Raw genomic sequence first — 71,113 nt, forward strand, 5'->3', positions numbered from 1 at the left:
AGCACCACTGAAAGCAAGGAGCCATTCATTGTTGTTGTTGTTGTTTGGGGTGGGGGGGTACTGGAGTTGAATCCGGAGGCACTTTACCACTGAGCAACATCCCCAGACATTTTTATTGTTTTATTTTGGGACAAGATCTGATTGCTGACAAGCATGTGCCACCATGCTGAGAAGCATTCATTGCCATTTTTAGACAAGGCTATGCACATTATACCATGTTGTAGGGATGCAGGTGATACCTCCACAAAACAACCAGAAAGGAGATATATGCACAAAGGAGGAGAGGGAGGGGAAGTAAAAGAGACACAAATGAACCCAAGATCCAAAAGACATGCAGAAAGTGAATACTAGGAAAGCCAACAAAATCAACATTAATTTTATAAAACATTCTCTCAGCCACCTGCTGTGCAGAAGGAGGAGCAGCAGAGGACTGTGACCCCGGCCCACTGCACGCAGTAGAGCAACCCCATCTACCAACATGGTAGCTTCAGCTTCCTCTCCAGCTTCCATCTAGTGACAACAGCCAGGACCTACAAGACCATCATCCTGGTTCCTGTAGGCAAGGTACTGGTAACCTGTAGGGATATTCCAAGATTATAAAATAGAAACTGTAATACCTCAAATGGATACTGCTAGAGAGGAAGATATTCAGAAATTGCCCAAAAGAAACCAAGCTGATGCAATAATAGATTCTATTAACTGTACAATAGATGAAGTATCAGAGAAGGAGTCCAGAATGTGCATAATTAAAATGATCTGCAAAGCAAAGAATGAATTAAGAAAGGAAATAAGGGCAACAATTGGCCACTCCAACAAAAACATAAGAGAGGAAATACAGGTAGCAAAAGATTACTTCAAGAGAGAGATAGAGTCCCTGAAAAAAAGTCAGAAATCTTTGAAATGAAGGATACAATAAATCAAATAAAAAATTCAATAGAAAATATCAACAACAGACTAGATCACTTGGAAGACAGAATCTCAGGCAATGAAGACAAAATATATAATCTTGAAAATAAAGTTGACAACACAGTGAAGATGGTAGAACCCATGAACAGAACCTCCAAGAATTATGAGCCAACAAGAAAAGACCAAATATAAGAATTATTGGGATAGAGGAAGGCACAGAGATACAAACAAAAGGAATGCACAATCTCTTCAATGAAATAATATCAGAAAAATTCCCAAGCATGAATAGCAAATTGGAAAACCAAATACAAGAGGCTTACAGAACACCAAATGTACAAAATTACAACAGATCTACACCAAGGTATATTATAATGAAAATACCTACCATACAGAATAAAAATAGAATTTTAAAAGCTGCAAGAGAAAAGTTTCAAATTACATAAGAGGAACTCAGCAGATTTCTCAACACAGACCGTCAGAGCTAAGAGATCCTGGAACAACAAATACCAAGCTCTGAAAGAAAATGAATGCCAACCAAGAAACTTATATCCAGAAAAATTAAGTTTCAGATTTGATGACAAAGTAAAAAATTTCCATGATAAACAAAAATTAAAGCCTGCACTACAGAATAGTCTTGGCAAAAGAAAATTCCATGAAGAAATGAAAAACAACAATGAAAATCAGCAAAGGGAGGAAGTACACTAAAGGAAAATCCAATAAAAGGAGAAATCAACTCAAAAACCAAAAATAAACCAAAATTACCAGGAACACAAACCATGTCTTAATAATAACCCTGAATGTTAATGTCCTAAACTCATTAATTAAAAGACATAGACTGGCATATTGAATTAAAAATAAAAGATCCAATAATATTCTTCCTTCAAGAGACTCATAGGAGAGACTTCACCACAGACTGAAGGTGAAAGGATGGGAAAAAACATATCACTCACATGGGCCACGTAACACATAGGGGTTTCTCCTAATATTAGATAAAGTGGACTTCAAGCCAAAGTTAGTCAGAAGAGATAAATTACATACTGCTTAAGGGAATCATACATCAACAAGACATAACAATCATAAATATCTATGGCCCAAACAAAGGAGCATCTACATATATCAAACAAACCCTTCTCGATTTCAAGAAGCAAATAGATCACAACACAATAATAGTGTGTGATTTTAACATACCTCTCTCGCCACTGGATAGATCTCTAAATAAAAACTAAACAAAGGAATTATAGAATTCAATAATACAATCAATAACTTAGACTTAATAGACATATATAGAGTATTTCATCATCGAGCAATACACCTTCTTCTCAACAGCACATGGATCCTTCTCTAAAATAGACCATATATTATGTCACAAAGCAACTCTCAGCAAATACAAAAAAAAAATAGACTATGCTGTATTCTATCAGTTCATAATGGAATGAAACTAGAAATCATTGATAAAATAATAGAAGCTACTCCAAAACCTGGAAACTAAATAATATGATATTAAATGAGCAATGGATAGCAGAAGACATCAAGGAGGAGATTAAAAAATTCCTAGAGGTATATGAGAACACTGAGACAATATATCATAATCTCTGGGATACTATGAAGGCAGTGCTAAGAGGAAATTTCATTGCATTGAGCTCATTCAATGAAATAATAAAAAGTCAATAAATGACCTAACATTACATCTCAGAGCCCTAGAAAAAAATAAATCAACACCAAAAGTAGAAAAGACAGGAAATAATTTAAATCAGAGCTGAAATCAATGAAATTGAAACAAAGAAATAATTTTTAAGAATCAACAAAATGAAAAGTTGGTCCTTTTTTTATTTCTTTCATACATGACAATAGTGGAATGTATTACATTCATAATTATCCATTCACGGCACAATTTTTCATAACTCTGTATAAAAAGTATGTTCACAGCAAATTATTCCATTATACATGAGCTCTCCTATTGATTTTTTTTGCATTACAATTCTTAATACACCTTTATACTACAATTTATCATATCTCTGTTGAAAAGTTGGTTCTTTGAAAAAATAAATAAAATTGATTTAACTCTTAGCCCTGCTAACAAAGAAGAGAAAAAATTCAAATCACTAAAATTCATGATGAAAAAGAAAAATATTGAACTGAGATTGTGGCTCAGTAGTAGGGTACTTGCCTAGCACATGTGAGGCACTGGATCTGATCTTTAGCACCACATAAAAAAAAATAAAGTTATGTCATCTTTAACTAAAAAAAATTTAAAAAAAGGAAATATCATGATGGACACTATTGAAATACAGAAGATAATTAGAAGTTATTTTCAAAATTTATACTCCAATAAAATAGAAAATCTTGACGACATTGACAATTTCCTAGAAACATATGATCTACCCAAACTGAATCAGGAGGACATACACAATTTAAACAGATAAATTTAAAGCAAGGAAATAGAAGAAATCATCAAAAGCCTACCAACAAAGAAAAGTCCAGGAGCAGATGGATTCTCAGCTGAGTTCTACAAGGCCTTCTAAAAAGAACTAATACCAATACTCCTCAAATTATTCCATAAAAGAGAAAAGGAGGGACCCCTTCCAAACTCATCTTATGAGGCTAGCATCACCCTGATACCAAAACCAAAGACACATCAAGGAAAGAAAACTTCAGGGGGGGGTGCGGCCTGTGGGGCGGGTGCGCGCGCGAGCGGGCACGTGTGGCCCTTTTGTCCCTGGCGTCCTGGCGCCCTGCGCCAGCCCCCACTCCTGCCTCGGCCCCACGGAGGTGGCCGAGGAAGACACTTAAGCCCAGAGAAATGAAGTGGGCCATTCAAGGTCATACATTGTCGGGGATGGAATCCAGACCTTCTGATTTCCTTACTGAATTGGATTAACTTTTGAATTCCACATTACCCATTTTATGGATGAAGCTACTGAGATATGGAACAATGGATTGAATAGTCACCGCCCCAACCCTGGAATCTCACACACGACTCTTCTCACTCAAATGACCACAGACAGGGTCTTGCTAAGTTGCTGTGGCTGGCCTTGAACTTGTGATCCTCCTGCCTCAACCTCCCGAGTTGCTGGAATTATAGTTTTCAGCAGACACAACATCTTTGTTTGTATGTGGTGCTGAGGATCGAACCCGGGCCGCACGCATGCCAGGTGCTGGTGATGCCATGTCAAGTATTTCCTAGAGTCTCTGTTACACGACCAATGGCTGATACCAACTATTTCCTCCATCCAGGACTGGTTCGACGCTATCGACGACTTGTGGTTTCAGGGAACTTTCATAGACTTCACCCCTACGGAAGTAGCTGTCTATAGCCACTGGGTTTTATTTCTGGTTGCCATGATATCCCCAGACCTGCCCCCCCAACATTCTTCCACTTCCCTTTCTAGGCCCCACCCGCCCCCACACAGCAGGAAGCAGCCGGATCTGACCAACGAAGACCCACTTCCTAAGAAAACAAAAAAGGGAGGAATGTTGGGAAAACATAACGGCAGCCACACCCCAGAGAAAAACCCCAGCATGGCGTCTAACGGCCCTCCTTCTCCTCTTTGTTTCTTTCACTGGCACGAAACTTTCCCGCAGGCACCAATGTTCAAACCCTGCCGGTAGGAAGCCTTAGCCCCAATTAGAATTAACTTCTTGGGCCCCGGAACTGACATATGGAAGAGTTTGCCAATAAACGGGCAACCTGTTATCTACCTCAGCCCCTGCTACCTCTCTTAGACCTATATAAACACACAGCCTTTTGTAATAAAGTGGAGACCTCTTTGGTAAAAAAAAAAAAGAAAGAAAGAAAACTTCAGACCAAAGTCCCTGATGAACATAGACACAAAAATTCTCAATAAAATTCTGGCCAACCGCATACTAAAACATATTAAAAAGATAGTGCACCATGATCAAGTGGGGTTCATCCCAGGGTTGTAGGGTTGGTTCAACATACAGAAATCAATATGCAATACATCATATATCAATAAACTTAAAGACAAGAATCATATGATTATCTCAAGAGATTCTGAAAAAGCATTCGATAAAATACAGTACCTCTTCATGTTCAAAACACTAGAAAAAGTAGGAATAGTACAATCATTGTAAAAGCTATCTATGCTAATTCCAAAGCCAACATCATTCTAAGTGGAGAAATATCTGAAGCATTCCCACTAAAAACTGGAACAAGACAAGGATGCCCTCTTTCACCACTTCTATTCAATATAGTCCTTGAAATTCTAGCCAGAGCAATCAGACAGACAAAACAAATTAAAGGGATATGCATAGGAAAAGAAGAACTCACTATCACTATTTGCCCATGACAAGATTCTATATTTAGAAGATTCAAAAAATTCTACCAGAAAACTTCTAAAACTAATAAAATAATTCAGCAAAGTAGCAAGATATAAAATCAATACCCATAAATCAAATTTCTATATATAAGTGATGAATCCACTGAAAGAGAAATTAGGAAAACTATCCCATTAAAAAATAGCTTCAATCTAACAAAAGAGGTGAAAGACCTCTACAATGTAAACTACAGAACACTAAAGAAGGAAATTGAAGAAGATGGAAAGATTTCCAATGTTCTTGGAAGACAGAGTTAATATTGTCAAAATGGCCATACTACCAAAACTGATTTAATGCAATGCCTACTAAAATCCCAATGACATTCTTCATAGAACTAAAAAAAAATCATGAAATTCATTTGGAAAAATAAGAGACCCAGAATAGCCAAAGCAATCCTTAGCAAGAAAAGTGCAATAGGAAACATCACAATACCAGACCTTAAACTATACTATAGAGCAATAGTAACAAAAACAGCATAGAATTGGCACCAAAATAGCCATGTAGACCAATGGTGCAGAACAGAAGACACAGAGACCAACCCACCTGAACACAGTTATCTCATACTAGACAAAGGCACCAAAAATATACATTGGAGAAAGGATAGCCTTTTCAACAAATGATGTTATAAAAACCAGAAATACATATATAGCAAAATAAAATTAAACCACTATTTCTCACCATGCACAAAACTCAACTCAAAGAGGATCAAGGACCTAGGACTTGAACCAGAGACCCTGTATCTAATAGAAGAAAACTGGGCCCAAATCTTCATCATGTTGGATTAGGCCCCAACTTCCTTAATAAGACTCCTAAAGCACAAGAAATAAAATCAAGAATCAATAAATGAGATAAATTCAAACTAAAAAGCTTCTTCTCAGCAAAAGAAACAATTAATGAAGTGAAGAAAGAGCCTACCTCTTGGGAGCAAATTTTTACCACATATACATTAGATAGAGCACTAATCTCTAAGATATATAAAGAACTCAAAAAACTTAACACCTAAAAAACAAACAACCCAATCAATATAATTAAGACTGGAGATAGTTAAAGAGAGAATAACCAAATTGAATTTATCCATTATACAAAGCAGAGAAACACAACAATTTTTCATAAAAGAACAATGAACAGATATGGAGGAAAGAGGAGTTCTACAAGAATAGAGGCAAGGCAATATATAAAAGTAACTGAGAATTTCCAGAAGTCAAAAAGGCCAGAATCTTCTCATTTAAAGTTCACCATAGGTATTCTCTAAAGATAAAACCATGCTTTAGTAAAACTTCAGAAATCAGGGGTAAAAAGAAAAATCCTAAAACCATGAGAATGAAATACAAATCACCTACAAAAGAATAGGCAACTTATGGCATACTTATGGCAATATGACATGGCATGGAGGAAGTAAGGAAACAAAAAGAAGTATGCTGTACTCATTGTACAATAATGACTATAACTAAAGAAGTATAAAGAATGTAAAACTATCAAAGTAATAAAAAGGAGAAACCGAATGGTTTAAAACCAACTCAATCCAAAGAATAAAGAGAGAAAAGAAAAATTAGGGACACAGAACAAGTGGCACATTGAGAATGTGCTTTTAAAAGATGGTAGATATTCCAGAAGTGGTGGCACATTCTTGTAATCCTAGTGACTCTAGAGCCTGAGGCAGGAGGATTTCAAGTTGAGGCCAACCTCAGAAACTCAGCAAGACCCTCAGCAACTTAGAGAGATCCTGTCTCAAATAAAAAGTATAAAAAGGACTGGTGATATAGCTCAGTGTTAAAATGTCCCTAGGTTCAACCCCCAGTACCAAAAATTTAAAAATATTTTTTAAAAAAAGATGGTAGATGTACATCCAAATATTACCACCTACATTCAATGTAAATTGAGTAAATATTCTAAGTAAAAGAAAAAGATTGTTGGTATACTTCATTAAAAAGAAAACAGGGATGGGCATGTAACTCAGAAGTAGAGATTGTCCAGATTGGGCAAGGCCCTGGGTTGAATCCCTAGAACTAAAAAAGAAAACCTACCATGTGCTATTTATAAGCAAAGGATACAAGATTGAAGGGGCTGTAGTTCATTGGCAGAGCCCTTGCCTAGCATGGATGAGGCACCTAGTTCAATCCTCAGCACCACATAAAAATACATAAAGGCAAGCTGTCCATCTACAACTCCAAAACGAATTTAAATTTAAAAAAAAATACAAGAAAAAAATAGACTATATAAATTCTAATCAAAATAAAGCTAGTATGGGAGTGGGAATGTAGCTCAGTGGTAGAATACTTACCTAGCATGCATGAGGCCCTGGGTTTGACCCCCATACAAAAAAGAAAAAAGAGGGGGAGAAAAAAAAAGAAAAGCTAGCATAGGTAGATTAACAGAAAATAAAATAGATCTGCAGGCAAAGAGCATTACCAAGGAGAACATTTCACATTTAATTCATCAAAAAGTATATTAATTTCCCCTTCCTTTTCTCTTTCTCTATCTCCTTATTGTGCTAGTGAGACTCAAACACAAGAACTCAGGCATGCAAAACACAGATTTCTAATTACATTGTAGACAAAGAACATGTTCTGTATAAATTTTTGTTCAAAATCTGTAGAGATTAGCCTTAGTTCCCAGTATATTATGCGTTTTTTATGTGTGTGTATGCTAGAGAAGAATACATATCAATTTTGGATACAGTTTATTTTATCAATTTTGCTAGTTATACCTTTCAAATATGTATTTATACTTTCGTTTTATCCAGTCTAAGAGTTAAAATCTCCACTTTCAGTCTGGGTTTTTCCAATTTCTATTTTTTGTTGATAATTTTATGTTTTATATATTTAAAGTTATGTTATTAGACTCATAAATTCAGATTGTTGTATCTCAGGGAAAAAGGGGCCTGGAGAGGTGAGGTGGCATGGGTGCAGGAAAGATGGTGGAATGAGATGGATATCATTACTCTAGGTACATGTATAACTGCACATATGGTGCGACTCTACATTGAGTACAACCAGAGAAATAAAAGTTGTGCTCCATTTGTGTACAATGAATCAAAATGCATTCTGCTGTCATATATACCTAATTGGAATAGAAAATAAAATATATCTGCAAGATGGAGTTTAGTGTTAAAGTATGTTCTTTTCATACCCAAGGCCCTGTGTTTAAACCCTTCAATCCTTCTTTTCATAATACTGAACGTGGACTTTGGAAGATTTATTTGCTAGTTGACACAGTGGTAGGCTTTATTAGTAGAGGGGGCTGGAGGGAAAGTACAGGAAAAGGGATTTATCTCCCTATTCCAGCTGCTTCTGGTCCATTCCTATGGCCTAGCACATTTATGGGACTCCAGAGGTGCTCACTCTCAGCACACTCTTTTACCAATCCCATCCCTTGATCACTGTCCATGACTGGAGGCAACCAGCAAAACAAATGTGCATAGCAGTTTCATTTGTTATAGCCAAAAGCTAAACCACCAAAATGCCCTTCAATAGGTGAATGGCTAAACAAACTGTGACACATCCACACCATGGAATACTACTCATTTTTCACCATTATTGGTTACTACAATATCGAATCATTACTTTCAAAATTGACAAACATCATGTTTTCCTACCTTTCCTATACAAATTGAGTTACAGAGTAACCAAACAGTTGCTGAGAAAAGTTCTCAACATGACTCTAGCTAGTAAATGGAAAAGGAATGAGCAAGTCATAAAACCACCTTTTCAACCTTAATGAAATTATGGATCTAACTCTGAACACTAATGAACAGTACAACCATTAGGCAAAGGCTAATGGAAACTTTATAATCAGTGTCATCTGATAACACATGAATCTACTAAAAGTGAAATTTCGCAGGCTGTAGATGCAATGTAATAGGAACCACAAAGCACCACCCAGGAAATATTCCTTTTGTTGTTGTTCTATTAGGTATGTATGACAGCAGAATGCACTTTGATTCATTGTACACAAATGGAGCACAATTTTTGTTTCTCTGGTTGTACACAATATAGAGTTGCACCATATGTGCAGTCATATGTGTATCTAGAGTAATGATGTCCATCTCATTCTACCATCTTTCCTGCCCACATGCCACCTCCTCTCCCAACTCTCCCCTTTTCACAAAGTTCCTCCACTCTTCCCATGCTCCCCACCTCCCATTATGGATTAGCATCCACTTATCAGAGAGAACATTCCGCCTTTGGTTTTGGGGGATTGGCTTAGTTCATTTAGCATGATATTCTCCAACTCCATCCATTTACCTGCAAATGCTATAATTTTATTCTCTTTTAATGCTTGAGTATTAGTCCATTCAACTGTTAAACTGGAAAAAAAACTAAACTACATCACAAGCAAGCACTCAGTCAAATTCATTAGATGGGAAAGTCTACAAGAAAAGTAATCCAGCTTTGTCAACAAGGGCTTGTAAAAGGGGGCAAAAAATGGATGATTATAAACAAATGCAGAGTTGAATCTAATCAAGATCCTGATTCAGATAAAACAACTATGAAAAGACAATATCTTAAGAGACAGCTGAACCCATATTGGATATGCAGAGATATTAGAATTTAATAATTTATTATATGTAATTATGTATTTTTAAAAGTAATAATTTGTTAGAGATGCATGCTGAAAACTCAGATGAAGTGCGTTGTGGGGCCAGGTTGGGTGGTGCGGGCCTGTAATCTCAAATGATTCTAGAGACTGAGGCAGGAGGATCACCAGTGGCAGGTCAGTGTGGGCATCTTAATAAAATTGAGCCTTAAAAGAAAAAATTAAAAACACCAGAAAGTGTGTGTGTATATATACATGGTTCAGTACTAAAGCATTCCTGGGTTCAAAATAAAAGGGAGAGAAAGAAGGAAAGAAAAGAGAAATGAAATCCGATGCCTGGAATATTAAAGACATTCCAGCCCTCACCTCTGCCTCCCCCAAATTGCAGATTAAATGAAAAAATACAGACAGAGGTCCTACTGCAAACCCTGTCCCACGCAGGCGTCTCCTTGGGGCGGCCCTTCCTGAGCAGCGCTCACCGTCGCTTACTGCCTCTTATGGCGCGAACAGGTCAGACCCCTGAGGAATCAAGTCAGCCGGTAGCTAATTCGCATTGGCCCGCCTCTGCACTAAGGACTGTCAACGTTGGCCAACGCCCACCGAGAGAAGCGTGCGCTGCCAGCGCGCCCTCCCCCCCTCCCCACCCCACCCCCGCGCCACTGCACCTGCAGACTCCACCACCCCGGCACAAGACAGCCGGGACCTAGAAGACCAGGGGTTTGCGCGGGCTGCGCCATTGAGCTTGGGCGGTACAATACTGCCCGGCATTAAGTGGCATTGGAAACTCTGGACGCAACCGACCTTGAAGGATGTGGGTGGGAATCCAGACCACAACTTCTGGTTCAGTGCCCCACTCCCTCTGCTTTTCGGACGGGTGCAGGGGTGTTTAGTTGAGCTTCTGTCCATTAGCGCCAAGTGTACTGGGCGCTCAGCAGTGGCTGACTTGATCAAATTGGCCTATATTTTACCAAATACCCCAAGGTCAAAGCGCTGCACTCGAGAATCCAAAACCTGCATTCTGGTCCAGGCTTTTGTCAGCTTATAGCATGTTTGGAATTTCATTATTTTGTCTCTAAAACAGAGGAACCCTGCCCTGCCACCTCCACAAGCTGTGCAGTATCTTCAGCCTCAAGAGATGAATGCGTCTAAGTGAAAGCGCTCTGGAGATGACAGTTCCGTGGAATTGTTCCGACTCCGTTCAGGGCACCTGGAAGAAGTTACGACTCTTTTTTTCAAAGGGCTCACCTTCAAATTAGGACAAAACATCCCTTCTGCTCCCTAAAGTTTCTCCTTTTTTCAGTTGGGAATTGGGCTAGTTGATTCTCAACTTTTCTGAAAGTATGATTCTATAAAATAACAGGGAGCACTTTATGCAAGCGTTCCTGGGAATGACTCTGGAAATTGTCTGGATTTCCGGACAGGTCAGGAGTATCAGGAAGAACTTCTGGAACCTGGAGGAAAGGTTTTTGAGGAGAGAAGCCAGTGTTCCAACAAGCTGTGTAAAAGCATGGATGTGGGAATGTACAAAAGGTTATGCCAGGGTCAATTTTTGTTATCTGCTTCCAACTCCCACTGACTGGAAGAGGGCGAGGAATTTATAATCTTCACTGTCACAGAATGTGGCCCAAGAAAACCCTGAAAAGGTCTTTAAAATTTAAACTTTAAAAATAATGTAAAAATTACATATCATCCATATTTGCTATTTCACCATAAAAAAAATTTTAATTCTTGTCAACTCAAACTGAAAAATAAGACCCATTAGGTTTTACCCTTTTGCTTCAAATTCTCCCCATCCCTCCTAGAGTATGAATCTTCCAATTTAAGAACAACCATTATAGGAATAGAAGGTGATTAGGACATGAAGGTCAGTCAGAGTTTGGTTGTACAAGGTTCTAAACAGCAAGCTAAAAAGTTTAGAGCAATTTGCTATTCAAGTGTTTTGAACAGAAGAATTAAATGACAAAAGCAATGTCTTGGAAATATTAAGCCAAAAGCTTAATATTTTAAGGATGATTTTGCAGGGAAAAAGACCAGAAGCAGGCAAACTGGGTTGTGTGCTAAGCCATACAGTGCCATAGGGACTTCAACCTCAAGCATGGCAACAGAGGCAGGGATGTGGCTCAGTGGTAGAGTGCTTGCCAAGCATGCTCAAGGCTACGGATTCCATCCAGCAATGCAAAATAAAAGTGACATCAGGAATAGGCAGAATCAAGGCAATTAATACTAGGCTGTAAACCTGGATTGATACTTCTATCCTCCCCTCACTCCTACCTCAGAAGTTTTTTTAGTAAGAGAGTCATATTCCTAACATTAGACCCTGGGCTTCATCTCAAATATAAAATCAGAAGTTAGCCCTATGGGGATCACCAGTGAATTTCTTACTTAACAGTCTCAAATGATGACATTTGTTGAATTAACTCAAAGACCTGCTTAACAAACTCCTCTCAAACTCAAGACTTGGAAGAAAAAGTATTCTACTAGTGTAGAAATCTGCTTTCTATAGATCCACAGAGCTATTTAAACCCACAATGTCTTTGCATTTACTACTAGTAATCTCAAAGCTAAATAGTGTGCAGTTTATTTTTTTTAAAAAAAGATCTTTATTTTATTTATTTATTTTTATGTGGTGCTGAGGATCGAACCCAGTGCCTCACGCATGCGAGGCAAGCATGCAACCACTGAGCTACAACCCCAGCCCTAGTGTGCAGTTTAAAAAAACTATTGATTGGCCAGCATTTTTTCTTACTAATGTAAAGTACATGCTGAAGTAAAATCACAGCTACTAGGATTCAGATCCCCACTCTATTATTAAATCAGCTGAGTGACTTAAAGTACTCTGAGAGTCTCTATTATAAAATGAATAGGACTTACCTTAAAGGATTCTTGTGAGATCAAATGAGAAATCTAGGTTGGGGGTGTGGCTCAGGGGTAGAGTGCTCGCCTAGCACATACGAGGCCCTGGGTTTGATCCTTAGCACCACATAAAAATAAATAGATAATAAAGGGATTATGTCCAACTAAAAAATAATATTGAAAAATGAGAAATCCCATAAAGTGCTTAACACATTGCATGCCCCATTATAAAAGCTCAGTAATGTTAGTTATGGCTAATATTAATGAACTGGATTTTGTTTTAGCCTCCCTGTGCTTTTTTTATGTTTTCTTAGGTCTTTTGGATACAGCTATAATATAAATCTAACAATAAATGAATAAAAGATAATAATAATAAATAAAGTTGGTCCTGAATGTAAATAAATCAAACTTTGAGATTTAGTCTTCTGGCAACTGGAATGGCAAATATAATGAATTCAAGAGTAATAATACATTTCAAAGGCAAACACTATGGAGGAGGGGAAGATTATAAATTCAGTAAATTAGACAAAGGGGAATGAATAGAAGGGAGGGGATAGGAAAAGGAAAAACAGTAGAATTAATCTGACATAATTTTCCTATGTATATATATTAATACACAACAGTGAATACCACCATGGTGTACATCCACAAGAAAGGGGTCCTAATTAGAATAAGATATATTCCATGCTTGTATATTTATATCAAAATGGATTCTACTGTTGTATATAACTAAAAAGAATGAATAAAAGTTTTAAAAAGAAAGTAGAAAACAGGAAAGGCAAAAATAAATATTCTACTGTTATTTATGGTTTGATAGATGAACATTATTTGGGGCAAGGATAGGGAGGAACCATCCATGTTTCAGGCAGGACTAAGACCTCTGAAGGGGATCTTTTCTTGGGGTCTAGCCTAGTCTTGGCATACCTTCAGTCAAGTAGTGCCTGAATATCAATCCAGAAGCTGAATTATCTCAATAAACTCAAAAAGTCTCAGGCTCACTACAAATGCATGATGGCTAAATTTACATTCGTGCAATGGATTCTTTATAAAGGAGCTGTTTCCAGTAAGTAAAAGCTCATTTCTCTTTTGTGTATGAATTGAAAATTGCTTAATGAGCATATCTTAACAAGGAAACCATAGGAATTTGAGTGACACGTGTTACCTAGGTTCTGGGAAAGTCCATGAAATATATCTGTCTATAATAGAAAATACCTCTATAAAGACCTTGCTCCTATCCCCAAGACCCGATGTGCCTCTCCTCATTGGCAGTTCATGATGTAATCTAACAATATTTCTCTGAAACCTAGTTATTTTTATTTCTATGTCCATATGTACCTATATATTACTTCTGCTCATTAAGTTACTCTACGATGGGTATAGGACACATCATTTTCACACATAAAATTAGCCACACTGAATTTTCAGGCTGCCATGCTTATAGTGCCTCCATGAGGTTTTCAGTGGTATTTGAAAATGGGGTCTAGAATCCAGGAAAAAGGTAAAAGCTGGATATAGTAATTTGATCACCCTTGGGTTAAAAAAAAAATTACACCCAAAGCTATGGAAATAGTAAGATTTCTGAAGTAAATAGTATTTTTAAAGGACAGAGGCATACACATGCAAATAATCCTTGCCTTATAGCACATATCAAACTAAACCTACAATGTTGCTAAAAGTTATAACTGAAACTATAAAACTCTTGGAAGAAAATATGGGGGGAAGGCTGCCTGACATTAGACTTGGCAATGATTCCTGGATATGACACCAAAAGCACAGGCAATAAAACTAAAACTAGATGAATATTGGAACAAAATTAAAACTTCTGTGCATCAAAGGACATTATCAACAGAACAGAAAGGCAATCTCTACAATGGGAGAAAATATAAATCATATATCTGATAATCTGATATATCAGATATCTATGATATGTAAAGAACTACAACTCAATAATATGAAAACAACCTAATTTTATAATGGGCAAAAACCTGAACAGACATTTCTCCAAAGAAAATATACAAATTGTCCAGAAGCACATACACAGATGCTCAACATCAATAATTGTTTTAGTCAGCTTTTTCACCACTGTGACAAAAGGACCCAACAAGAACAACTGTAGAAGAGGAAAATTTTATTTGGGGGCTCATGGTTTCAGCAGTCCCAAAACACAGACAGAAGCTTCCATTCCTCGGGGCTCGAGGTGAGGTAGAACTCATGGCAGAAGACTGTAGTAGAGGGAAGCAGCTCACATGATGATCAGAAGCAGGGAATCTTCACTTGCCAGATTCAAAATATATATACTCCAAAGCCATGACACCAATTCCCAGCTCCACCAGCCACACCCCACCTGCCTCCAGTAACCACTCAGTAATTTCATCAGGTGATTAATCCACTGACTGGATTAAGGCTCTCACAACACGATCCTTTCCCCTATGAAACCTCTCGCATTGTCTCACATGAGCTTTTGTGAGACACCTCATATCCAAACCATAAAACTAATCATTAGGTAAATGTAAATCAAAGAGACCATGAGATACTCTCTCAACCCATTAGGATGGCTACTATTAGTATTGGCAAGATGTGGAGAAATTAGAACTTTATATACTGCCTGTATAAAATGGTACAACTATGGAAAAACAGTATGAGGGTTCCTCAAAAAATTAAAAATAGAACACGACATGATCTGCCAATTCCACTTCTGGATATACCTAAAAGAAGTGAAAGCAGGATCTTAAAGATATATTTGTGCATGTTTGTTTATAGCAGCATTAGTCATAATAACCAAAAGGTAAAAGCAACTCAAGAGTCCATTAATAGATGAATGGCTAAACAAAATGTGAATGCGGTACATACATACTTTATGTCAAAATGAACCTAACTACTATGTTATTCAGCCTTCAAAAGAAAAGTTATGACAAGTGTAACAATGTGGATGAATCTTGAAGATGAGGCCATGTATTGTACAGGGTTTTCCAGAAAAAAAAAATGAACCAGCAAGATGTGGAGAGAGAGAGAAAAGCAGGGAGATTTATTTTAAGGAATTGGCTTATAATTGTGGAGGCTTGACAAGTCAAAGTCTGAAGCCTTTGCCAGGGAAATTTAAGTATAGGGTGGCTGCAGCATATTCTCATGGTGAATCTGGAGAGAAAGGGATGTCATACCCAGGGATGTCATACCCAGGGATGTCCATAGAAATGGGCTTGGGAATAAAATTTATATGAGGCTGAAAGAATCTGGCTCTGGGCCAGGGCTAGTTTCTTCCAGTGTTTTGGGCAAGAACCTAAACATACCCTTTTCAGTGCCTGGGAATGTTCAATGCCCCCACCTGGTTAAAGCCTCTGGGAAAACATGAAGCTGGACAGGTCACAGAACAGTTAAGGCACCCTGTTTCCAGAGAAAAAGTGGAGGAAACCATGAGACCCTACAATTGTTACGTGGTAGAGGGAACAAATATTCAAACCAAAGCTTCAGAATGGTTTTTAAAGTGAAGGGAGGGGATCCCACAAAAAAAGAAGTGAAATCAGTAGAATAGAGGAAAGGAATTGAGGGGGAAGAAGGAATAGAAATGAAATTGACCAAACACATAGTGAATTTCACCTTTATGTACATGTATAAAGCACCAACTAATTAAAACAATAAATAGAAGGAAGACAAGTCAAGTAGAGGAAGGGAAACACAGGAAGGGAAGAAGAGATTGTGAGAACAATTACTGGGACTGAAATGGAGCAAAATATATTCCATGCAGGCATGATTTTTTCAAAATGAACCCAACTACTATGTTAACTATGACACTGATAAAAACATCAAAATAAATAAGTTAGTATGATTTTAAGTTATCAAAATAAGAACATCACTTACTTGGTGGCTATGTGATACACTGTCTTCAGTGATGGGAGAAAAGTAATAGTTATTCTGCAATACATAACCTATATGCCTCCCTTTAATGTTCTACCCTGCAATCTGAACATGCCTGTGTGTATCAAGAATGGGAATGTCTTCCAGCATGTGCAGAGGTGCAGAAAAAGATAGAAAACTAAGTTCCAAGCTGTTCTAAAACCATGTCCCTTCTTTTTGACACAAGAACCTTTCTTAAATGTTGAAGGACATGCTTCTGGAGCTGTCACTAGGGTTTATCCCCAAATGCCAAGAACTGAGAATGAGGCCAGCCAGCTTTGGAGTGAGAAAATAAATTTACAAGTGCATATCCCATAGCCACCAATCCCCTAGGGAGAAAAGGACAATAAGCATAACATATCTTCCAAGATCAAAATGGCACATCCAACTGGACAAAAGCACTGACGTGCACAAACAACCAAAAAAAGCCTCAGTCACCAGCTTTAAATATTCACCGTGATGGCTAAGTAGGTGCTTTTTAGACAGACTTAGCTTCTTTTAATTGGACTTATAGACATCATGTTTGTCTCCACTGAGGTTTTATATAAATTGCCAGTTATAAGCAGGGTGTTTTTCACATTCCATTGTGCCATTTGCAAAAGAAATTTAGAAAACCTTGGAATCAATTCCAGATTACATATTAATGCTTGTAACATTATCTGTTTCCCATTTGACAATCTTGAAGAGGTACTTTTTTCTCTCTGGGGCTTCCTCTGATGCTAAAACCTTTGAGGAAAATTAATGCTAATTTGGCTCAGCCTGGAAGTATGGGAAACCTGTATCACACATCGTCATCCACTTTTTTCAGGATAGTACTAACCATCAATTAGATAGGCACCCTGGGATCATACATTCAAAAGCTGAAACCGCATGTCCTTCCCAAATGTTAAGTCATTATTGCATAATTCCATTTAGAATCATTCTTGTCACTGTAAAAGTATCACTTGTTTCATTGTATAAAATATTTCAAACACAAATTGTTTTTGAAAATAGGAAAGGAAAACCGGGTGTGGTAGTATGCACGTATAGTCTCAGCTACTTGGCACACTAAAGCAAAGGGATTTTAAGACAGGAAGTTCCTGTCAGGTCTAAGCAACATAACAAGACTCCGCTCAAAAACAAGTGAGGCCAAGTGCAGTGGCACATGCCTGCAATCCCAGCATCTCAGAAAGCTGAGAGAGGAGGATCACAAGTTCAAAGCCAGTCACAGTATTTTAGTGAGGCCCTAAGCAACTAGTACCAAAGCAAAAAAAAAAAAAAGAAAGAAAGCAGGGTTGGGGAAGAGGAATCACTCATACTTAGTTACCTTGTAATATTTTTTTAATACTGAAGACAGAATTTTGTTTTACAAAAATAGGACTAACATTTTTTTATTCCCATAAATATTTTCCATATAGTGTGTAATATAATCACATGATCCTATCATATTTTTATGAACCACCATTGCTAAATAAATAGTCACCAATTTTTCACTGTTATAAACAATAATCATTCACTCAATCAACAAATACTTACTGAGTCCTTAAATATCACCAGGCACTCTGGCTAGGTGCTGTGGACACAGTGGTAAACAAGACAGGTTTCACAGAAATTAACATTAGAAATTAACATTCTACTGAGGGAAAGACACATTTACAAGCAAACACAAATTCAGAACAAAAAAGGAATCTGAACTGACTAATGAGAAAGAATGACTGAAAGGACCCCTGTAGATGGTCTATCAGTAAATGCCCATAGGAGAAGTTGAGGCTTGAGCTGAAAACCAAAGGATGAACCAGCCACATGTTAGAGATGCAGACAGAGGCCAAATCATGCAGGACCAGAATTTGACTCTAAGAACAGTTTTGGTATTAGCTCCTCAAAAGAAGCAAATTCTACAGTATCATGATTTCATTTATACTGGGAACAGAAAGAGCTTTACTTGCCTGCATTATAACAGAAAATATGTAAGTTTTGGGTTTTTGTTTTGTTTTGTTTTGTTTTTTGCCACAAGAAGTGCTGGACACTAGGTTTGGATGTAAGTGTAGCTAGTGTCCTCCTGCCTAGATGATGTGGACATTTGTTGCTAGAATCTGGGTGCAATTAAAAAGGCAAAGTCTCTGGTACTCAGAGGGGTCTACAATTCTATCCTTGATATAATTTCCCTGAGATTATACTGCAGAGATCTCAGCTTAAAAGCAAGGAAAAAGCATCAGTGGTACAACATGCTGGGGGTCAGAACTGCAGGAAGGGTGAGAGCAAAGGGGACAGATATACTGCTCCCTTGTTATTAGCATCCTTGATGTATCATGGCTGCTCTCTTGAGATGCAACCAACAAGTTCATTTTACTTTGACCCCCCTCTCCTGGCAAGGACCAAGTGCTAGCAGAAGGACATTTCTATACAGTGATTGCTAGAGGCTGGTAAGGGCAGAGGAAGTGGAATGACAGAGGGAGGTATAATGGACACACAAACACAGGTAGGAATAATAATTCCTAGTGTAACAGCACAGTGAGGGGCTATAACTCACGATAACCTATTATAATTTTATGAAGTATTAGACGAGAGGAGCTCAAGGGCTCTAAACACAACATTATGATAAGGAGATGGACATACTCAGGATATAAAATTGACATATAAAAAGCAACAGCTTTCCTATATACCAATAATGAATTTGCTGAAAAGGAAATCAAAACAATTCCATTCACAATAGCTTCAAGAAAACACAAAATACCTAGGAATAAATCTAAGGAAGTGTGAAAGACCTATATATATGAAAATTATAGAACACTGATGAAAAAAATTGAATAAGACATTTGAAGATAGAAAATAACCTCCCATGTTCATGAACAGGCAAAATTAATAGTTAAAATGGCCATACTGTTTTAATCAGGTTTTTGGCTGCAGAGACTAAAGGATCCGACCAGAACAACTATAGAGGAGAAAGTTTATTTGGAGGCTCATGATTTTAGAGGTCTCAGTCCACAGACAGCAGACTCCATTCCTCATGCTCAAGGTGAAGCTGAACATGATGGAGGAAGACTGTGGCAGAGGAAAGCAGCTCACATAATGATCAGAAAGCAGAGAGAGAGAGAGAGATCTCCACTCACCAGATATAAATATATACCCCAAAGCCATGTCCCCAATGCCCCATCTCCTCCAGCCACACCTCTCCCTTGCTTTCAGCAACCACTCAATTAATCCCATCAGGTGAGTGATTCACTGATTGGATTAAGGCTCTCATGGGCTGATCGTTTCTTCTCTGAACTTTCTTACATTGTCTCACACATGAGCTTTTGTGAGACACCTCACATCCAAACTATAACACTACCAAAAGCAAACTACAGATGCAGTGCAATCCCCATCAAAATACCAATGATGTTTTTCACAGAACTAAAAACAAAAAAAAACCCTCATTTTAGAAGAAAAAAAGATCCAGAATAGTCAAGAAAGCAATGCTAGAAGCATCACAATACCTGACTTCATATTATACTACAAAGCTATAGTAATAAAAACTGCATGGAACTGATATAAAAACAGACACATAAACCAATGGTTCATAAACGATGCAGAAACAAACCCACAAAGATACAGTTGCCTGATCCTTGACAAAAGTGCCAAAAACATGTAACAGAGAAAAGAGCTTTTTAAGTAAATAGGTCGGAGGAAACTGGCTATCTATAGGTAGGAGAATGAGTCCCTATCCATCACCCTGCACAAAAGTCAACTCAAAATGGATCAAGACTCCAGTATTAGACCAGAAACTTTACAATTTCCATAGAAGAAAACAGTGCCCACATTACAACATAGAGGCACAGCAACAACTTCCTCAATAGGACTCCTAAAACTCAGTAAATAATACCAAGAATTAATAATAAATGGGATAGCATCAAATTAAAAAGTTGTCTACACAGCAATAAAAAGGGGGACAAAAGAAAATGGAAATGCTATTTACCTTGATTAGAACAGTACATATTGTATGCATGTGATGAAAGTTCACATTATAAAGCATAAATATGTATAATTATTATGTTAATCAAAAATATTTGACACCAGGCATTGAACCCAGGGGCAATTCATTAATCACTAAGCCACATCGCCAGTCCTTTTTCTAATAGGATCATATTTTATTGTTATCAATAATAACTAATGAAAATTAATATAAACAAAATTTAATCAAATATTAATAGTTTGGGGGTTTTGTTGATTTTAAAAAAATGACAGCGGAATGCATTATAATTCTTATTACATATATATACCACAATTTTTCATATTTCTGCTTGTATATAAAGTATTTTGACACCCAATTCGACACCCAGTTCGTGTTTTCATACATGTACTTTGGATAATGATGTCTATTACATTCCACCATCCTCCCCAGTCCTTGTTATTTTGTATTTTGAAATAGGGTCTCGCTAAGTTACTTAGTACCACACTAAATTGCTGAGGCTGAATTTGAACTTGTGATGCCTCAGCCTTCCCAGCCACTGGGATTATAGGTGTGAGCCACTGCACCTGACTCAAAAACTTTTTAGTAGAAATATTTAATTTTTAATATTTTATATTTTATAATATTTAATATTTTAGTAGAAATATTTAAGGAAATGGAAAGGTTTACTATCCTGGTTTGATTATTACACACTATGGTTCATATATTGAACCATTATACTGTATATCATTAATCTGTATAATAGTTAATAAATAGAAAAAAATTAAAATAAAATTTAATACAGATATTGTCCTTATTTTTACATACATATTGCTCTATTTTTTCATTTGAATTTTACATTGGATCATGGAATCTTTCATTATATAAATGTATACCCTTTATATAGAAAAACTAAAGTATTGGAGATTGAAAGAAAAAACATGGGTATAGCCATTGGCTAACAAAGGTTTTCAAAGATGATATCAAATTTTTCTTCTGATATATACTGGAAATCTCAAGAGTATCTTTCTCCAATCTCCCAGTTTCCATTCCCTTTCTCTTTCTTGGGACCAAACAAACCATGTGGGAGCATGGTTCCCCAAGTGATTCAGTGCTATGACCATGGAGAAATGATTCAGTCTCTGAAGTTAGGAGGGTGGTAAATTAGGACTGGTAAATGCTTCTCTGAAGTGCTCCTAAGTCAGAAAAGAATAAATTTGTAGCCTCAGGGGTCTGGTTAAGATGCCTCAAATCCCTTTCTCAAATTCTCGAAAATTCATTGATGGTTTATATTCTATTCCATAATGGTACATTATTGTTTTTCATGTATTAATTTTAAAAGAGAATAATTTAGAAATTTATACTATTTTAGATAAAACAACAAGAAGTGTGGGATTTGATTTAAAATAATCCTGGCAGGGAATAGGTATAGGTGAAGAAATGGGGAAAAAAGGGTTGGTCCTGAGTTGATACTTGCTGTATATGGGGAATGGATACCTGGGAGTTGATGACACTATTCTCTATACTTCTGTAGAAAATTCAAAAGAAAAAGAAATATCTTACCATAACCAGAGGCAAAGCATAACATAGCTCCAAAAAAAAAGCAAAAATTACTCCATAAAAAAGTAAGTCAGTGTAGTATAGTGATTTTGTTTTTTTAAGTACTTATCAGTACTTTATTTTTTTTCAGTTGCAGATGGACACAATACCTTTATTTTATTTATTTATTTTTATGTGGTGGTGAGGGTAGAACCCAGTGCCCTGCACATGCTAGACAAGTGTTCTACCACTGAGCCACAACCCTATAGAATACTGATTTTAAATCCTCTGGATATATGCTAATGAGTGGGATAACTGGGTCAAATGGTGGTTCCATTCCTAGTTTTTTGTTGTTGTTGTTTTGTTTTTGTTTTTTAACCAAGGATTGAACTCATGAGCATTCAACCACTGAGCCACATCCCTAGATTTATTTATTTTTATTTTATTTTTTATTTTTTTTAAAGAAAGAGTGAGAGAGAGAGAATGAGAGAGAGAGAGTGAGAGAGAATTTTTTAATATTTATTTATTTATTTTTTTAGTTCTCGGCAGACACAACATCTTTGTTTTTGTATGTGGTGCTGAGGATCGAACCCGGGCCGCACGCATGCCAGGCGAGCGCGCTACCACTTGAGCCACATCCCCAGCCCCCTAGATTTATTTTATATTTTATTTAGAGACAGGATCTCACTGAGTTGCTTAGCACCTCGCATTTGCTGAGGCTGGCTTTGAACCCTCAATCCTCCTGCTTCAGCCTCCTCTGGGATTACAGGCAAGTGCCCCATGCCTGGTCATTTGGTTTTAAATGTCTCCCAAAGACCTATGTATTGAAGATTTGGTCCATAGCCTGTGGTGCTACTATAAGGAGGTACGTCCTAGTGGAAATCAGTTAGGTCCTTGTAGGCATGCCCTTCAAGGAGGCATAGGAACCCCATCCCCTTCCTCTTTCTCTCTTTGCTTCCTAACCACAATTAGGTGAACCTGGCCCCTCTGCCACTTACTCCTACCATCACATGCTGTACCACAACAGGCCCAAAGCAACAGTACCAAGAACCAAGGAATGAAACCTCTGAAACCTTCACCCAAAATAAACTTTCCTCCCAATAAATTGATTATCTCTAGTGTTTTTTCCAGTGAATCAACTTCACACTGATTTAAAGATGACTGACATGAAAAAAGACAGTGATTGGAATTAATATCAAGAAAGAAGGGGGACTGGGGTTGTGGCTCAGTGGCAGAGCACTTACCTCGCACATATGAGGCACTGTTTTCGATCCTCAGAACCACATTAAAATAAAGAACAAAAATAAAGATATTGTGTCCATGTATAACTAAAAAAAATATTTAAAAAAGATAGAAGCGAAGTTAAGTGTTTTACTTTAAATTCTGTTAAGTTAAATACATATGACAAAGGGCTGCCTTTTATAATCTAGCCTGAAGAAACATTTACAAATGTAAAGAGGCATACATAAGAATGTAGTATTGGTTGAATAGTAAAAATATAAAACAATGTATGTATGTGGGGAATGAATAATAAACTATAATATAACAATACTGTGGAAACCTACTTGGGAGTTAAAGGAATGCAATAAATCCATATGTACCAAAATATTAAATGAAAAAAAAGTTGTAAAAACTACTCATGTGTACACACATGTCGGGGGGGAAATGCATATATGTATGTATGTGTGCTTTAGTTTACCATGTGTCAAAATTAAGTTTTGGCCCCTATCTCCATGATATTGGGAGGTGGTTGGAGCCTATAGGAGGTAGGACCTAGTATGAAGTCTTAGGTTATTGGAGGCATGGCCTCAAAGGGTATTATGAAACCATAATCTCTGAGGTTAACAGTTTGCTCAAATATGTGCTTCCAACCATGAAGTGATGCTTTTCCTTAGGCCCAAAGCAACAGAGATAATCACCCCTGGACTGAAAACTTCAGAACTATAAACTGAGTAAACCTTTCCGATTATTAAGTAGATTATCTCAGGTATTTGTTACAGTAACAGAAAGCTGAGTTATACAATGTATGTGTGTGTGTGTGTGTGTGTGTGTGTGTGTGTGTATATATATATATATATATATATATACACATACTCAAGCCATTTTATATATATGAGAGAGAGAGAATACAGTGCTATACAGCACAGGCAGCAAAGGAGAGAGAGGAAGACTGGGCAGAAGGTATAACCTTATTAGAAGGGCACCAAATAATTCGTTTCTTCCTGCTTTTCTCCATTCTATATTTTTCTATGCTGCATTTACATGGTAAAAATAAACTTTAAAAAATGAAATATGTCCTCAAGAAATTTTCCTGTCCTCTACTGGATCTTGCCTACCCTTAGTGGAACTCAGAAAAAGGCCCCAAACTCATCATCCCATATCAGATGTACATCATTCTGATGCATGTGACTCATGTTTATGATTTTAGCTTTTAATCTTGAAAACACAACAGATGTAAAATCCTTGCACAATTACTGGATGTTTGGGACATCCCTTCCATAAGCTCAATACTGCAAAGGACGTTTATAAGCTTCTCTTAGACATAGAACTTGGTAACATTGGTTTACAAATGTCCTTTGCACTACTGTGCCTTAGGAAAACAGTACAATGTCTGTATCTCAGTAAAACAACCACTCTCTCAGAGTGGCTGTGACCCAAAAATTATTGTCCACAGATGTCAAGTAGAACATAAGCCCAGGGTATTGTTAATGAGGTATGATATCAACAGAAAGATGGAAAAGGGACATGCCACAATTAATTAGCAATAATAAAGTACACACTGCCAATCAATATAGGAAGAAATTTTTAACCTGGCTGTGATTAAAAAATTATTAGTCAGTTTTCACCTATTAAACTGGTGATGATTTTTAAAATATTACCCAGTATTGGCAAATACCTATAAATATGGATACTTACATATAGTACTAGTGGGATTAGAAAATGACTCAACCTTTTTCAAGACCAGTGTGGCAATGAACATCAAAATCCTTAAAATTTTGCATACCCTTTTAGTCTGGCAATTCTATTTGAAATTTATCTTAATGAAAAATAATCATGATGGAATAATAATGAATAAATCCACTGAAAAAGGAATCAGGAAAACAACTACATTCATAATAGCCTCAAAAAATTTCTAGGAATAAATCTAAGGAGGTGAAAGACCTCTACAATGAAAATTATAGAATACTAAGGAAATTGAAGAAGACACTAAAAGGCAGAAGGAGTACCTATGTTCATGGATGGGCAGAATTACTACTGTTAAAATGGCCCCTTATCAAAAGCAATCTAGAGATCAGAGGTACTCCACATCAAAATACCAATGACATTCTTCACAGAACTAGAAGCCAAACTCAGTGGCACATGCCTGTAATCCTAGCAACTAAAGAGGCTGAAGCAGGATTGCAAGTTTGTGGCCAGTCTCAGCAACTTAGCAAGATATTTCTCAAAATAAAAGATAAAAAGAGCTGGGGATATATCTCAGTGGTAAAGTGCCCCTATGTTCAATCCCAAGTTCCAGAAAAAGTTGATATGGAAGAATAAAAACCAAGAATATCCAAAACAATTCTACACAATATGAACAATACTGGACTCATCACAATATCCAATTTAAAGTTATTCTCCAGAGCTATTGTAATAAAAACAGCATGATATGTGCATAAAAATAGACACATAGACCAATGGAATAGACTGGAAGATATTGAGACAAACTTGCACAAATAGTCATCTAATATTTGAGAAACATGCCAAAAACATACAATAAAGATAGCTTTTTAAAAATGCTGCCCCAAAACCTGGATATTCAAATGTAGAAAAATTAAATTAGATGTCTTATTACTCACACCACACAAAATTCAACTCAAAAAAAAAAGAATGAAAGGAATAGAAGAAGGAAGAAGGAGAAAAAGGAGGATAAAAAAATAGAACTTACCAGTCTCCCTAATTATAAGGCTTCAGTGGGGTAATAGATGTCAAAGTGCTTTGTAATGTGCTCTGCCAAGGTAAAGGATTCACATTAAAATTATTAAGTTTAGTTTCTAATCAACCTGCTAAGCCCCGGTTAATTTTTCAATATGGATTCCTGATATCAGGTCTACACTTAATTTCATAGGAGTCACAAACCCTTAACATCATGACTAATGTGCTAAATGACAACCCCTACCCACATCTCTTCTTCACAATCAAATCAGAAAACCTCAGATCTGTCACCAACTAATAACCGAGCAGGCAGAGACTATAATACTGGTAGGATCAACTACAGAGAAAGAAGTACTGGCATCCGAAATTTGAGTTCTCAGAGTTGACTAATGATAAGAATCAGAACCAAGCAACAGAATTAAGCCACCTTCAGTTAGCCCTCGCCACTTTGTCCACCCAACCCATGGCTGAGGCCTTAACATAGACATTTTAACTGAACTTCCTCAAGGACTCTCACCAAGACTTTGAAAGTTCCTTCTATTACCTGGATGTAATCTCTGAGTGTGATATGCCTAAATGTCTGAGATGACCAGCCAGTCACATTAGTCCAGTCAAGGGCCCCACCATGGAATGGACAGCCAAAACCAGGCTCATGATAAAGGAGACAAGGAAAAGGGTAAAAGGGCCATGGCACAGCAGAAATGAGGGATGATTCAGGCCCGGTGTTGTTAGGACAGAGGTGACCAGTACCTTAATCACTCTGATATTATTGTCCTGAATGCTGAGCAGCAACAGGACTAGAAAAGTATAGCTTTCTTTGCAAATGAAAGATCTTGGCTTGAATTTGAAAATTCAATGTATCATGTAGCTCAGGGCAGAGATGGCTGAGATCCCCACTTGGTCCCTCCTTCCATGAAGCACAAAAGGGAGATGAGGTGGCAGTGGTTTCCTGGCCCTGTCTGGCCTGGTTTTCTTCCTTCCACATCTCATTCTCCACATCCACAGCACGCTGGTTGCATTGTGTTACATAATGTCAAGGTAACATGAGTCAACTGAGTAATTCTCTCTTTAGACCCCTGCAGCTAATAAGTGAGGTTAAGGCCGAATGCTAGGGATACCAAGGTCATCCTCTCAGTTCTGCCATGGACAGCTTCTTTATCCCCTTCTAAAAGTGTAGATCAGGAAAGCCAAATTTGTAAATATACATAGTTATCTTATTTATACAATGAATATAATTGTTTAAGCCTACATTATCTTGTGTATATTAACAATGATCATAAACAGTTGAGTTTTGTACACTTTTAAAATAATATTGCACATAAATTGAAACAATCTTTATTGAGGACCTAGCATGAACTAGGCACAATGTCAAAAAAGAGACATGGTAGAACAGGAGAGTTACAGACATTTTAACAGGTTGGATAGACACATTATAGTAGTGGAAAAACAGAGAAATAATTCTATGTTGGAATTTTCATTGAAGAAGAGAGGGTGTGAGTCCCTGGTATTAGAATATACCCAGCATGTCGGAAGCCCTGGGATCATTTTCCAGCTCTGCACAAAAAAAGACAAAAAGTATCACATGCAAAGTGGCTCAAGATGGGTGACAGGATGGCTTCAGTCATCTCTTTTTGTCCTAAATCCCTAAAAAAAATAGAAGAGATCTATTTTTAAGTTCATATGGCTCTGTAATATTAGAAGGGGTTTCCCCACCACCAGAGGACACATTTCCCCTGAAACACAACAGCAAATTAAAGTTGAAAACACAGGACTAGGGATGTAGCTCAGTGGCAGAGCACTTGGCCTAGCATGTGTGAAGCTCTAGGTTTATCCCTAGACACCCGCCCTCCCCCAAAAAAAGTAGAAACCATAGGTCTGGGAATACTCTGGGCTTGGAGGATGTGAATATAGGCAATACAGGTGACTCTGGGAAGCCAACAGAACAAGTTTCAGAGGCGCTGTAGTTCAGTCACAAGACTGAGTTTCTCCCTATAGTCTTTTTCCCCAATATCTCCTTTTACTATATAGCAAGCAACAGGGATGTGTATCACCCCAAAAGAGTAGGGAGTTTCTAGGCCAGAGAGATAGGATAGTTCCCTTGATATCTGATAACACCCAGGAAAAGAGGAAGGCCCCAGTTAAAACACTGGCTATTGATTGGCATACCCATCTATATGCCCCAGATGTGCCTCAGCAATTGCTATAATCCTGATGGACTCCTAGGCACCACTTTCACTAAAATTTGTCATATAAAAAAGCCAGAAATCACTACCAAGATTTATCACACATTTGGGAAAACCAAGACCACAAAAGAAAGGGACCACACCTGAGAAACAATTTGAAAAATCTATAATCCAAGGTAAACAGTTAATAACCTGAACAAAACTTTAGAGAGTATAATTTAAGTTTCATGTCTTTCAAAAAAGAAAGTTCATTTTTGAAGCTCTTAGATATCCAAACTTTGACATTATATAGACAAATGAAAGGTAACTGAGTGATTATTTAGATATCACATCATCAACTAGAACACTTGTCTCCTGAAAAAAATAATAAGTAAAAATTCAATCAATGGGTTGAAAGCAGAATAACTACAGCTAAAAAGGTAAAATTTTAAGAGAAAAGTCCAGTCCAGGAATTCTCCCAAAGTGAACAAAGAAGTGGAAAATATAAAAGAAAAATTAAGAAATATGGAGAATAAGTCCAAAGACATTGCAAAAGATAGAACAGAGAGAAGAGAATATGCTAAACAAAAGAATAGAAGAAAAAAATTTTAATTTTCTTTTAGTTGTTGATAGACCTTTACTTTATTTATGTATATTATATGTGGTGCCTAGAATCGAACCCAGTGTCACACATGCCAGGCTAGTGTGCTATTGCTAAGCCATATCCCCAGTCCCTAGGAAAAAAATTTATGGATGATAAAACTAGAGATCTTTGTCTTACTGACTTGTATTAGTTCAAATGCCTTGACAAATGGTAGAGCAACAGCAGGCATACAGAACTCAGGAGCCCTTCCCATGTCGCAGGCTGCCACTATGCTGATAATGACCACTTAAATATCTGTTGATTAATGCATAAATCCTGACATCCAAGTCCAGCAATATAGAAGATAACAGCCTTCCCATTATAAACATCTTTAAATACTATATAAAATCCATGAAAAATACTTTTAAATGGATAGTTAAGACTTGAAGAAAGCAGGAAAAATCCCGAGGTGCCAAAATGGCAGTGGTTGTCCCAGTCAAAGGAGGAGAGCATTACTGGTTTCAAATAACCCTGGGGCCTGGGCTTGGATGTTACTGGGAGCCCCCCCACCCCCACCCCCCGCCCTGCAGGCAAGGCAGCCAGTGACAGTGGGCCACAGACAGCTCCAAGGAAAGCTCTGCAGTGAAAGAGACAGTGAAGGAGACAGCAAGGGAACAGAAGAAAGAAAGTGGAGAAATCGGGCTGGGGTTGTGGCTCAGCAGAAGAGCATTTGCCTAGCACATGAAAAGCCCTGGGTTCCATCCTCAACACCACATAAAAATAAATAAAAAATAAAGGTATTGCATCCAACTACAACTAAAAAGTAAATCTTAAAAAAAAAAAAGAAAGTGGAGAAATCCCACATTTTTCTTCTCTCCAGGCTCTCCTACAGCAGCCTCTAAGGAAGTAATCTATAGGAACCAAAACTCTAAAGGACTCTACATTGCAAGGAACATTCCCTAGGGTGAGGGTAAACCCCCTACTGCTTCAGTTCTCTTGTCTGCCTCCTTGCCATTTAGCTCCAGATGTGGTACCTTCACAGCAGTGCTTGGTGTTGTGGGATAACTAAAGCTCCAGTTTTCTAGCCAGAGGGTTAAACTGTGAAGTGCTAGTGACATTGTATAGGTGAAGCAGCTCAGGAAAGTGATCCAATAAAGTTGCGTATAAACTCCTGAGCTCATTACAAGTTTTCCAAAGAGCATATCATGGATCTTGAGAACTACAGGACAGACGACCATCCAGGTTCCACTCTGGCCACTGTGGGCACAAACTCAAAGCCTTTATACTCAGAATTTGAATTGAATCATAAGTCACAGAAGGCTGGTCAGAATTGTAGCCTGAAGTGAAAAAGACCCATTATCTGCTAAAACAAAAGAACAACCATTCTCTCAAAGGGGCCAAGTCTCATACTATCCATAATGTCCATGACAAAATGAAATTTACTCAGCATGGAAGAAACTAGGAAAATCTCAATTCACATGGAAAGAGACAATGTATATGCCAAAGTCAAGAGGAAATGGAGGATGGAATTATCTCATAAAAATTTTAAAATGAGTCAGACCCAGCACCACATACCTATACTCCCAGTTACTTGGGAAGCTGAGGTAGAAGGATCATTGAACTCAGGAATTCAAGGTCAGTCTGGATAATGCAACAAGACCCTGTATCAAACTAACATCTCAATGTGATTATTATATAAAATATTCCAAAAAAGCAACAAAAAACAACTCTTGCTATGAGTACAGAAAGAGAAAGTCTTGGGAAAGAAATAGAAACTTCAAATAACAACCATGGGCTGGGGCTGTAGCTTAGTTGTACAGCACTTGCCTTGCCCATGTGAGGTAATGGGTTCGATCCTCAGTACCACATAAAAAATAAAATAAATAATAAAGATTTCACTCTCCCCTCCAAAATACTTTTTAAAAAAAAAGAACTGAGAAAGGCTGGGATTGTGGCTCAGCGGTAGAGCGCTCACCTAGCATGGGCGGGACCTGGGTTCAATCCTCAGCACCACATAAAAATCAAGGCATTGTGTTGTATCCATCTACACCTAAAAAATAAATGTTAAAAAAAATAAAAGAACTGAGAAATACAAACTTTCATGGACTAGTTTGAAAAATGGTGACATCAGAGGAAAGAATCCATAAACTTCAATACAAGTCAATAAAAATCATTCACTCTGAACTGAGAGAGATGATTGAAAGCAAAAAGAATCTTAGGGACAATGAGACAATAAAAAATGATCTCACATTTGTGTCATTGGAATCCTAGAAGAATAGAGAAGACAGTAAGGCTTAAATTTTTAAGAAATAATAGCTTAAAACATTGCAAATTTAATGAAAAATATAAACTTGGGATCCAACATGGCGGCAGGCGTGGAGGGATCAAGTCTCTGACCTCTTCAGCTGCATGGGCATAGGGAGTCGTAAACCATCTAAATGCTGTTTGTTCAGGATCACTAGGCAATGCTGAGCTGACGTGGATCTGGGGAGAACAGTCTGGGCCTCTCAGAACACACACCAAGCCCAGATCGGCTGAATTCAAGCTCCCATTCGCCTGCTTCTTGCAGACAAACTGCTGTGACTCAGCACTAAATGATCCCCCTGAAACAACTGGTCGGCCCTTCTGATCCTACGGAGGTTAATGCCAACCAAGCCTTCCTAGGCAGTGGCCACAGGATTGAAACGGGGTTTGGGAGAGACAGTCAGGACCCACCCGTTGCATTGGTCACCTGGCAAAGGGAATGAACTGTCGCCATTTGCATGGGATACCACCATGGCAGAGAACTGACGTCACCAGAATGCGGCGGAGGAGATAACTTCGTTGAAACCAGCGGCGACAGGTGTGTAATCCCCTAGCCTTCCCTCTCCACACAGCAGGGAAACCTTAAGGGCCCCTCCCAGCTCTCCTGTGAGCACAATAGCCAGACCGAGGGAATCAGGAGTGGCACAGGACCGTGGTGCGGAACTCCCGGCTACCGCTCCCACCAGTGCTGACAACTGAGGTCTCTTGCAAAAGCTACCGGGGGCATGGCTACTGGAGGGCTAGCAAAATTCGCTGAGGGTTCTCAGCCCCAAGCTCTACAAACTTAGGGTGTGAGGGAATGGCAAACAGGGAGAGTGTGACCAGTCGTTCATGAAAACAGGGCTCCGGGGAGCAGCAGACCTGGTGTGTAGCCAGTATTGTGGTGAGCGTCACCGATGAGCAGAGCCTGGCTTGAGGAAAAGTGGGAAAGTGACTAGACACAAGAGAAGGCCCTAGGCACTCAGGATTGGAGACCCGCCCAGTCTGGGAGGAGGAGCTGCTGCACAGTGATTGGTTCCCGCGTATTGAGAGGAGAAGCTTGGCCCGGTGGGCACAGCTCCACCTACTGGAAGAGAAGTTAATCAAACTCTAAAACTGCATTTATTAATTTTTTTTAATTTGGGGTTTTTTTTATTTTCATTTTTTGTTGTTGTTTTTTAAATTTTTAATTTTTTTTAATTTTTTTAATGTTAATTTTTTTTATTATTTTTTTTCTTTTTTTCTTTTCTATTTTTTTTCTTTTGTCTTTTCATTTCTTTTCAATTTTCTCATTCCCCCTTCCTTGAATTCTACCTGCTTACTCTCATTCTCTTTAGTGACTTCTTCCCTTCCCTCCTAATACCTTTCCTCCCAAGCATCAAATAAATTTATAGGAGTAAACAGTAACTCAGCAGACAAACAGAACAAGAAGTAACATGAGCAGCATGAAAAAGCAAGGAAGAAAAGGAATACAAACAATGCAGGACAGCCTAAATATTCAGGAGGACCTAGAGTCATCAGAAAAATGGTCAAATAAAGAACTCAAGGAATACCTTAGACAGATGGAATGGAACCTTAAAGAGGATATGAGACAGCAAATTCAAACAGTGAAAGAACACATTGAAAATGAATTACATAAACAGATAAAAGAATAAGTTAAGCATCTTTATCAGGAGATAGAGATAATAAAAAATCAAACAATAATTCTAGAAATGAAGGAAACTATAAACCAAATTAAAAACTCAAATGAGAGTATCACTAACAGAGTGGAGCAAGTAGAAGCCAGAACGTCAGCTAATGAAGACAAAATATATCATCTTGAAAAGAGTCTAGCCAACTCAGAAAGTCCGGTAAAAAATCACGAGAAAGAGATCCAAGAGATATGGGATAACAAAAAAAAAACAAACTTAAGAGTCATCGGGATAGAGGAAGGTATAGAGATTCAAACCAAGGGAATGAGTAACCTGCTGAATGAAATAATTACAAAAAAACCGAGCATACAGAATCACAGTAGACCAACGCCAAGACACATTGTTATGAAGATATCCAAAATACAGAACAAAGAGAAAATATTAAAAGCTACAAGAGAAAGGAGGCAGATTACATTCAGGGGTAAACCAATAAGGTTAACAACAGATTTTTCATCACAGACGCTGAAAGCGAGAAGATCCTGGAACAACGTATTTCAAACACTGAAAGACAATGGATGCCAACCAAGAATTCTGTATCCAGAAAAATTAACCTTCAGGTATGAGAACGAAATAAAAATCTTTCATGATAAACAAAAGTTAAAAGAATTTGCAGCCAGAAAACCAGCATTGCAAAGCATCTTGAGCAAAACACTACACAAGGAAGAAATGAAAAACAATAACCAAAACCATCAGTGCGAAGTGCCTCAGTAAAGACAGAGGGCAGGGGGAAAACTAATCATGGAGAAACAAACTAAATTAAAAAAAAAAAGATAAATAATCAAACATGGATGGAAGTACAAACCATATATCAATAGTAACTCTAAACGTAAATGGTTTAAACTCTCCAATAAAGTGACATAGGCTGGTAACATGGATTAAAAAAACAAATCCAACAATATTCTGCCTCCAGAAGACACATCTGATTAGAAAAGACATACACGGGCTGAAGGTGAAAGGTTGGGAAAAAATATACCACGCACATGGTCCTCGTAAGCAAGCAGGGGTGGCCATCCTCATATCGAATAAAATTGACTTCAAGACTAAGTTACTCAAAAGGGATAAGGAAGGACATTATACACTGTCAAAAGGAACCATTCACCAACAAGACATAACAATTATCAATATATATGCACCAAATAATGGTGCTGCGATGTTCATAAAACAAATTCTCCTCAAGTTCAAAAATAAAATAGACCACAACACAATAATTATGGGTGACTTCAACACACCTCTCTCACCATTGGACAGATCCTCCAAACAAAAGTTGAATAAAGAAACTATAGAACTCAATATCACAATCAATAACCTAGACTTAACTGACATATATAGAATATATCAACCATCATCAAGTGGATATACTTTTTTCTCAGCAGCACATGGATCCTTCTCAAATATAGACCATATATTATGCCATAGGGCAACACTCAGTAAATATAAAGGGGTGGAGATAATACCATGCATTTTATCTGATCATAATGGAATGAAACTGGAAATCAATGATAAAAGAAGGAAGGAAAAATCCTACAACACATGGAAAATGAACAATATGTTACTGAATGATCAATGGGTTACAGAAGACATAAAGGAGGAAATCAAAAAATTCTTAGAGATAAATAAAAATACAGACACAACATATCGGAATCTATGGGACACAATGAAAGCAGTTCTAAGAGGGAAATTCATCCCCTAGAGGTCATTCCTCAAAAAAAGGAAAAACCAACAAATAAATGAGCTCACACTTCATCTCAAAGCCCTAGAAAAGGAAGAGCAAAACAACAGCAAATGTAGCAGAAGGCAAGAAATAATTAAAATCAGAGCGGAAATCAACAAAATTGAAACAAAAGAAACTATTGAAAAAATTAACAAAACTAAAAGTTGGTTCTTTGAAAAAATAAATAAGATCAACAGACCCTTAGCCATGCTAATGAAGAGAAGAAGAGAGAGAACTCAAATTACTAACATATGGATGAAAAAGGCAATATCACAACAGATGCTACAGAAATACAGAAGTCAATTAGAAATTATTTTGAAAACCTATATTCCAATAAAATATAAGATAGTGAAGACATCGATAAATTTCTTAAGTCATATGATTTTCCCAGACTGAGTCAGGAGGATACACACAATTTGAACAGACCAATAAATATCAATGGATGAAATAGAAGAAGCAATCAAAAGACTACCAACCAAGAAAAGCCCAGGACCAGATGGGTATACAGCAGAGTTTCACAAAACCTTTAAAGAAGAATTAATACCAATACTTTTCAAGTTATTTCAGGAAATAGAAAAAGAGGGAGCTCTCCCAAATTCATTCTATGAAGCCAACATCACCCTGATTCCGAAACCAGACAAAGACACCTCAAAGAAAGAAAACTACAGACCAATATCTCTAATGAACTTAGATGCAAAAATCCTCAATAAGATTCTGGTGAATCAGATACAAAAACACATCAAAAAAATTGTGCACCATGATCAAGTATGATTCATCCCTGGGATGCAAGGCTGGTTCAATATATGGAAATCAATAAATGTTATTCACCACATCAATAGACTTAAAGATAAGAACCATGTCGTCATCTCGATAGACGCAGAAAAAGCATTCAACAAAGTACAGCATCCCTTTATGTTCAAAACATTAGAAAAACTAGGGATAACAGGAACTTACCTCAACATTGTAAAAGCTATCTATGCTAAGCCTCAGGCTAGCATCATTCTGAATGGAGAAAAATTGAAGGCATTCCCTCTAAAATCTGGAACAAGACAGGAATGCCCTCTATCACCACTTCTATTCAATATAGTTCTCGAAACACTGGCCAGAGCAATTAGACAGACGAAAGAAATTAAAGGCATAAAAATAGGAAAAGAAGAACTTAAATTATCACTATTTGTGAACAACATGATTCTATACCTAGAAGACCCAAAAGGGTCTACAAAAAAACTACTAGAACTAATAAATGAATTCAGCAAAGTGGCAGGATATAAAATCAACACGCATAAATCAAAGGCATTTCTGTATATCAGCGACAAAACTTCTGAAACGGAAATGAGGAAAAACACTCCATTCACAATATCCTCAAAAAAAATAATAAAATACTTGGGAATCAACCTAACAAAAGAGGTGAAAGATTTATATAATGAAAACTACAGAACCCTAAAGAGAGAAATAGAAGAAGATCTTAGAAGATGGAAAAATATACCCTGTTCATGGATAGGCAGAACTAACATCATCAAAATGGCGATATTACCAAAAGTTCTCTATAGGTTTAATGCAATGCCAATCAAAATATAAATAAATAAATAAATAATAAGTACAAGAGCCAAGCATAGTGGCACATACCTGTAATCCCAGAAATTGAGGAGGCTGAAGCAGAGGGCCAGCCTCAGCAACGTGGGGAGACCTCATCTCAAAATAACAAAGGGATAGGGATGTAGCTCAGTACTAGAGCACTCCTGGGTTCAACCCCAGTACCATAAATAAAAAGAACAAGACTTGTACATGAAAAACTATAAAACAATGCTGAAAGAAATTAAAGGTCTAAATAGGTGGAAATATATCCCATATTCATGTATCAGAAGAGTAAATATTATTAAAATGGTAATACTTCCCAAATTCATTACAGGTTCAACTCAACCTTTACCAAAATTCCAGATATATTTCCTGTAGAAATTGACAAGCTAATTCTAAAATATATTTAGAAATTCAAAGGAAAATATCTTTGAATCCAAAAATATCTTGAAAAACAAGAATAAAGTTGTCCAACTTATCCTTTGATTTCAAAATCTACTACAAAGATAAAGTAATAGAGGTGCTCAGCCAGGAGGAGACTGAGAGGCCAACGGGGTCCCTGCAGAGCCTGAAGAGGTGTGGGGGGTAACACCACTGGAATCTGAGAGGCTCCAGTCAAGCCAGGAGGCAGTGCTCAGAGTAACACAGAGAATCAAGGAAGTAAATAATTTTAAAAGTAAAAACAAAACAAAAAAAAAGTGGGTTTGTTACACAAAACTGGATGATCAATCTCTTAATGATAATCAACAAACTGAATATTTTGACAGTCTTTTTGAGGAAACTCATAGGTTGTTGCCAAATGCAACTGAACAGAGTAGGTAGATGTTTAAGTATAAACTTGTGGAAAACATGGATTCACAGTCAAAGATTTTGGAAATTATTCTGATGGTGCAAGTCAGCATTTTCTGAACTATATCAAAAGGGATTACCTTCAGAATTACAGGGAATTTTTGACGAGTAATGAGTGGACATTAAAGTTGAAACAATAAGAAAAATAACCTATCCTCTCCTTATTTTCTTTCATAGTTTATCACAAAGATATAGGGAAGATCAGTAGTGTAGTAGGAGATAAAGAGGGATGGGAAAGGGAAGAAAATAAAGAAGTAATTCTTTTAAAAATCATGTTATATGCATATGTAAATATATCACAGGGAATTTCACCTTTATGTGTAAGTAGAAAGAACAAACCAAAGATAAATAGATGAGCCAAAGGAAGGAAAATCAGTAGAGGAAGGAGAAGGGGGTGGATTATGAACTAAAAACAATTCATGCATGTATGATTATGTCAAGATGCTTTAATTAAAAAAAATTATTGTGGGCTGGGTGTGGTGGCACACAACTATAATCCCAGCAGCTCAGGAGGCTGAAACAGGAGGATCTCAAGTTGAAAGCCAGCAATGGCGAGGCACTAAGCAACTCAGTGAGACCCTGTCTCTAAATAAAATACAAAATAGGGCTGGGGATGTGGCTCAGTAGTCAAGTGCCTGGTACAAAAAAAAAACTGTTGATTACAATTTTCAGCCAAGCCTGGTGCACACTCATGTAATCCTACTCACTCAGTAGGCAGAGACAGGAGCATCACCTGAGGCTCCCTGCCACAAAAAAGAAAAATAAACTATATATGTCTACAAAACTTGTGTTCCACCCCTTCTCAAGGCAGGGTTACACAATCTCAAAAGCAGTATAAATATTCCTTAGAAAACTTGGAATGGAGCCACCATTTGACCCAGCTATCCCACGGCTTAAAAATAGCATATATACAGCTTGACACAGCCACTTCAATACAGCCAGCCCAATTCACAATTGCTTCTGTGGAATCAACCTCAATGCCCTTCAGTAGATGAGTAGATAAAGACACTATGGTAAATATACACATTGGAATATTGCTCATCATTAAAAGAGAATAAAATTATGACATTTTCAGGCAAACAGATGGAGAACATCATGCTAAACGAAACAAGGCAATCCCCCAAAATAGGGGGTGAATGTTTTCTCTAATAAGTGAATGCTAATCCATAATGGGGCAGGGGGTAGCATGGGATGAGTGGAGAAACTTTGGGTGAGACAAAGGAGTACTGAAGTTAAAAATAAACATAATTTGTCTGCTGTTTCACTGAACAACTAGGAGTCCATTGCTAACATAGAGATCTGGCAAATCAATAGAAAAAGGATTGTATAGAAATTTAATGTTTCTCATTAAACCACATCAGTAGATGAATAGATAAAAGAAACTATGGGTAAATAGTTTATCAAAAAGTACCAAGGAACTTGGGCTGGGGTTGTGGCTCAGTGGTGGAGCACTTGCCTCACACATGTGAGACACTGGGTTCGATCCTCAACACCACATAAAAATAAAAAAATCAAGATGTTGTGTTCATCACTAAAAATATTTTTTAAAAATCAGATAAATTTTTTAAAAAAGTACCAAGGATCTCAAAGTCCTCCCTTTTCCCTGGCAATAGGTCTTCTACTTTTCTCATATTGCTAGATGAGATTCTTGGAAGAAACAGTTTTACAGAATGCTAGAATCATTGAAAGGCTCAAAAAAATGCTGAATCTTGTAGAGAACTTTCATAATATTGATTTTTGAGAGAATAAGTAGAAATTTTGCAGAAAAATAATGGTTTTAAGTGGACATGCAAAACGTGGGAGAAAGGACAAGTTAGACTCGCAGAATTTGTAGTGTGTTATTTAATTCTCTACTGATGATAAGATTTTTTTTTAGTATTATGATATTTTTTTTAATTTTTATTGTTGGTTGTTCAAAACATTACATAGTTCTTGATATATCATATTTCACACTTTGATTCAAGTGGGTTATGAACTCCCATTTTTACCCCGTATACAGATTGCAGACTCACATCAGTTACACATCCATTGATTTACATATTGCCATACTAGTGTCTGTTGATGATAAGATTTTTAAATAATCACAATTTAAGAAAGTAGCATGACTGGAAACTGTATTTAGTGTACTTATTCCAAAAGGCTACTCAGGAAAAAAAATATACTTACTTTAAAATATCAAGTAGTCAACATACAATATATTAAGTGGCTATATAGTTTAGAATATTAACAGAGTTTAAAGTAGTAAAAATGTTCACAGCATTAATCATTAAACATCATTTCTAAAGAGCAATATTTATTTAAATGTCAGCTATCTCAGTTTTTAAATGGTAATAAATAAAATAGGATAGATAATGGGGCCCAATTAAAGTTTTCTTCAAATATAAAGACCACTTCAAAAATAATCTGTAGAAACAAACATTGCAGCCAAGCCTTTGTCCACAGTGGTAGGAAAATGGAAGTGAGGGTGAACCCAAATGGATATTACTACAGAGTCCAAACTCAAGGGCTAAAAGGGCACAGCCAAGTAGAAGTTCACAGACAAAACAAACAGTGTTGGTACTTCTCCAAGATCTGATTAGCATAGGTATTGATCAATGCCACCACAATAGCTATATAAACCCCTAGACTGGTATGCTTAAGTGGCAACTTGCTATTGAGTCCCCTCTTGTCCTGTGAGGGCTCTCTTTTCTTCTCACTTAATAAATCCTACTTCTTTCACTCTTGCCTTCCATTATTGTCCATTAATTTCATTCTTCAAATTTGCAAGACAAGGGGCTGGGTACGTGACTCAGTAGTAGAGCTACTACCTGAATTTATGAGATAATAACCCAGAAAGAAATTGGTAAGTTGCTGAAGGGCATAGCCCCACTTTAAGAGGTGCAACATGCCACTCCATACTAGTGGAGAAGAATCTAGCTTTACCAGCTGTGGATCCTTGGAGCTAATGTTGCAGGTATCCCCTACTGTGATTAGTTACTAACACTAAAACTGGCTTTCCTGGTTGCAGAGGCTGGCAGCTTACACACACCCCTCCCACTAGCAGAAGCAGAGAACTGAATTCATCTCAAACTCTAATTTCAGCAATATGTTAAAAAACTAGTGGTAGGAAAGATGGTGGAATGAGATGAACATCATTACCCCAAGTACATGTATGAAGACACAAATGGTATGACTTACTTTGTGTACAACCAGACATGAAAAATTGCTCTATACGTGTACTATGAATTGAAATGCACTCTGCTGTCATATATAACAAATTAGAATAAATAAATATTTAAAAACTATATGTGGCAGCATCAATGTAATTATTTATAACTTGGGTATAATCAGAAGGATAGGAGAACCTGTTTCTATCAGTTATGTCTAAAATTCATTGTGCTCTAGTTTCACTCTGTGTTGACAAGATATACTTAAATGTTAATTTGGCAACAATATCTAAGATGCATTTTCATTTAGAAATAAAATTGTGTCGTTTAATATAATGCCAATATTAATCTGTTGACTCACATTTCTATACTTTCTAAATATATAATTTTTTTATTTTTCCCTTGTTATTTTTTTATTTTTAATTTTTGCCTGCTAGGGATCAAATCCAGGGCCTCCAAAATGTTAGAAAAGTGCTCTACTGAGCCACATCCCCTAAATTTGTAATTTTTTTTTAAAAGAAAATTCTCTCTCCATGAACCTCAGTTTATTCTTTTTTCAAATAAGCGATTTTTTTTTTTTTTTTTGCATTACTGGGGATTGATTCAGGAGTATTCTACCACTGAGCTACACCCCCAGTCTTTTTTTTTTTTTTTTTTTTTTGAGACAGGATCTCACTAAGTAGCTATGTTGGCCTTGAACTAGTGATCTTCCTGCCTTGGCCTCCTGAGTCACTGAGATTACAGATGTTCACCACAATGCCCATCTAGGAATTTATTTTTAGCTAACATTTGGGGCTAGTCATTCATTTGCCACCACTCAGAATATAACACTAGGTTATCACATTATAATTAATGAATGTTTAATATATCACATGAAGTACAATTTTTCTATTTCATTTATCTCCTGGGTACACACTAAAGGATTATTTATTACATTCTGATGTCACCAAGACAACTTAAGCTTTTAACTAAAACAAAACATTAAGACTTAAATATTTCAATCAGATTAAATCCCCTTGCTTGAAAATAAGCTTAGTAAGATTTTTTGCAAGTGATTTTTTATTAGAGCTTAATGATTATACATAGTAGTTGAGTTCATCCCAACAAACTCATACATGTATGAAAATTTCAGCTCATTTCCCCATTTTCCCTTCCATCTTCTCCTTCTCCTTTTTCTACTCTACTAGACATCCTTTCACTTGTCTATAATTTGTATTTGATTAATCCTTTATGTAATCTTATATTCTGCATATGAAAGAAAACATTTGACATTTGAGTTTCTGAGTTTAGCTTATTTCATTAGCATGATATTCTCCATTTCCATCCATTTACCAGGAAATGCCATAATTTCATTCTTTTTAATGGCTGAATAGAACTCCATTGTGTTTGTGTGTGTATCACAATTTTTAATCCATTCATCTGCTGACAGGCATCTAGGTTAATTCCATAATTTAGCTATTGTGAATTGTGCTACTATAAAAATTGATGTAGCTGTGTTGCTGTAATATGCTGATTCTAGATGTTTGGGGAAAATATCCAGGAATGGAATAGCTGGGTTATATGGTGGTTCCATTCCTAGTTTTTCGAGGAATCCCCAAACTGCTTTCCAAAGTGCTTTTACTAGTCTGCAGGCCCATCAATGTGAAAGTGTACCTTTCTCCCCATAACTTTATCAACATTTATTGTTTGTTGTATTACTTGCCATTCTGACTGGAGTGAGATGGAATCTTAGTGTAGTTTTTATTTGCATTTCCCTGATTGCTAAAGATGTTGAACATTGTTTTCATGTACTTATTTGTCTTTTTTGTTTCTTCTATTGAGAAGTATCTGTTTAGTTCTTTTGCCCATTTATCAATCAAGGTGTTTTTTTTTCCCTGGTGCTATTTTTTTTAGTTTTTTATACATTCTAGATATCTAGCCTCTATCAGATGAGTAGCTGGCCAAGATCTTCTCTCATTCTGTAGGCTCTCTCTTTGTGCTCTTCATTATGACCTTAGCTATGCAGAAGCTTTTTAGTTTGATGGCATCCATTTATTGCTTGTGGCTTTATGCTTGTGCTTTGGGGGTCTTGTCAAGGTGTCAGCACCTATATCATGGGAGTGTTGAGTCTATATATTTTTTCTAGCAGTTGTTAGGTTTAATTCTAAGTCTTTGATCCATTTTGATTTAATTAAGTCTTTGATTCATCTAGATTTGAGTTTTGTGCAGGGTGAAAGATATAGAAGTCTAATTTCATTTTTCTACATACAGCTATCTAATTTTCCTAGCACCATTTTTTTTAAGCTGTCTTTTCTCCAAGATATATATTTGGCACTTTTGCCAAATATCCAATAGTTTGTAGGTTTGTCTCTGTGTCTATATTTTATCATGTCTATTTTGGCACCAATATCATACTGTTATGTCAGTTCTGCATTATAATTTCAGATCAGGTATTGTGATACCTCCTGCTTCACTTATTTCACGTAGTATTGGTTTGGTTATTCCAAGCCTCTTATTCTTCCAAATAAATTTAAGAATTATTTTTTCTAATTCTGTTAAGAATGCCTTTGGTATTTTGATGGGGACTTCAGTGAATCTTTTAGTAGCATGGCCATTTTGACAATATCAATTCTGTCTATCCATGAACATGGGATATCTTTCCATTTTCTAAATTCTTCAATTTCTTTCTTCGGTGTTCTACACTTTTCATTGTAGAACTCTTTTTACTTGGCTAGATTAATTCCCAATTTTTTTAGGTTATTGTGAATGGGATGGTTTTCTTGATTCCCTCCTCTACTCAATCACTATTGGAGTATAAGAATGATATTGATTTATGCTTGTTGATCTTGTATCTTGCTACTTTACTAAATTAATTTATAAGCTCTAGAAGTCTCCTGGTAGAGTTTTTTGGATCTTCTACATATATGATCATATCATCAGCAAACAGATATTTTGACTTCTTTTTTTCTATTTGTATTTCTTGGATTTCCTTTTCTTGTCTTTTTTCTCTGGCTAATGTTGCAAAGACTATATAGAATCATAGAGGTGAGAGTGCATATCCTTCTCTTGTTCCTCAATTTAGTGAAAATGTTTTTAGGTTTTTTTTGCCATTTAGTATTGTGTTGGCTTTTGGTTTTTCATAAATGGCATTTATGATGTTGAAGTAAGTCCCTTCAATTTCTAGATTCTCCAGTGTTTTTAACCTGAATAGATGTTGGATTTTATCAAAGGCTTTTTCTGCATCAGTTGAGATGATTGTGTGATTTTTGTTCTTAATTCTGTTTAAGTAATGAATCACATTTATTGATTTGCACATGTTGAACCAACCTTTTATCCCTGGAATAAAACCCACTTGATCATGGTATATTACCTTCTTGTGCTTTTAAATGTGGTTAACTAATATTTTATTTAGGGTTTTTGTATCCATATCCATCAAGGATATTGGTCGCTAGTTTTCTTTCCTTGATGAATCTTTGTCTGGTTTTAGTATCAGCATTCATAAAAAGTATTTTAATAAGAGTGTTCCCTCTCTTTCTATTTTGTGGACTATGTTAGAGAAAGACTAGTGTTAGTTCTTCTCTAAAGGTCTAGTAGAATTCAGGTGAGAATCCAATCCATCAGGTCCAGGGATTTTCTTTTAATTGTGTAAATATGTTTTTAGTTGTTGATAAAGCTTTATTTATTTTATTTATTTATTTATTTATATGTGGTGCTAAGAATAGAACCTAGTGCCTCACACATGCCAGAAAAGTGTGTTACCACTTAGCCACAGCCCCAACCCCCAGGACTTTTCTTTTATGGAAGGCTTTTAATTGCTGTTACAATTTTATTACTTGATATTGGTCTGTTTATGATTTCTATATCTTTCTGATTCAATTTGAGCAAGTCATATGTGTCTAAATTGTCCATGCCTTTCAGATTTTCCAATTTATTGGAATAAATTTTCAAAATAGGATCCAATCATCATATAGATTTTAGAGGGGACTGTGGTGAAATCTCCTTTTCCATCCCTGATCTTATTGATTTGGTTCTTCTGACTTTCTTTTGCTTAGTTTGGCTAAGGATTTGCTGATCTGTGTTTTCAAAGAACCAACTCTGCATTACATTGAGCCTCTGTATTATTTGCTTATTCTCAATTTGCTTTGGAGGTCAATTTGTTCTTCTTTTTCTCAGGCCTTGAGGTGGAACATAAGCTTATTTATTTGGGATCTACTTTTAAAATGTAGGCACTCAGTGCTATAAATCTGCCCCCTTAGAACTGCTTTCAACTGTCCCACAGATTTTGATATGTTGCGTCTTTGTTCTCATTCATTTCTAAGAATTTCTTGATTTCTGTCCTCATTTCCTCTTTGATTCATTCTTCATTTAAGAGAATACTCTTCAATCTCCATGAGTTTATATGGTTTCTATTATTTTTCTTGCTATTGATTTCTAGTTTCATTCCATTATGATATGACAGAATACAAGGGATTATATCAGTGTTTTTATATTTGTTAAAATTTGATTTGTGGGCTAGAATATTATCTATTTTGTACAGCTGAAAAAGTAACTTAAGCTATTTTGGGATTGAATATTCTGTAGATGTTCATTAGATTGATTTGATTTACAGTGTTAGGCTGGTAATATCTTTGTTGGTTTTTTTTGTTTGGATGACCTGTCTCTTGGTGCTAAAAGTGTATTGAAATGCATGTGTAACTGATGTGATTCTGCAATCTGTATACAGGGTAAAAATGGGAGTTCATATCTCACTTGAATCAAAGTGTGAAATATGATATATGAAGAACTATGTAATGTTTTGAACAACCAACAATAAAAATTTTTTTAAAAAGTGTATTGAAATTCCCCAGTATAATTGTGTTGGCATCAATGTGGAATTCAATGTCATGGAGTATTTTTTTACATGTAATTAGGTGCACTAACATTTGGAACACAAACTATGGTTATAACTTCTTGTCGAATTTTTCCCTTCGCTAGGATGTAATAGCCTTATTTTGTTTCTTCTGATTAATTTGTGCTTGTTTTCTTGGACCATATGCCTGAAATAATTTTTGCCATACTTTTACGTTCAGCCTGTGAGAATTTTTGCTGTAAGATGGATCTCTTGTAAAACCCCATATTTTGGGGGTTTTTTTGTCTTTTAATTGGGGAGTTGAGACCATTAACGCTCAATGTTAGTATGAATATGTATTCTAGTTTCCTGTCAATTTATTTTTTGCTAATATTTTATCCTGTCTTGATTCTCATTAGTGAATTATTCTTCTATTGAACTTCCTCTGTTGTGGGATTTGGAAATTGTTTTTTCATTCCTCTCTTTTTTCATTCCTCTCTGTGCAAGTTTATCTTTAAGTATTTGTTTCAGTCAGCTATTTTGCCGCTGTGACTAAAAGACCCAACTGGAACAATTATAGAGGAGGAAGAGTTTATTTGAGGGCTCATACTTTCAGAGGTCTTAGTCCACAGAAGGCCAGTACCATTCCTCAGGGCTCCAGATGAGGCTGAACATCATGGTGGAAGAATGTGGCAGAGGGAAACAGCTCACATGATGATCAGGAAGAAGAAGAAAGAGAATCCACTGGCCAAAAACAAATATAAACCCCAAGCCACAGACCAAATTCCCACCTCCTCCAGGCAAACTCTACCACTTTAGTTACCACTCAGTCAATCCCCATCAAGGGATTAATTCACTGATTGGGTTAAGACTCTCATAACCCAATCATTTCTCCTCTGAACCTTCTTGCATTGTCTCACACAAGAGCTTTTAGGGGACACCTCACATCCAAACCATAACAGTATGCTTTGTAGTGCTGATTTGGTGCTCATGAATTATTTTATTCTGGCAATGGAATGATTTTATTTTCCCCTCAAATTTGAAACTGAGTTTTGCTGAGTAAAGTAACCCTGGCTGACAGTTGTTTTCTTTTAAGATTTGGAATATCTCATTCCAGGGCCTCCTTGATTTGGGGACCTGAGCAGAGAAATCAGAAGTGAGACTTATTGGTTTGCCTCTAAATGTGATCTTTTATTTCTCATAGCTTTTAACATTCTTCTATTTTCTATGTTTGACATTTTGATTATGACATGTCTTGGTGAGTGTCTCATTTGTCAGGGTCTTTTTGGGGTCCTGTAAGTCTCCTACATGTGGATGTCAACCTCATTTCTGATTTGAGAATTTACTGTAACTATCTCATTGAAAATATTCTGTCTTTAGTTTGTATCTCCATGTTTGCATCTATTCCAATGATTCTCAGATTTGGTCTTTAAAGTATTCCAGAGTGGGGCTGGGGTTGCAGCTCAGTGGTAGAGCACTCACCTACCATGTGCAAGGTGTTGGGTTCGATCCTGAGCACCACATAAAAATAAATAAAGGTATTGTGTCCAACTACAACTAAATCTTTTCAATGTGTAAGCAGCACAATTCACATAGCTAAACTGTGAAGCCAACCTAGATGCCCTTCAGTGGATGAATGGATAAAAAAATGTGGCATATATACACATGAAATTTTACTCAGTAATAAAAGAGAATAAAATTACGGCATTTGCAGGTAAATGGATGACATTGGAGAAGATAATGCTAAGTTAGCCAATCCCAAAAAAACAAAAGCTGAATTTTTTTCTCTGATATAAGGAGGCTAACTCATAGTGGGGTAGAGAGGGGGGAGCATGGGAGGAATAGATTAATTCTAGATAGGGAAGAGGGATGGGAGGGAAAGGGCGGAGGCAGGGGATTAGCAAGGATGGTGGAATGTGATGGACATCATTATCCAAAGTACATGTATGAAGACATGAATTGGGTGTCAACTTACTTTATATACAAAGAGATATGAAAAATTGTGGTATATATGTGTAATAAGAATTGTAATGCATTCCGCTGTTAGTAGCCTATCTTCAATGTCTAAAGTTCAATGCCTAAAATTCTGTCTTCAAGGGCTGAGGTTCTATTTTCTACACTATCCAGTCTGTTACTGATACCTTCAAGTGGGTTTCTAATTTGATCTTGTCTTTCATTTCTAGGAGTTATTCTTGATTTCTTTTCAATATTTCTATTTCTTTGTTAAAATGGTCTTTCATCTCCTGTACTTGCTCTCTTAATTCCTTCCTTACTCTTCTTTTGGTTCATTGAACATTTTGATAAATCAGTTTTCTACAATCTTTCTCTGGGTTTTCATTTACCTATCAGTAAGTACCTTTGGGGGGGATTGTACATTTTGGGGGAGATTTGTTTGCTTGTTTTCTCATGTTTTCAGAGGTCCTAGTCTTATGCTTCAAACGAAGTGAATTCCTCTCTTTTTTTAGGACACAGTCTTGGGTTACTCAAGTGTCCTAGAGTCATCTGGATTGAGATCCCCTCATAGGTGTGGTGTCCACAGCCTTTGTGTTATTTCAGGCTGTTTCTCCTATAGTAATGATGTCCACAGGTGAGACATGGAGGCCCACCCCTAGCTATTTCTACTTGGGGCCTGGTCATTAGTTTGGGTTTTTGTCTCTTCTGTTCTTTGTATTAAAGTATAGCTGAAGATTGAGTGTCATGAACTTGTGTGTGCACCAAGGTGTCCTGTTCTTTTGATTGAGTTTTGTTCAGCAGTAGAATTCCTATCCTGTGAACTTGTAGTGTCCCTGTGAATTTCCAGTACCTCACAGTTTAGGGGAAAACAAATAACAGCAACAACTAATACAACATACAGCATTAAGCTAAATATGGTTCCTACTATGACATCTACAGTGTTAATTGCCACATCAAAAAAAATGATGGGGTTAGTAATTGCCATCAGCAAAAACAATAAGTAACCATGTATTATACCTGGTATTAAACAACGGTATCAACTATGGCATCCACAGCAGTAATTGCAATCATTAATAGTGAGGGCAGGCATTATATAAATCAACTGTGGTAGAGGAGTTCAGGTACATCAAGATGATGAAGACAGGGTATTAGAAAGAAGCTGCTGGAGGACACCTCCAGCAGCTTCTTTCTAATACCCTAAGGAGAGACGTCTTGTCCCTATTTACAGTAAATCCCATAACCATGACAATTCCTGCCACTGAGGACTTAGTACCAAAATGACCAATGGGGATAAAATGGGCGGTATTCTAATTAGGTTTTCTAAAGTAACCAACAGAGAAAATTGGACAATAATCTGTTATCACAAGGTAACCAATTCTAACAAATGGGATAAAATCTTCAAACAGTTCCACGTAGGGAAGAGAACACCTCACAGTATATGAGACACTAGTTTCCAGACATCAGGGCCTTAAGCCTCTCTCTCCTGCTCAGCCCATTCCACTACACCTTACAGAGAGCTATTTTCACTTTCACCTTTACCTTCAGTAAATCTTGTGTCTTGCTCAGTTCTTTGTTCAGGACACTAAGGACCTGGACTCCAACTGGAAACCCTGACAATAACATAATTACTGCTAAAAGATGGTAAGAATAGAGTTAATTGAGAGAAAAGGAAATGTGATATAAAGGCAGAAAAGAATTTACAATTTCAACAAAGTGAACAGAATGTAGAAGAGGTATAGAGATGGTTATAAGAAAGGAGAAAATTAGAAGTAAAAAAAAGTGAAAGAACAATAGAATTTGGCTGTTAGAAGAGAAATTGCAAAACAATACAAAACAAAACCAAGATTTACTAATCAAAAACCCTACACTCACAAGACAAGGAAAAATACATTTTTAAAATGCTACAAATGAAAAAAGCAAATGTAATATACATGAACCAATTAGCGCGTGCGCATGCACACACACACAATAAAGATTCTTGGTGAAAATTAAGGAACCATTTCCACTGAGGTGATCAAGATAATGAGAATTATGTTCACTCTCTATGCCCAACTGTCGTTTCTTGAGCTATGAGTGCAAGAGTAAGGGTTGAGGGTTATTAAACCCTTGCTCTTTTTATGTTCTTCACTACGTTACAAGTTGGAGTTCAAAAATTCTCAGCTTCCCTTCTCACCAATAAGAGGATGGGATGGAAAGTACTGTCAGCGTTTCATTTGCACAAAGCAGGTTGATGCACTCCCAGGGTGGGATCACTATATAGTTCTATGAGTTCCTGCAGGTGGTGCTTAGATCTAATCAGACCTTAGGGGCTTTGCTGGGTGGTTTCTGCTCTGAAGAGATTAGATTAACATACCCTTAGGGCCTGGCAGTTACCAGTCTCTGCTGGGAGTCTGGATTCCATGAGTCTCCCTAGGATTCTACTAGTGGGGTGAAGAAGCCAATCCTTCACCCGCTGTGCTGCCCACACAGCCTTTTAGGCATCCAGGCTTAGTCCCTGAGTGTATTCACACCCACCTATCCAAACTCATGACCTGCTTAAGCTGGTCTCATGAGCCACTAGACTCAAAGAGAAGTGGACTCCACTTTTTCAACTTGAATTCTCACAGGTTAAAATATTCTATGTGCCTGTTTTGCTCTTGTTCTGCTAGGTACAACCTAGGTCATGCAGCAGGCACCAGGACCATGTATCTGTCTTGGCTTAGATCTCCTGGGTCCTGCAGAAGCAGATGCAGCGTGGCCAACTCAGGATGGCTCCTGTCTCAGCTCTCCTGTGCCAGTTGGGAAACATGGGGTTCTATTCATGCACCAGCAGTGTACAGTGCAGCCTCTGGGTTGGCTAAGGGCAGGCTGATTTTCTATCTCAGGAAAGATTCCTTACTGAATCTATCCATCATGTTTCTCTGTATTTTCCTCCCTCTACACTGAACCAGCACCACTTCTGTTGCTGCTGCAACCAGCTTGTCTCCAGTTGAGTTTTTTGTTGTTGTTATTGTTCAATGTACCCAAATTTCTGAGTCTCTAATGACTGCTAATATTGGGTTTTAGTGAAATCCCTTTTAATCCACCTCCAGAGAAGCAGTATTCCCACTTCTTGAATCCTGGGTCAGAGTGATCAGGAATACAGCCTCCCTCTAGCCCACCATCTTGAATCTCCCACAAATGATCTTTTGAATCAGATTAAAAGCATATATTGAGACCAAGGTGCTAGATGTATGCTATGAAGTTTTCAGTCTCAAGATCTTTGGTTTATGTGGATTATATTGAAGCAGACCAGACATCCCATCCAGAAGACCGTTACCATAATTAAACAGAATCTGCCCCCCATATTTGTAACATATAAATTCCTCTTCTTGTTAGAAAGATTTTTTTAAATATATATTCTTAGATGTTGGTGGACCTTTATTTTATTCATTTATTTATATACTGTGCTTAAAATTGAACCCAGTGCCTCACACATGCTAGACAAGCTCTCTACCACTAAGCCACAACCCCAGACCCATCAGAAAGCTTTTTATACAGGATATCAGCAAAAACTTCCACAGAGAGTAGAAAGGAAAAAAAACTTGCAAAACCTCTGTCTAGTCTAAAAAAGTGGAAAAGTACTTGTCATGTAAACTTTCAAACTCTTACCCACCTTGGGTATAAAGTCTCAAGACTTTATACCAGACCCTAGGTCCAGAGAATCTTTTAGGCAATAGCCCCTCTAAACTCTGCATCCAGTGAACTTGCTTCCTGAAAATTCCTTGGGTGTCCAGCCTCTTCTGTCCTACATCAATATATATCAATATTATATTAAAAATCAATTTTTTTTCTTTTTTGTGTGGGGGGAGGTCTATGTTGCCCAGGTTGTCCTCGAACTCTGGGACCTCTTGCCTCAGCTTTCCCAACATCTGTAATTACAGGTATGCACCATAGCACCTGACTCCAAAAACTGAAAGTTTTAAAAATATTTATTCACTAAAAAAATAATGACTTCCAACCTGGGTGTAGTGGTGCATGCCTGTAGTCCCAGTCATACAGGGGGCTGGTGGCGGGGTTGCTCAAGCCTAAGAGTTCAGGTCCACACTGGGAAACATGGTAAAGCACTGTCTCTTTAAAATAAAAATAAATAAATAATGAAAATAACCTCCAAAATACAAGAAAGATTTAGTGAGAAAAGTGACGTTGTATTTTCTTAAATCTTTACTGTCTGACTTAATGAAGACACATGAATTCTCTTTTTTGTTGTGGGATGGTTTCATTTTGCTTTGTTTTTCACACACTACTAGAGATCAAACCCAGAGCTTCATACATGCTAAGTGAGCACTCCACTACTGAGCTACATCCCCAGCCCCAGATGAGTTATCATATCTGCTTCTACATTTACTCTGAAGAAGACCTGATGGATCTGATCCTAATACAGGGAAAGCCCACAAATGCTTTATTTGTAGTGAAACACACCAAAGGAATTTATTGTGAAGAGGGGTTATTCAAGGTAAACAAGAAGCGAGATGCCATGAGGAAGCTAGTCTGATTGGGGACTTATCACTTGCGCAGGAATTTCTTCCTCCGCCAGGCAGCTGGTGCCACAAGGCTAATTGGGACACTGGTATCTCTCTTCATGTAGCCTCTGGAAGACACTGCTGACATTCATGAGAGAATGAAAAAGCAGCATGTAATACCTTAATATTATTGTGGGGAAAAAAAGTTTTGATATCACAAACCCCCTGAATGGTTTTCTGGGACTCAAACCTTTAAGCAATAAATAGTTCACAATAATAAACAAGCCTTAGTGTAAGGATCATTTGGGAAGCTTTTCAAAAATACCTATACTCCTTCCCTCTGATTCATTGTATCAGGGATGAGTCCCAGATCACTGTATTTGAAATCTTGGATGATTTTTAGGGATGTGGTGCCAGTACCACTCTTCAAGAAATCTAGCACTAAGCTTGTACTGCCCTAAGAAAATAAAGGCTGCATGCTTTGCCACAGGACAGTGGAAGACCACTGAAGAAGGCTATTACACCTCCAAGTTTTATCCTCATCCCCCACAACTTGCTTTTAGAGAGCCCATCACCCTTTAACCTAATCTAATCATGACATAAACCTGTGCTTTGTTTCCTACAATACAGATAACACAGGGCTAGAACATTAGGATGAGATTTTTTTTCAAAAAATATAACAAAATGTAAGAAGAGAGGAATTCAAATTACCAGCATACGGGATGAAAAAGGCAATATCACAACAGACACTACAGAAATACAGATGATAATTAGAAATTATTTCAAAACCTTATTTGCCAATAGAATAGAAGATAGTGAAGGCATTGATAAATTTCTTAAGTCATACGATCTGCCCAGATTGAGTCAGGAGGATATACACAACTTAAACAGACCAATATCAATTGAGGAAATAGAAGAAGCCATCAAAAGACTACCAACCAAGAAAAGCCCAGGACCAGATGGGTATACAGCAGAGTTTTACAAAATCTTTAAAGAAGAACTAATACCAATACTTTTCAAGCTATTTCAGGAAATTAAAAAAGAAGGAGCACTTCCAAATTCATTCAACGAGGCCAACATCACCCTGATTCCTAAACCAGACAAAGACACTTCAAAGAAAGAAAACTACAGACCAATATCTCTAATGAACTTAGATGCAAAAATCCTCAATAAAATTCTGGCAAATTTGATACAAAAATATATCAAAAAGATTGTGCATCATGATCAAGTGGGATTCATCCCTGGGATGCAAGGCTGGTTCAACATATGGAAATCAATAAATGTTATTCACCATATCAATAGACTTAAAGATAAGAACCATATGATCATCTCGATAGATGCAGGAAAAAGCATTCGACAAAGTACAGCATCCCTTTATGTTCAAAACACTAGAAAAACTAGGGATAACAGGAACATACCTCAACATTGTAAAAGCTATTTATGATAAGCATCAGGCTAGCATCATTCGAAATGGAGAAAAATTGAAGGCATTCCCTCTAAAATCTGGAACAAGACAGGGATGCCCTCTCTCACCACTTCTATTTAACACAGTTCTCAAAACACTGGCCAGAGCAATTAGACAGATGAAAGAAATTAAAGGCATAAAAATAGAAAAAGAAGAACTTAAATTAGCACTATTTGCGGATGACATGATCCTATACCTAGAAGACCCAAAAGGTTCTACCCAGAAACTTCTAGAGCTAGTAAATGAATTCAGCAAAGTGGCAGGATATAAAATCAACACGCATAAATCAAAGGCATTCCTGTATATCAGTGACAAATCCTTTCAAATGGAAATGAGAACAACCACTCCATTCACAATATCCTCAAAAAAATAAAATACTTGGGAATTAACCTAACAAAAGAGGTGAAAGAACTATACAAAGAAAACTACAAAACACTAAAGAGAGAAATAGAAGAAGACCTTAGAAGATGGAAAGATATACCTTGTTCATGGATAGGCAGAACTAACATCATTAAAATGGCCATATTATCAAAAGTACTCTATAGGTTTAATGCAATGCCAATCAAAATCCCAACAGCATTCCTCGCAGAAATAGAAAAAGCAATCATGAAATTCATCTGGAAAAATAAAAGACCTAGAATAGCAAAAGCAATTCTAAGCAGGAAGAGTGAAACAGGCGTATAGCGATACCAGATTTTAAACTATACTACAGAGCAATAGTAACAAAAACAGCATGGTACTGGTACCAAAACAGGCGGGTAGACCAATGGTACAGAACAGAGGACACAAAGACAAATCCACAAAATTACAACTACCTTATATTAAACAAAGGTGCTAAAACCATGCAATGAAGAAAGGATAGCATCTTCAACAAATGGTGCTGGGAAAACCGGAAATCCATATGCAACAAAATGAAACTGAATCCCTTCCTCTCGCCATGCACAAAAGTCAACTCAAAATGGATCAAGGAGCTAGGGATCAAACCAGAAACTCTGCATCTGATAGAAGAAAAAGTTGGCTCTAATCTACATACTGTGGGGTCGGGCTCCAAATTCCTTAACAGGACACCCATAGCACAAGAGTTAAAATCAAGAATCAATAAATGGTACATACTCAAACTAAAAAGTATTTTTCTCAGCAAGAGAAACAATAAGAGAGGTAAATAGAGAGTCTACATCCTGGGAACAAATATTTACCCTTCATACTTCAGATAGAGCTCTAATCTCCAGAGTATACAAAGAACTCAAAAAATTAAATAACAAGAAAACAAATAACCCAATCAACAAATGGGCCAAGGACCTGAACAGACACTTCTCAGAGGAGGATATACAATCAATCAACAAATACACGAAAAAATGCTCTCCATCTCTAGCAATCAGAGAAATGCAAATTAAAACCACTCTCAGATACCATCTCACTCCAGTAAGAATGGCAGCCATTATGAAGTCAAAGAATAATAAGTGCTGGCGAGGATGTGGGGAAAAGGGTACACTTGTACATTGCTGGTGGGACTGCAAATTGGTGCAGCCAATTTGGAAAGCAGTATGGAGATTACTTGGAAAGCTGGGAATAGAACCACCATTTGACCCAGCTATTCCCCTTCTCAGACTATACCCAAAGACATTAAAAGAGCATACTACAGGGACACAGCTACATCAATGTTCATAGCAGCACAATTCACAATAGCTAGACTGTGGAACCAACCCAGATGCCCTTCAATAGATGAATGGATAAAAAAAAAATGTGGCATTTATACACAATGGAATATTACTCAGCACTAAAAAATAACAAAATCATGGCATTTGCAGGGAAATGGATGAGCATAATCTAATGAGCAGATTATGCTGAGTGAAGCTAGCCAATCCCTAAGGAGCAAATGCCAAATGTCTTCTTTGATATAAGGGGGGGTGACTCAAAAAAGAGCAGGGAGGAAGAACATGAGAAGATTACTATTAAATAGGGTCGAGAGGTGCGTGGGAATGGGAGAGAGAAGGGGAATCGCATGGAAGATGGAAGGAGACCCTCATTGTTATGAAAAATTACATATAAGATGGTGTGAGGGGGAAGAAAAAAAAGAGAGAGAGAGAAGTGTCACAGTAGAGTGGGTAGAGAGAGGTGATTGGAGAGGAGGGGAGGGGAGGTGAGGGGGATAGGAAGGGTAGCAGAGTACAATAGACACTAATATGGCTGTATGTATAAACGTGGCTGTATAACCAATGTGATACTGCAATCTGTACACGTGGAAAAATAAGAATTCACACCCCATTTGAATCAAATGTATGATATGTCAAGATCATTGTAATGTTTTGAGCAACTAATAAAAAATTTTTAAAAAAAAGAATTATCATAAACCCAGCTATTTCACTTCCAGGCTTCTACTCAGAGGAAATGACAAGTCTGGAACATATTGGCACTGACATATCTATCAAAGAGTATTAAAACAATGTCAATTAGTTTTTTTTTTTTGGTTCCAGGGATTGAACCCAGGGGCACTTAACCACTGAACCACATCCCCAGCCCTTTGTATTTTTTTGAGTCAGGGTCTTGCTAAGTTGCTTAGGGCCTCACTATATTGCTGAGGTTATTGCTTTGAAATTGTGATCCTCCTGCCTCAGCCTCACAAACCATAATTTTGTACATTAATAAGGACAATAATTATGATGGATTAAAATATATCAAATATGTTTAAGTCTCTGCATTAATCATTTTTTTGCTCTACTGAGGATTGAACCCAGAGCCTTGCACATGCTGAGCAAACACTCTAACACTGAATTATACCGTCAGACTTCATAATAATCCTTCCTTTTAAAAGAAAAAAAAGCAGTCACATTCAAAGATGAATGAAACAAACATTTTTAAAAATGGCAAATAAAAATAAATTCTTAAAAAGAGGCTGGGAGTGTAGCTTGGTGATAGAACATGTGCTTAGCATGAGGAAGTCCCCGGGTTCAATTCCCAGCAGCAAAAACAAACAAAAATCTAGCAACCATCTAGACTTTTCTACATAAGTTATAAAACTGAGTAACAAAATAAGTTATAGTGGGTAGTATCTCTTTATAAAAGTATACTAAATATTTTTAAAGGAAGAAATAATATAATACCATCATCTTTAACTCATAATTGATCAATAGCTGCTAACATCATCATTTAAAAAAAGAAAACTAGCAGGTTATAGGGTGGGTGCCTATAATCCCTGCTACTCAGGAGGCAAAGGCAGGAGGATTGCAAGTTACAGGCCTGACTGGGCAACTTAATGAAACCACATCTCAAAACAAAATTTTTAAAAAGGCCTGGGGATGTAGTTCAGAGACAAAATGCTCCTGAGTTCAATCCCCAGTACAGGAAAGACAGAAAAACCAGACATTACATACCTCCTCATGGAAGAACCTAGCACAGTCTTTTTGCACTCCCCACCTCCTGTAACTTGAATCCAATCAAGCCTTTAGATCAAACTACTAACTTATAGTAAATACAGAAAGTAAAGGAACAGAGGAACAACATTATTAAGGAGACAATCAACAAAATCTAAATCATGGACAAACAACCTGGTTTCTTCAATAAACAAACTTCAAGAGAGAAACAAGAGATGAAAGGGGACACCTATAAGTCAAAAAAAGCTATGAAGCCAGTCATGGTGCCCACACCTATAATCCCAGCTATCGGGGAAGCTGAGGCAGGAGAATCACTTGAGCCCAGGAGTTTGAGCTCAGCCTGGGCAACAGAGACCTCATCTCAAAAACAAACAAAAGCAAGAGACAAATAGAACAATCTTAAAATGGGATTTTATTTGGATTCTGATTGAAGCAAAACACATTATAAAAATCATAAGCAGAAATCTAAAAATATCAGAATATTCAATCATTAAATAATAATTCTGTGGGGCAGTTGGTATGATAATGACATTGAAGTTGTTTTTTTAAGAATCATTGTCTTTTATATATATATTCTAAAATATTTATGGATGAAATTATGATATCTGGGATTTGCTTCAAAATTATAAGGGAGGAGGAGAAGTGGGTAAGAACATATATGAAATAAGATTGCCTATGAGTAAGTAAATATTAAATCTGGTGATGAGTACATGGAGGCTCAATTCATTGTTCCCTTATTTAAAATGATTCATAATAGAAATTTTTCTAAAAATCTACTTCATGGGTATCTTAGTTCATTTTCTGCTATTATAACAGAATGCCACAGACTGGGTAATTTATAAAGATAAGAAATATATTTCTCAGAGTTTTGAAAGCTGGGAAGTCCAAAATCAAAGTGTCAGCATCTTAGAAGGGTGTTCTTGATGTATTATCACATGGCAGAAGGTATCACATGGTGAGAGGGTATCATACGGTGAAGATGGTAGGGGTATAGAACCTCAGATCTCTCTTCCTCTTCTTATAAAGTAACTAATACCATCATGAGAGCCTCAACTTCAAATGCCATCAACATATGAATTTAAAGATTGGTTTCCAAAACATGAACTTTGAGGGACACATTCAAACAGCAATGGGTTTGTAGTCAGCATTAAATAAGATAATGTGTACAGAGTGCTTTATCACCATGGCTGACAACACTTGAACATTTTTAATATTTATACTCTCTCAATTAATCATATTCAAAAGAAGTACATTATTTAGACAAAGAGTCATAGCCCAAGTACCTCTGTCCACCTAAATTTACTAAAATTTCAAGTACAGAATCAGGAAATGCCAAGCTTCAAAATGCCAAATTTGGCAAGCAATAGCAGAGTCAAGCAGCCCAGATGCTTCCCTGACCCTACTTGTAGACACTATCACTTTTTTCTCACCTTGTAGAAATACTTGAGATCATTCATTCATTTATTATTTTTCACTCATTTTTATGTGCCAGGTGCTAAGGATACAGATATTAATATAGTAGACCCTCAATTGATTGAAAGCATCACTAGATAAATATCTCTCAGTGCCAAATGAATTCAAGAAACAGTGTTGAGCATCAGGGAGACACACAACTCAGGAATCAGAAACTCCCTCTGTTTTTTTATTTGTTTTTTTGTTTGTTTGTTTGTTTGTTTTTTGTGCTGCTGGGGATTGAACCCAGGGCTTTGTGCATGCAAGGCTAGCACTCTACCAACTGAGCTCTATCTCCAGCCCTAAAAACTCCCTCTTAAATGCCAGCCCTACTAGGAATATAAAAGTTGAGTGCAAGCCAGGTATAGTGGTACATACCTGTAATCCCAACAACTTGGGAGGCTGAGGTAGAATGATCACAAGTCCGAGGCCAGCCTCAGCAACTTAGCAAGGCCCTAAAAACTTGGCAAGGCCTGTCTCAAACTAAAAATTAAAACGGGGTGGGGATGTGATTCAGTGGTAAAGTATCCCAGGTTCAATCCCAAGTACAAAAAAAAAAAAGTGGAGACAAGGAATTTACCCTTACAAAGTTTAAAACCTAATATTAAAAACCCAAATAACCAAGAACAGGATATTGAATGAGATTAGTAGTACCAAAATGATTCAGTGACCAAGGTAGGAGAAAGTATGTTTGGAGAATGGTAATAGCCGACTGGGGATATAGCTCAGTTGGCAGACTGCTTGCCTCGCATGCACAAGGCATTGGGTTCAATCACCAGCACTATGGGGGGGGGGGAATGAATATGATAGTAGCCGATGTGGCTGAAGTATTAAATAGGTATATTGTAGAGGCGGATATTAGGACTGGAATGGCACACCAGGGCCACATGTGGAGAAGGTTATGTAAAGGCATCTTAATTTCCTTAGGAATCAACTGAAAGCCACTTAATGTTGCTAACCAGGGGATGCCAAACTTAGAACTGTGAGTTGGGAAGATTCCTCTAGCAGCAAGTGCCAGAACCATAAACCACCTATGGAAGGCCAATTTAAGGCTGGACCTATACCTCCAAGCTCATAGCACACTGCTTAATGAACAACAGATTTACATGACCTGAGAAGGACTTTGGCTTTTGGAGACATGTATTCAGAGTATGGCCTTACCTTCTTGGCACAAGCAGACCAAGTTTGAACTATCTCCAAGAAAGCTGCCTGCCACAACTAACAGTGGGACTTAGCAAATTTTCCCCATAGAGAGCCATAGAGCAAATGATTGAGACTCTGCTGTTCGTATGGTCTCTGTTGCAACTACTACTCAACTCTCTAAAACCAAGACTGGTAAATGAAAGAATGTGTATGTGTCTTTCTCACAGTTTGCCAACACCTTACCTAGAGTTTGCAGCCTCTTCCCAGAGTCCAAATGACCAATCCAGACACAGGCCAGGTCCAACTCCTGCCATAGACCCAAGGCCAACCTTTCAAAGAGTAAGAAGGTTCCTTCAGGTCTAGCATCCCTCCAGGCCTTAGGAAGCAACTAAGAATCGATCCTCTCACTGGAAGACTCTGGTAAAAACTAAACCCATTAGGCTCCCACTGCTGCTATGCTTGCTCACCACCCAAGACACAAGCCTTCCAAATACCTATTTCCTCCCACTCTTTGCCTTTGCTCTTACTAGCCCCTCTATGTAGGTAGAATAGACACTCGCCTCCCACTCAGCTCACACACCACCTCCTCAGAGAGGATTTCCCCAGACTAAGGAAGCTCCTCCTTAGAACCGTCAATCACAATCTCCTGTTTTCCATTCTTCACAGCACCTACCATTATCTGAAATTTTACTGTCTTCTCCCACTCAAATATAAGTTCCATGAGAATAGGAAATTAGCCAGTCTTGTACATCAGTGTATGTCCAGCCTAAATTATGTACTTAGCACATGCTTACTGAACAATGAATGAATGGCTGAGTTGCATACTTCCTCATGCTTCCTCCCCACATACCTCTCTGTTCCATACTTTAAACTTCTCCAGGAGGCCCTGTGAAAAGCCTCCACACTATGTAAACTCAGCTCTTCACTGAATTCCCTTTATATTTCCATTCCTTGATAAAACCTGAGGGCATGGCTTCCTGTGCCTTCTCACACACAGAGCTTGATTTCTCATATTCTGCACATTTCAGAGCCAGGCAATACATCCCCTTCCCTCCAAGTTTTACTTAAACACCTCTCCCCATTCAATGGGCAAGCCCTACATAAGCTCTTTTGAGCCTATTTGTTATTCCTCTAGGAAACCTTTTCTGGTATTCCTAAATCCAGATTCCATGCCCCTCCTAGAATGTTCTCATGTCAATTTTCCACATTGTATTATAACTATTGGCTTCATCATCTGCATCTTCCTTCATCCCCCACCTGCTACACTAGGACATAGAAAATTTCTCCTAGTGCCTGCAGGTAACAGGCTGCTAGTAGATATTATTAAATGAAAGAATTCATACATTATTCCAACAGGAACAAAAACAGAATATTGTGAGACCCCATAAGGAAGCCACTGTCACATAACCAGTGAAAAGTAGTAAGGACTTAGATTGAGAGGAAACAGAAGGCTGGAAATGACATCTCATATTTCTCTACAACTTACAGCCTTTCTCCACAACTCTCTCCCCTCTTCTTGGTTCTCCATCTAACCAGCTTCCACCAATATTCACCCCAGCCACTGAAGTTAGAAACCTGGGAGACCTCACCCCTTACCCCATCCCATCTGACCAAAAACCAACATCTGTCATCTCAACCTCATGTCCAAATCACTCCTTTTCATTTTACTGCTACCACCTCAATTCAGCTTACCACCACCTCTCATTCTACCTATCTCAAGCAAATCTCAACTGCCCATCAATCTTCAGACCTGCCCTTCCTACAGTCACAACCACCATGACTGCCCCCAGAATAAACCTAGATGTTTTTCCTACATATTTTCCCAGCAAATTATGAAGAGACAAATGATTAGAGAAGTATATGAAGTTTTCCAATTGGCTCTAGGAATGTGCTTGACTCTTTGATATTAACATAAGATAAACCAGGTACATTTCAGTCAGGATGAAGTCCTAGCCCATATATATGCTAATCTTTCTGACATAAAATGCAGGGATCCAACTAGTCTTAACACCATCCAGGACTATACTTCCATCAGTAAGCCCCCCCACAATAAACTGCACTCTGCATTCCCAGGTCTGTCTGCCTTTCTTTCTTTGCTCTATTTCATGGCACTTTGGGGCCAGTCCTCATTCAGTAGGGCTGGACTATTCACGAACAGTGCTATTTCCATAATTAACAACTTTTAATTAATTACCATTTACTTTATGACTATTCTGATCAGATCAGTCAAGGACAGCCCTCCATGCTCCATCAACTCCCTGAGACTCTTTTCCTGCCCCCTCCCCAGCACCCTTTGTATAAGCCCAAACCCACTACATAGTATCATGCTCACCCTGATTCTCCTGCCTGGGATGCATTACCTGGTCTTGTCCACTGAGGAGAAACTACCATCTTTCAAGACCAAGTTCCTCCTTGGGGAATTTTTTTTTAATGACTCTCTTCTCCCAACCCTCCTTAGGCCTCTAGCACCCCTGAGGGGCCTCCTACCTTAGAACTTCACCCCACCATTTAGCACTTTACTGTTCCCATGGCTGTCTCATCCTTTTAGATCATGAGTTCCTCCACACAGGGACACATAGCTTTATATCACCAGTGCCCAGCATAGAATCTCACACATATGGGCACTGGGTAATCATTGGGGAAAAAAATGATTGAAAGTCACAAACTGAATTGAGATGTTGGTGAGACACCACTGTCAGCTCCTACACTATTACCATGTCCATGAGGGCAGAAGCCAGCTCTGTGCTTCAAAAGGACTGGGTCTATCTTCCTGCAATAAACTAAAAACACTTTGGATTATATCTTATTTTATTTTTTTTGAGACAGGATCTCACTAAGTTGTCCTCACTATATCTTATTGTCATTGTTGTTACTACCACTTTCATTTTCTTAAGTACATAATTACTAATGCTTTCCTCTACTGTTGTAAAGCACATTTTGCTCTTGTGTGAAAAAAAAACAACTTTAAATTTAACTACTAGCTTTTCCTGGTTTTAATTCAGTTTCTTACTGTTAGGAAGTTAGCTCTGATGTTCTGGGTTTCTCCACTTTCTGCCAAACAGGATCCCTCCACTTCCAACCTTTCCCACTGCTTCAGCAAGTCCCATGATAGCATGTGCCCTCTGCTGGCAAAAAGCAGCATTAGTTCAGCTCCTCTTACAAGACTAATTGTCTATTTCTTGACATCTAGAAAGTTGTCTAAAATCTAAATAGGAAGTAGATTTGGGTAAGGAGCTTTGGACTGGAGACAGAGAATGGTGAGTGACAATCACAGAGATAAATCCTCTGTTTAGCTAAAATAGATCACCTATTACCTATTATTCACCTTTGAATATTTAATCTATCACACAGGGTGCTTGTAAATATTAGATGTCTACTGAACAAATGAAAAGAAAGCACCCAAAAGAAGCAAAAGAGAGATGGGTACAGTGGCCCACATGTATTTCCAGCTACTTAGGAGACTGAGGCAGAAGGATTATAAGTTTCAGGCCACCCTGGACAACTTAGTGAGATCCTTTCTCAAAATAAATAAATAAATAAATAAATTTAAGGGCGGGGGATGTAGCTCAGTGGTAGAGGGCGCCTGGGTTCAATTCTCAGTCCTCCCCACTTCAAAAATTAAAACAGCATAAAAGACCAGTCTTCTCACAGCATAAAAAAAAATTAGAGCCACCTGACAAGTTTGGCCCTAAATTTAGAAATCAACTCCACTAAGCAGGAAATACCCTTTCCAATTAAATAATCTCTCCCAGGCTTCCAAAGAAGCTCTCATTTTTTTTTTAATATTTATTTTTTAGAAGTAGTTGGACACAATACTTTTTTTATTTATTTATTTATTTATATGCGGTGCTGAGGATCGAACCCAGGGCCTCGCACATGCTAGACAAGCACTCTACTGCTGAGCCACAATCCCAGCCCCCAAAGAAGCTCTCATTATTTCTTACTTATTTCCATCCCATTCACTCCTTTCTTGAGGAATTTACTCAATTTATTAGAATGGCACCATAGATATTGTTGTCATATAAAACACCATCTGTCCTCGGTGGTTTATAGTTGATTTGATGAGACACTGAACAAATGAGGAAAGTTTGCTTCCTGTTCTCAAGAAGTCTGTAATCTCATCTCTCTAGCTACCACTATCTTGCATCCCTGCGTGGGTGTGCCTAATCTCAGCTGGTCTGCTTTTCTTGAGTGCCAACCATAGTCCCTGCCACATAGCCCTATCTCCACTTTGATAAAATGAAAGAAATTATCATGAACCAGAAACTCACCAAACTGCAGGCACAAGTGCACACCAATGGAAAGGAACTGCTCACAGAAAGAAAGTGGTTCACAGAAGTTACAGATGATTTAAAAAAAAAAAACCTTCAGTCTCCTGAAAGAAGTTACTATCTCTGTTACTAATAGGTGCATATGTTTACAAACCAAGAAACAGTGCCACTTTCACAACCTAAAGTTCAGGCATCTCTGCCAGAAAACACTGTCACCATTACAGGGCACCCTGAAACAAAAGCATCTGACAGTTGCTACCCAGCATCTTAAACAAGATTGGTGCAGACAGTCTAACTAGTTAAGCCAATAGGGATGAAGCTCCACCCAAACAATCTGAGGTTGGAAAAGCACGTCTTGCTCCTGGAGAGGATGATGATGATGAAGATCCAGAATTTTGATGAGGCTTCTAAACATGAGGCAAATTGAATTGAGTTAATTTCTGAAGAAGATAAAGCTCAAAGAATTTCTTGGGAGCTGTTTTACATTATGACAATTAAATAAGTTGTTTTAAAATTGTTTTATTTAGGGTTCTAATAAAATATAAATCTCTAATATTTTTAATTTACAAGCCCCTTGAACAATGCAACTATTTTCAGTTTTTGTTTTTACACAATTCATTCTTTGCAGCTAATTAAACTGAAGATACCTTCAAGTAAAGTGTGAAATAAAGATCAATAAATTTCTTTGCCTAAAGAGAGAAGTTTGTAATCTCACTAAAAGTCACCTATCCCACCCTTGATTCTCCAGAATTAGAGAGCCATGTAAAAACATGCATCATGAAATACTGAATTGACAGTCACTGAATGCTGAAATGTACAGCATAGAAAATAAGTGTACCTAATTAGGTAAGACTATCAGGGCAGGTTTCCTGAAGGTGGCTACATTTTAACTTCCCTAGGCTAAGTAAAAGTGGGAAAGAGAATGGAAAATCATTGTCCAGTGGTCTGGGATATATCCTGGGTCCCCAGGCCTGGAGTCTCAAACAAAGACTACAAGTGGAGGGACACTTATAGTGAGTGAGTCACCCAGTCTATTCTGTTGAGAACAGTGCCACCAGGGCAGGGGCAGAATAGAACACAACGGCCATGCCTTTCCAGTTCCCAAACAGCATGCTTTGGCTTCCTGACAAAAGGCCCTCCTCTAACAAACTCCATGCCTTTAAAAGGTGGAGAATGATGGGTGAAGTGCTGGCAAATTAGAACAAAGTGCTACCCAGGATGACAACACCAGCCTAGGTTATCAGTGTGTTAAGCACCAATTCAAATATCAAGATACAGGACATGCTGGGTCCCAAAGGGATGTGGTGGTCCCGGCTCTCAGATACCCAACCTTCATTAATCTCCTTGGTTCATGGGACAGTGTAACACCATTCTAATATAATAATAAACAGCATGCCAAGTTTGTCTGCTCATCAGAACAGAGAGGAAGGGACAGAAGATTTATTTTCCCCAATGTTTATATGTTCCCTGCCCAGCCACCTCCATATTCTGATGAACCATTTAAGCACTCCAACAGCTAAGTGTATTCTTTTTATAAAATATTTTTCTAGCTGTAGCTGGACACATACCTTTATTTTATTTATTTTTTAAATGTGATGCTGAGGACTGGGGATGTGGCTCAAGCGGTAACGTGCTCACCTAGCATGCGTGCAGCCCAGGTTCGATCCTCAGCATCACATACAAACAAAGATGTTGTGTCCGCCGAAAACTAAAAAATAAATATTGAAAATATCCCCCCCCGCTCTCTCCCCTCTCTCTTTGGGAAAATAAATAAATAAATAAATAAATAAATAAATAAATAAATAAATGTGATGCTGAGAATTGAACCCAATGCCTCGCATATACTAGCGCTCTACCACTGAGCCCAGCCCCAGCCCACTAAGTGTGTTCTTACCATCACAAGCCCAAATTTCTCTACTTCCAAAATCTAGCAGTCTCACCATCTCTTCTCTTACTCTTCCAGCACTAAGCCTCATCAACTCACTGCTCAGGCTTACCCTGTGGTTTTCTCCTACTGTTCTTCCCATCCCCTGAAATACCCTGTTCCCTTCCATTCAGAACAATATGGTAGAAACAGACTAGAGTCATAAACAGCTTGGTTTAAGTCATTCACTAAACAATGCATACCTGCATACCACAGATATAACAAATTACCACAAACTTGGTAGCTCAGAACAAAAGGAGTTTATTAGCTTACAGTTATGGAGGGCCAAAGTACAAAATCAATCTTGCTGGACTAAAATCAAGGTGTCAGTAGGGCTGTGTTACTTCTGGAGACTCCAGGAAGACTTTGTTTCTGTGTCTGTTCCAGCTTCTAGAGGCTGCTAGGATTTCCTTAGCTTATGACTGACCCCCACACACACAGCACAACCACCACTGTTTCCATTGTCTCTGACTCTCTGTGTCTGATTCTTACCCTCCTACTTTCCTCTTGTAAAGATTGTTCTGATGCACTGGATTCACCCAAAAAAACCAGACTAATCTCCCCATTTCAAGATATTCAGTGTAATCACATATGCAAAGTCCCTTTTGCCAGGTAAAGTAAGAAATCCACAAGTTCTGGAGATTAGGATGTGAACATCATTGAGAGGCCATTATTTTCTTAAATATACTCAATAAGAAAACAGTCTGCTTTTTAATGGATAAATGATTTGGCATTTCACTGGAGAATATATACAAAATGGCAAATAAGTATATGAAAATGTCTTTAACATCAGTATTTATTAAAACACATGCAAATTTTTTTTAAAAGAGAGAGTGAGAGAGGGAGAGAGAGAGAGCATTTTAACATTTATTTTTTAGTATTCGGTGGACACAACATCTCTGTTTGTATGTGGTGCTGAGGATCGAACCCGGGCCGCACGCATGGCAGGCGAGCGCGCTACTGGTTGAGCCACATCCCCAGCCCAAACACATGCAAATTAAAATCACAATAATATATTACTGTATCCTCACCAGAATAAGTAAGAAACCAGTAAGTATTGGCACCAAAGCAAATGCAACTCTTACACATTGCTGGTAGAAATACAAAATGGAGGGGCTGGAGATTTGGCTCAGCAGTAGCGCACTTGCCTGGCATGTATGAGGCACTGGGTTCGATTCTCAGCACCACATATAAATAAATAAAATAAAGGTCTGCCAACAACTAAAAGAATAAATTTTAAAGAAAAAAGAAATACAACATGGAGCAGCTACTTTGGAAAACAGTCCAGTAGTTCCTTATACGTCAAATATCCACTTAACATATGACCCAGCAATTCTCCTAGTATTCTGCGAAGAAAAATGAAACACATTTCCATATAATGATTCATACAAGAATGTTCCAGCAGCTTCATTCACAGTACTCAAAAACTGGAAATAACCCAAATGTCCTTTAGTTGATAAATGGGTAAATGAACTGTAATATATCCATACAATGGAATACTATTCAGTAATAAAAAAGAACAAGTTACTGATACACATCACAATACGGATAAATCTGAAAAAGTATTATACTAAGTGAAAGAAGCCAGACCCAAAAGGACACATACAATTCTATTATATGAAATTCTAGCAAAAGCAAAACTATAGTGAGAGAAAGAAGATCTATGATGCTAGAAGCCAGGAAGGCTGGTGGGATTAATTTAGGAGAGGCATATGTGGACTTCAGAGTGGGTAATGGAAATGTTCTATATGTTGATTGTGACTGCAATTTCACAAACATTTATGAAACTCGTTCAATGTACACTTAAAATTTGCAAATTTTAACACAAATTGTACTGTGGGAATCCGCCCCGCCATGTGACCAGCATTTTCCTTCTCTGATTGGCTGAGTCCCTGTCAGTCACTTCCCATGATCTGGCCTCATCAAAGTGGCCCTACATGGCAGCCCCGATCTTGAAAGTCATAAAATGTCACAAAATGTGTCTTCATGCACAGACATGCCTTCCTACAGCCCCAGAGGTCAAATTACCTTACCTGTCCTTGTAAACCTGCCCTCCTTGACCTTTTTTGGAAGGAAATTTCTAAAGAATGAGAGTCCCCCCCCCCCATAAAAGACCACTCCTGAACATGCTAGCTTTTTCTCGCCAGCCTCTTGTGACATTCCTTGCTCTCCCATTTGGAGAGCTTGAAGCCAAGGGCAGAGGAGCTGTCCCAGGGCTTGAGTTAAAGGTAAATTGTGTGTTTGTGTTTTATTTGGTACCTCAGGAAATTCACTTGAGCGACCCTAGTTTGGCTGCCCGAGCTGGCAGGGGGCAGTAATTGGCGCCCAACGTGGAGCTACATGAGGGGAATTTCCAGGTTGATTGAGGAAACATGCTATAGAGATTTGTTGGACTGTGAAATTTTTTGAAGGGTCACGGAGGAAACAGACAGTTTTAGAGCCAAGGACGTTAAAGAATTATCATGGGCAGTTCCATATCTTCAGATAGAGAGATGTATTCAACAATTTTGGAAACTTTAATTAACCTGAAAGGAAAGCAAGTGGAAAAGAGGCAGCTAGCACAGTTCCTGAGAAAAGTTATTCAAGGTTTATCCATGGTTTTGAGAGCAGGATTTACCAGATGTACATACTTGGGAGAAACTAGGAAGAAAATTATATAAAGGCTGCCTCCCAGTCAAACTGTCTAGAAGTACAATAGACAATATTCAAAAGTTTGGACTGCATTAGAAATGTGCCTTTGTGGTAATCTAGATCAAGGTCAATGGCCCTGGAAGACCTTTTAAAAGGACTACAGAGATCAGTTAAGAGCATAGAGCAGGAAAAACAGCCAGAGGCTGTTTTTTTTTTTTTTTGAAAAAAAAAATTATCTTTCCATACCACTGAGAGTGGAATCAAATTTCACTGAATCTTCCACCCAGCAGACAGATGCCTGGGGGCGAGACCTAAACCAATAGTTCAGTTTCAGTTGAACCAGACCAATTCAGAGGAGTGCCAGGGGGCGTGTTCCAGAGAGGAAATTAGTCATGACCAGAGCTCTGAGAGGCAATTCAAAATGGAGAGGAATAGAATGGGCGGGAGACAGAGTCCCAGTCGGAGGGGACTCAGTGGAGGGGACTCAGTTGGATGGCGAAGAGGAAATGGAGGAGAATATTGCAAGGTTGCATTTAGCTAGACCAGCACCCGCCATCAGAATTCGGCCACTTTCAGCTTGAGAGAACAGGCTTTAATCGGTACTATGATTTGGCTATGGCTATGCTTTTGCCATTACAACATGGAATCAGGAAAGCACAGGAAGCAGGGGAAGATATTATAGGTTTTCAACTTTTTCCCAGTTTTTGAACAGGTTAAGGGGTAAAACCAGTGTGTCCGTATACATGCTATAATTCCTTTGAAAACCTTAAAAGAATTAAGAAATGCTTATGGTACTTCTGGTCCTAATTTGCCATTTGTACAAAGCTTGCTCAACTCAATTTGCAAAGAACCTCTTCCACCCAATGACTGGGTGTCCATGGCCAGAGCTTGTCTGAATGGCAGAGATTATCTTCTCTGGTGATCTTACTGGACCAATTTCTGTACCAAGCAGGCAGAGGGAAACAGGAGACAGAATCTTGAGACCCCTTTGAAGATGTTGACAGGTACGGGTGAATTTGCAGATTTGGAGAGGAAGTTAAACTATGATTTGGCAGTTTATGATGATTACTTCATGTGCAAAGAAGGCATGGCAGCAAATCTCTTCCCAGGATCAGTCTAATCTAGTTTTGACTAAGATAAAACAGGGCTCAGAAGAACTGTTCTCCAACTTCATAGTGCACTTGTACCTAGAGGCTAACAGGTCAACTGGAGACTCAGGTGCCTGTGAGTTTATTGTTAAGCAGCTAGCATTTGAAAACGCAAATAAGGTCTGCCAGGACATCCTCCAGCCTCATAAGGAAAAGGGGACTGGCTCACAGTTTGTTAGCCTTTGTGCAGACGACGGCCCAACCCAATTGCAAGGTTTTACGCTTGCCAAGGCTTTAAAGCAGGTACTTCAGCCCCAATCCCAGAGACGCCATTCTTGCAGGCAGAGTTTTAATTATGGGAGAAATGGCCACATAGCACAAGACTGCGAGTCCCAACGCAACAGGGCAGAAACTTTTCCCAGTTCACACAGGCAGCAATACAGGGCAAGAGGCCACATGGCAAGGGAGGAAAGAAGCCAATATGGCATCCATCTGTGTCCATTTTTGTCTTCACTTCCGCCTTTGTTGGTGCCAAAAAATGAGGGGAGGGCCTTTCCCCAGGCCTGCCAAATAGACGGGGAGAATGACTTAAGAGTCACAGGCTCTGACGTCATCTCAGCCAACCATGGCAGACCTCCATTTTTTTAAGCCCTACCATTCAGATAGTATACTTTTTCTTTTATTTTTTTAGTCATACATGACAGCAGAATGTATTTTGACATATAATACATACATGGAATGTACATACATCAATCATATTGTCCATTCTATTCTGCTGCCCTTCCTATTCTCCCTTCTCCTCCCCTCCTCTCCCATCCTCTCTCAATCCAATATAATGTGACACGCTTTTTTTTTCTTTTTCTCCTCACAACATCATACATGTATTCTGTATAACAATGAGGTTCTCCTTCCATCTTCCATGCAACTCCCCTTCTCCCTCTTTTTCCCTCCCACCTCTCTTCCCTATTTAGTGGTAGTCTTCTTCTCATGCTCTTCCTTCCTATCTCATTTTGAGTCACCCCCCTTATATCAGAGAAGACATTCGGCATTTGTTTTTTAGGGATTGGCTAACTTCACTTAGCATAATATGCTCTAATGCCATCCACTTGCCTGCAAATGCCATGATCTTGTTATTTTTTAGTGCTGAGTAATATTCTATTGTGTATAAATGCCACTTTTTTTTAATTCTTTTAAGTTGTAGATAGACACAATATCTTTATTTATTTATTTTTATATGGTGCTGAGGATCGAACCCAGTACCTCAGAGGTGAGAGGCAAGTGCTCTACCACTGAGCCACAACCCCAGCCCGCCACTTTTTTTTAATCCATTTATCTATTGAAGGGCATCTAGGTTGGTTCCCCAGTCTAGCTATTGTGAATTGTGCTGCTATAAACATTGATGTGGCTGTGTCCCTGTAGTATGCTCTTTTTAGGTCTTTTGGGTATAGTCAGAGAAGGGGAATAGCTGGGTCAAATGGTGGTTCCATTCCCAGCTTTCCAAGAATCTCCATACTGCTTTCCAAATTGGCTGCACCAATTTGCAGTCCCACCAGCAATGTATGAGTGAACCTTCCCCCCCTCCCGCCCCACATCCTCGCCAGCATTTATTGTTGTTTGACTTCATAATGGCTGCCATTCTTATTGGAGTAAAATGGTATATTAGAGTAGTTTTAATTTGCATTTTTCTGATAGAGATGGTGAGCATTTTTTCATGTATTTGTTGATTGAATGTATATCCTCTTCTGAGAAGTTTCTGTTCAAGTCCTTGACCCATTTGTTGATTGGGTTATTTGCTTTTTTATTGTTTAACTTTTTGAGTTCTTTGTATACTCTATAGAGATTAGAGCTCTATCTGATGTTTGAGGGGTAAAAATTTGTTCCCAGGATGTAGGCTCCCTATTAACCTCACATATTATTTCTCTTGCTGAGAAAAAAACTTTTGTTTGAATCCGTCCCATTTGTTGATTCTTGGTCTTAACTCTTGTGCTATAGGTGTCTTATTAAGAAATTTGGGGCCTGCCCCCACATGATGAAGATTAGGGCCAACTTTTTCTTCTATTAGACACAGAGTCTCTGGTCTGATTCCTAGCTCCTTGATCCATTTTGAGTTGACTTTTGTGCATTATGAGAGAAAGGGTTCAATTTCATTTTGTTGCATATGAATTTCCAGTTCTCCCAGCACCTTTTGTTGAAGATGCTATCCTTTCTCCATTGCATGGTTTTAGCACCTTTGTCTAATATAAGGTAGTTGTAATTTTGTGGATTTGTCTCTGTGTCCTCTCTTTTGTACCATTGGTCTACCAGCCTGTTTTGGAGCCAGTACCATGCTGCTTTTACTATTGCTCTATAGTATACTTTAAAATCTGGAATTGCGATACCACCAATTTCACTCTTCCTGCTTAGAATTACTTTAGCTATTCTGGGTCTCTTATTTTTCCAGATGAATTTCATGATTGCTTTTTCTATTTCTGCAAGGAATGTCATTGGGATTTTGATGGGAATTGCATTGAATCTGTAAAGTGCTTTTGGTAATATGGCCATCTTAATAATATTAATTCTACCAATCCATGAGCAAGGCAAATTCTTCCATCTTCTAAGGTCTTCTTCTATTTCTTCTTCTATTTCTGGTTGTATACTTTTACAAC

General features: G+C 37.7%; 2 pseudogenes; both read left to right on the forward strand.

The window, feature by feature from the left end:
* The first annotated feature begins 9,845 nt into the window (after positions 1–9,845).
* On the forward strand, positions 9,846–38,375 carry LOC143398281 (UBX domain-containing protein 2A-like; annotated as a pseudogene).
* Positions 38,376–62,793: 24,418 nt separating this feature from the next.
* LOC143396618 (transcription factor BTF3 pseudogene) lies at positions 62,794–63,252 on the forward strand (annotated as a pseudogene).
* The last annotated feature ends 7,861 nt before the right edge of the window (positions 63,253–71,113 follow it).

Source organism: Callospermophilus lateralis, chromosome 4 (genome assembly GCF_048772815.1).
Source record: "Callospermophilus lateralis isolate mCalLat2 chromosome 4, mCalLat2.hap1, whole genome shotgun sequence".
In the NCBI taxonomy this organism is placed as follows: Eukaryota; Metazoa; Chordata; class Mammalia; order Rodentia; family Sciuridae; genus Callospermophilus; species Callospermophilus lateralis.